This window comes from Amphibalanus amphitrite, unplaced genomic scaffold, assembly GCF_019059575.1.
Source record: "Amphibalanus amphitrite isolate SeventyFive unplaced genomic scaffold, NRLGWU_Aamphi_draft 001887F_arrow, whole genome shotgun sequence".
NCBI lineage: Eukaryota > Metazoa > Arthropoda > Thecostraca > Balanomorpha > Balanidae > Amphibalanus > Amphibalanus amphitrite.
The window spans coordinates 24,352-96,440 of NW_024883380.1; the positions used below are offsets into that span (position 1 = coordinate 24,352).

Sequence of the window (72,089 nt, forward strand, 5' to 3'; positions counted from 1 at the left end):
TATTTAACCGCTTGAAGGTAGAAAAATCTTATAAACGTCGCGCCTATCGGCCCGACGTTTAACATATTTGTTCTACCTTCTCGCGGTTTATTATACTAAACACTATCTACGGTGCGGTATAATGACTCTTTTCGGGTATTTTTTCGGATTCAATATGGGTGGAATATGTTAAAACCAATTATCATAGTGATTTAAAGGCTCAACTTCTGTTGTTGACGACGCAATTTGGCCTTAGTACGATACCTAGCCGAAAAATAATAGAACTTAAAAATGTACAAGCAAAAATACCACGGACGCATAAGGAAGTGTGAAATCAATCGTATATGCATTATCAAGCCAATAATACCCACAATCTTAATTCATGTGCAATCTGCAAGCATAGTACCTAATATAAAACGGATGAGACCCCCGTAATGTGTTCATAATGCAGTTTGACGTTTACATTTTAGCCACCCTTCTGTTCTTGGCGAAATCGGGATTTGATGTTGCGACAGAATCACGGCACTGCTGACGAACTCGATGAGCCAGCACAATGGATGCTTTTTCAAAATATACGACGAGCACGCATAAATGCAACAACAAACAGTCATGTCAGTTTGAATGTCGGTATTGGGGCATTCCATGTCAACCGGGACAGCCAAAATCGGCCACCTCTGCGATTTTGTTCAAACTTGGTATACTTATTGGCTATTGGGTGAAACCTCTGAGGGTGAAAGGATTTTGTCATATGCCCTCGGGCTACAGAGATACAAGTCGCTAAACTTCTGCTTTTTGAGCAGAATTGGACGTGTATTGCAATCTTGAAAGATCTATAGCCTCAACATTTTTGAAGCTATTAATGTCAAACAAACTGAAACGTGTACATAAGGAGTTATGCTAGTAAAATTTGACAATTTTTACATTTTTTGGTGATTTTGAATTTATTTTATTTTGAATAAATTTCTTAAAATGTAATTAGTGAAAAATGGGTACCCTTCGATTTTGCTCAAATTTAGATATTGTCTTCCACTAGACGTAAGGCACACGTGCTGAGAAAATTAGAGTGGGCCAACGATAACTTTGGATGATATAGCAACAAGTAGTGCAACGTAGCACGGGCGGTGGAAGGGGCCGATTTCGCTAACTCCACCTGTTTATCGCCAATAACTCACGCCATAATTATCATATTAACGTCAAACTTTAAGTATCTGTCCAGAATCGAATTGCAAATCCTCCCGTGCAAAAAATAGGTAAATCGGTCCACAATTTTTCTAGTAATAGCGGTGTGAAGTCAAACATTCCTGCCGGAGCGGCTCGGCGGCCGGCGCCGGCCGTTGCCGCCTGAATGGTAGACTGTGCCGGCGCGGGACGGTTCAATCTTTGCACCGCGCTTCTTACCGCTGATTATGATCGATTCGTGTCAAATTTTGTGTGAAGACTTAAAAATGTACAGGCAATCTAATGTTCAAATAAATACGATAATCAACTGGTAGAATTAAATTTTTAGGGTGCAAACACAATATGTGACTATGACGTTTCCCGCGTCGGCCGATCCCCGCCTCTGCAGGCGACATCTTACTCTTAGCAAGCCACTAACTGCCAAATTTATGGTAAGATTATCTAGAGATTCTCATAACACTACAAATGTCGTATAAAGGAAGAAATAGGAAAATCGGCCAGTATCTCTTAGAGCTATGGGCGTATAAACGCAAGATAGTCACTATAGCAAATTTGATCACGTTTAACCTCATTTGATCTTGAATATATTGATCTAGGGCCATGAAATTGGCACACGATAAAGTTCCCCACCGCCCCAATTACAATTCAAATTCCGTTTTTTATACCTTTTTTGGCTAAACCGGGCTTTTCTCCTCTAGCGCTGGGAGAGTCAGGCGTATTTTCTTTTTGCAACCAAAGAGAGGCGCTGCCCGGAGAATGTCCTATTTCATAATTAAAAAACTGGCTTACGATGACCAGCTATCTTCGTGGCTTAGTAGTAAGTGTGCCGAGTGTATCCACCTCGAAATCTAAAGGTCGCTGGCTCGCAGCGGGTCAGCCTGAAGTGTTTAATACGCATTTGTTTTTTTTTTCAAGTAGCATCTGGCCAGCAGGCAACTGTCGTGAGGGCTAATGTTCGTATCTAGGTAGCATTTGGCCAGTCGGCAACTGCTGTGAGGGCTGTATGTACATATTTACGCATGTTAGATTAGGTCAGGTCACGTCAGGTCAGGTTAGGTTTGCTTTGTTTTGGGGTAGAAAGAAGCATCTCCGGGTAGCGCCTCTCCTTGGTTGCTAAAACGAAACACGCGAGTGCCAGACATTACGAAGTCCAAAAGACAGTTACGTAGTCGTCGGCCCATTCTGGATTTTTTATATGATGTAGCTAATGTATAGGAGAATAAAATGTGTAAAAATGAGCAAAATCGAAGGGTACCCATTTTTCAGAAAATCAAAATTTATTTTTTGAATTTTAATTAAGTTCACTAATTAGTTAATTACGTCAATATTGTTATCCTCAAATTAAAGCCTGACCTATTCCCTCCATTTCACACTTTGTCTCGTGGTGATATGTCTAAAACTTCTATGGTTATGACGCTTTAAAGATGATAATGTGCCTTGCCTAAGTCAATGTTTGATGACGTGTATCTCGGAAACGTGACGTCATATCTTGACAAAAATATGTCTCCTTTCTTTTCACATATAGATGAGCAGGTTCACAAAGTTTCGCAAAAATCGGAGGAAGTGAGGTTCAAAATGATCATTTTTTGTCCCACTTGACGTGGAATGCCCCATTTAGGTACATACCAGCACTTCTAAGCTGGCCTACTTGTGTAAGAAATCACAATTTTTCTTTACGGGCTCATACCAAACTGTCTCAGGGCATTTGAATGGAAGACGAGTCTTATTTTGTTGAAATGCATGCAATAGGTACAATTGTTTACGTGTATACCTACTTCCAAATTCCCATTCCATTCCAGTCTTATTTACCTACTCAAGAAGAGTTGGGTCGCAAATCGGGAAGGGTCGCTAATAGGATAACTTAACCTACACATTTATTGGTGCAGAAACGTGCTTATAAATGTGCACTGTGAAATGACATGCGCAAATAAATAAATATTAAAAATCACGTGAACGATATATCGTAATCAATGGTAACCGATACAACTCCTTTGAGATGTGGGGCTCTCCACATCAACATCAGGCAAAGTTACACCCGTCGGCGCGTCACACGATGACAGGTCGGCTGGCACGGATACACACGATGTTAGGTCGGCTGACACGGACAAAATACCAATTATAACGCGAATATTGCTGCTCTTGCCAGGGCGTTTACGTCAACTGGGGAGAGTGACCCGCATCCAGGAATGTCGCACAAGGCAGCGGCCATAAGTCAACACCCACCTCAAGCGCTCACCACTTAGCTCGCCTGCACCACTAGTATAAGCATAATTGCTACCTACTACAGGGTTGGGCAGATAAATTGGGACAAATTTCAACTTCCTCTAAAACGACTATTTTTTTTTTTTAGTGATAAAGATAATTTTTGAACATAAATATAGGCTAATGAATATTTTTCCATGTTATGCAGGTTGCGTTGTAATTTTGAGTCGGCTGGTCACAGAACGTGGGCTTAGGCAAGCCACTATCAACTTGGTCCGCGCGCACATGCATGCCAATATTCTGATTATGCTCCATCAAATGGCTGAAAGTAGTGTGTATCGAACAGTCGTAAACGTTGGAGGAAGAGATGATATTGACTCATCCTTACATACCTATTGCATTGACACCGGCCGCTCCCCCGGTTTTCCAGGGGGGCTAATAAGTGCAAAATTCAGTTAAATCAGAGGATCCTCGCGAAAACAGTGGCGCGAGCTTACAACGAAGGTAGCCGCGCCATGAGAAAGCGATATACCAGCACCTCAAACATGTACTCTTATGCGCTGATGATGCATATCAACCTGTTAACATAGATGTTGAAGCAGCTGTGACGTTAAAAAGATTGTTTCCTCTTGAAGGGCTTGGAGAAGCGAGCAAGCACGTGCAGGTCATTTCTGACGATGGTATCCCCATAGCCGAACATATGAACAACCGCAAACACCATGTAACATCGCAACCAGCCCAGAAGACGTGATCTTAGTTCCAAAAAACATGCAGCAGACATCGGTGATGGCGTTCCACTCGGTGACCTCTGACGGTCACGTGGGGCCCCCTTATTTTACGGAATCGGGAGGGGGTTCGCCATTACAGGGTACCTAACCATTATTCCGGCAGTTCGAACCAACAAGATGGAAGAAGGCAACATCCTGCATGGGGTGATGCTCTTCGAGGAGTCAGCTCCCCGGCATACAGTAATTTAAATACAAAATCTCCTGAAACGGAGGATCCCGCAAACTGTACCCAAGGGAAAATGCCCCCTTCCTCATTAAACCTCAGCTCACACAAGTTCTGGTTGCTGGGGCGTTTTTGCGGGTGAGTCTAACGAACGTCCACATGTGACTGTGGCGAGCCTCAGCAGTGCCAGTCGGCTACAATTACGAGCCATTTCCGACGGGAGATCTCGCCGCGCCTGCGGCCAGTTCAGGCACCGACAAGGACTGATGCAGGTGGACCACGGTGACCATATTTGGTGATAAATGTGTAAAATTGGTGTGACAATATGTGATCCAAATTTGAAATGCCTATGTTTACAAATTTCTAAGCTACGGCGTTTTAAATGCAAATACGTATTTTGTCCCAATTTATCTGCCCAACCCTGTATATATAATCTATTTCACAGTCTGTATTACTCTGAAATACTTCATAGCGTCCATCATCCATAAGCACAAACACACGAACTTTAGCATGAATGAACTTAACTCGTCACTATTCAGATACCTACATCGGTCCAACGGTCGTCTGTAGGTGGTGGTACTTGGCAGACTACTACCGCTGAGTGCCTAATGAACCGCTAGAGCGTTATGTTGAGCGTTACGCTAGTAATGACTGCCGTTACATTAAGCCGAAGTGGTTCACGGCGTCGCTGGGCTTATCCTGTGACGTTGAGCTGCACTGAGAGCTGTTTTGATTCCTTTTAAGCATATTAGGGGAATTGGTCTAAAACAACACCCTGATCATTTCTCCGAATATACCCCAAATACACTTTCTTTGAATATCACTCTGAAATTCTTCTAATATACCCTACACTGAGAACCTTTTTGATTCCTTTTGAGCATATTAGGGGTTTTGGTCTAAAACAACACCCTGATCATTTCTTCGAATATACCCAAACTATACCCTTGTTCTTTAAATAGCTCCCTTGAATTCTTCTAATATACCCTAGTAAGTACCGAAGAGGAAAGGAATATGATTCCTGTTCTATTCCCTGCGATACCCACATTACACATACCCTTACATCGAAACCTCTAGTATTCCTTCTAAGCGTATAAGGGGAATATTTTGCAAACTATACTCGCATTATACCACGTAACACTCCCGTATTATTCTGTGATTTCTATCACTGATCTCAATGTATTCTTGCATTAGACCCCACATAGACCCAGAAGGGAAAATAATAATGCCCTAGGTATATTCGTCGTAGAACTTGCTCAGAAACTGTCTCATTACTCTCAGCTCCCTCGTCCGATTTCCCTTTATATATCGTAACACATCCAAAACGAGGGTTAAGGTTCTATCTCCAGCAGGGCGCGTATGGCTGAATAGCCCAGCGGGGCGCGGGTTAGTGGTCAGCAACACGTCCAGGGAGCGACTGCCCGTCCTCCTCGCCCGCCCGGCCGGCCAGTCCCGGCCCGCCGACCGGTCACCGCCGGAGGCGCCGAGCGGCACAGGTACGGTATCTGACAGTAGCGGCAGAGACTGTACACTAGGGTATATTAGAAGAATTCAAGGGAGGTATTTAAAGAATGAGGGTATAGTTTGGGTATGTTCGAAGAAAATGATCAGGGTGTTGTTTTAGACCAAAACCCCTGATATGCTTAAAAGGAATCATTTGAGGAATCATTTGAGTATCTTAAGGGCATTTCGCCAGGAAAACGGCAGAGTTATAGGAGCATGACACACCATGATCAAAGGGAATAGAGAATCGTTTTGGTTGTCAGTGTGGAATTTAAATGGCTAAACTTTGACCATAGTCCCGGCTGTTGGGCTGTTTCAATCGGGCGACCTGTCAGGGCTGACGCGCCGGCAGCGCGCGCGATACTGTTTGACAGTGGGGCGGCATGCGCGCTCAGCAATACCCGGCTGCGATCAATTAGGCCCCGCGCGCGGCCGCGACCGGTCCTATAACGGCGCGCGGCCGCGACCGGTGCGGACGAGGAGCGGCTGCAGTCGGCGCTCGGCGGCGCTCGTCCCGGCCATGGCCACGTCCCTGCTGCTGCTCTGGTGGGCCGCCGCGGCCGGCGCCACCTCCATCTATGTTCAGCGGACGCCGAGCCGCGGCTCGGGCGGCGAGCTGGGCCCGGTGGAGGTTGTTGTTGTTGTTGTTTCCCCGCGGGCCGGCCTACGGCCGGCCGTAGCCCGCAGGCTCTCGGTGGCGGAGGAAGCCGCGGGCCAGCGCCGCCACGGCCCCGCCGTCCCGCAGCCGAGTCGCATCAGGGTGTATGGTCCCGAACAGGCGTAGTCGCTTGCCCGCCAGGCAGGGGCAGTGCAGCAGCACGTGCTCCGGCGTGTCGGCCTCCTCTCGGCAGACCAGACACAGTGCCGCCGGGCACTTCAGGTCCTCGCACTGCTGGCAGGTCGGTGTTGGGCGACGGCCGATCCTGTGCAGGTAGCTCGTCGAGAGCCCCCAGTGGCCTGCTCGAAGCTGGTGCACATTCACCGCGTCTTCCCTCGTCTCGTTGACGACAGGTGTCGGGAACCTGTCTCTCATAATCCGCCTGAAGAAGCTGTCGGGCCAGGGGCATTCCACGTCAAATCAAACACCGAAATCCGTCATCCCCTTCGATTTTTCTGAAAATTTGTAGGCAGACTGGGCATGGTTCAAAACTGAGTTACGTATAATATTTTCGAAATTTGATTAAGTATCGCTGAGATATAGGTCATCGAATATAGCCAAAAATGCCACACATCAATTTTTTAAATGTCTATAACTCTGGTTCCTTTTCTGGTATCAAAATGATATTAACAGGGTCTTGTAGGCAATTGATAAGGCTTTGATTTTTAATTATAAAATTAAATTGAAGTGACCTTGAAATGCATTTGACCTTGAATTAAAACAGAAAAATTTAAATAGCAAAAAACACGTCACCTTCGATTCGGGTAATTTTTACATATTATGTCCGTCACAATGTTCCTAACCATCTGTGAAAAAATTGGAGTGGGCCATTCATAACTCTCGCGGCAAACGCCGTTTTCATGCATCAACATCACGCAACCGCGCGTGACCTTGAAAGACAGAGTCAAGACATGCTTGCTTGTGTACACTTTCTGAAATGAATGATTGCTGATTAGTGATATCCCAAACTCTGCGAGAATGGAAATACATAGTCATCGTAGTCAAGCATTCAAGTTCCATCGTAAAAGTGTCTCAAGCAAAGCAAACGGTATTTTGCGGTGAATTTTGAGCCGTGTGGAAATGCATCATGAAGCCAAAAATTCAACGAAAACATTATTACGCAACGATATCTTCGTCTTTTTATCTTCACTATACGAAAGAATATACATTTTTGAGTATGTATGGGGAATTTCTAGTTAATCTAATAATAAATATGGCAGTTAGAGTCAGAGACCTGCTAAGAGTAACATGTCGCCGGCTGAGGCGGGATCGGCCGACGCGGGAAACGCAGCAATCACAATTTTGTGTTTACACGTTCATATTTCAATTGTTTACCAACCGATTTTCAAAATTCTTACACCATAAGATTGCCTGTACATTTCTTAGTCTTCTCACAAAATTTGACGCGAATCGAACGCAATCAGCGGTAAGGAGCGCGATGTAAAGACGGAACCGTTCCGTTGCGTCCCGGCACAGTCTACAATTCAGGCGGCGGCTAGCGGTCGGCGCCGGCTGCCGAGTCGCCGCGTCGCCGCGGCGACAGGATGTTCACTTTACACCGCTATTACTAGACCAGTTGTGAACCGATTTTCTTCTTGCTTGCACGATGAGATGTGCAATTCAATTTTGGACAGGTACTATAATTAATTTCGCATTAATACTATGAGATATTGGCGAAAAACAGGAGGGGTGAGGCGAAATTCACTCTTCCCCCTCCACTGCGCGTGCTAACATACGTTTGCATATGTGCCATATTCTTCAAAACTTATGAATGGCCCACTCTAATTTTTTCACAGGTTGTTAAGAATATGGTAGGCAATAAAATATATGAAAATTAGCCAAATCGAACGTGACGTGTTTTTTGCTATTTCAATTTTTGTGCTTAAGAACAGAGTTGAGCAAATTTCAAGGTCATATATTTAAGTAGGTGCAATTCTAAACAAATGCTTAAGAAATTACCTAAACAGTGGGGTTTATTTCATTCAAATCAAACAAGTACAACCAAAGTTATGGTCGTTCAAAAATATAAAGATGCAACATTTTGTAAAAATTCGATGCCCTATATTTAGAAGACCTCTGGTCAGAATGTGCAAAAAACATCAATGTAATGTTCGGGGCGACACAGGAACTCGCTCACAAATTTATAATGAAATCGCTGATGGTAAGGTGCAAAACAGCCGATTTTTGTTCGATTTGACGTGGAATGCCCCGCCAGCGATCTCGCCAGGCCTTGGAGGCGGCGCGGCCGACTGCTTTAGTGAGGCTGCGGACGTCCACAGGCGCGGCTGCCTGTGGTAAGCTGGAGGCCTCCTTGGCCAGCTCGTCCGCCCGTTCGTTGCCTGGGAGGCCACAGTGGGCCGGGACCCACTGCAGCCATGTCGGTCTGTCCGGGGCCGCCAGGAGCAGGCGCCATATCTCGGCTCCCGGTGGAGGTCGCCGGCAGCGTCGTCCTCTGCGCGCTGCACTGCGAGAGGGCCGGGCCCGCCTGCGTGGGGTTTCGCGCGGAGGGCGCCGCCGGGTGCGTGCTGCTCTCGGGCCTGACTGCCGGCCGCGGCGGCACGTTTGTGCGCGGCTGCGGCGGCCTGCGGCTGGCCTACCGGGCCGTGCCGCCCATGCCGCGGCCGGCGGCGGAGGCCGAGTGCGCTGCGGACGGCGGTCGGATGGCCGTGCCGCTGAGCAGCCAGCAGCGCGGCTGCGTGCAGCGCGTGGTGGACGCCGCCGGCGCCGTGCCCGGCTTCCTGCCGGCCGACGCCGAGCACACCGACGTGGCGTACGTGGGCCTGCTGGTGCACGAGCCGACCGAGTACCGCACCACGGACCTGCGCGGCGCGCCCGTCACCGTGCCCGACGACGCCTGGGAGCCGGGCCAGCCCAACGACGGCGCGGAGCTGTCCTACATGGCCATCGCCTCAGGGCTGCTGCTCGACTACTTTCTCATAGGTTTATTCGCATGCCGTTCGGCTGTCGGTCGGCGCCGTCTACGTGCGCCAGATTGTTGGACGTTGTGTTGGGCGACCTGCGCCCGGCCACTTGTGTCAATTATTTTGATGACGTCATTGTGCACGGCTCCGATTTCGATGATGTGTTAAAAAAGCTTGATGCCGTGCTTGGTCGTCTCTACCAGGCTGGTCTCACACTGAATCCGGAGAAGTGTGAGCTCTTCCGGACCCGAGTATCGTTCCTTGGCCATGTGCTGACACCTGAGGGGCTTTCGGCGGATCCAGCGAAGGTCCAGCAGGTGGCGCAGTGGCCTGTTCCAAGAACGCCAAAGGAGCTGAGCAGTTTCCTGGGCCTTGCGTCATTTTTCCGAAAATATGTCAGGTCGTTCGCAGAGATAGCGGCACCGCTATTCTCGCTGACTGCGAAGGATGTGCCTTTTCGCTGGTCGGACGAGGCCCAAACAGCATTCGACAGCTTGAAAGCGGCTCTTGTCAGTGCGCCCATTGTTGCACTACCCAGGTTTGGGTCGGGGGCTGGCATCTTCACTCTCGATTGTAATTGCTCTGACCATGGAGCAGGAGCCGTTCTACTCCAGGAGCAGGACGGGGTGGAGAGAGTCATTGCATTTGCGAGCCGAAAGCTTTCAAAATCTCAGCGCAATTACAGTACGACACGCAAAGAGCTCCTCGCGTGCGTATTGTTTGTGCAACATTTTCGGTATTATCTGCTCGGCAGGAAGTTCCGTTTGAGGACGGATCACGCCAGCCTGCAATGGATCATGAACTTCAAACAGCCTACAGGCATGATCGCCCGATGGCTGGAAATTCTTGCAGAATTTGACTTCGACATTATCTACCGTCCTGGGGCTCAGAACGCTGTGGCCGATTCCCTGAGCCGTCGGCCTTCAGACAGGATGGATGTGGCGACTCAGGTTCCTGAGAGTGCAGCCGATGTCGTCCACCGGGTCGTGACGAGTGTCTTTCCACCCGGTAGTAAGGATGCGGCCACCCAGACGGCAGGCGATGGAGCTGACGTTGCCGCCAGGATTGACCCACCCCGTGTTTCCTCTGAATTGTCTCGGCCTGATGTGCTGGTTGGTCCAACGGACGGATCCAGTGGTGGATCCAATCGTTCCTCTAAATTGTCTCAGACTGACGTGCTGGTTGGTCCAGCTGACGGATCCCGTGGGGGGTCCAGACGCTCTTCTGTGCCTCAGACTGATGTGCTGGCTGGTCCGGCTGACTGGTCGAGTGGGGAGTCCAGTCGCTCCTCTAAAGTGGCTCAGACTGATGTGCCGGGCGGTCCAGCTGACGGATCGGACTCGCTCTTGCTGTCTCCGCGGTCCGCTGGAACCGCTCAGGCTGGTGATATCCTGGTCAATCAGGTGACCGCCGAGTCCTGGTCTATTGGTTACCTCCGTCAGGAGCAGGACAGGGACTCTGGTATCAGGGAGGTCGCTCAACACCTGTCGCTAGGCAAGAAGCCTCGCAGAGCGGAGGTGTCCGAGCTGGCCCGGGGTCTGTATCAGCAGTGGTCCCGGCTGCAACTTATTGACGGTGTGTTGTACCGCATGTACAAGCAGCGTGCCGGAGAACGAGAGAGATTGCAGCTTGTTGTACCACAACAACTCATTCCGGGCGTGCTCATGTCGCTGCATTCCGGACCGGCCGGAGGACACTTTGGTCCTGAAAAGTTACTCGAGCAGGCTCGAGTTCGGTTCTGGTGGCCTCAAATGGCGACCGAGGTGGAAGTGTTCTGCAGAAAGTGCGAACGGTGTTGTTCGCACAGCGGACCTGCCCCGAAACCTCGCGCCCGAATGGGAGAGCTGTTCTCGGATGAGCCCTTTGACACAATATCCATAGACTTCTTGACGGGCCTCCCGGCCACCGAGCGTGGGAATAAACACTTACTTGTTGTTTGTGATCATTTTACCCGCTGGTGCGAGGTCTACCCACTTCCGAACATGAGGGCTTCTACAGTAGCGACTACTTTGGTAGACGAGTTTATTTCCCGATTTGGCTGCCCCAGGCGGCTGCATTCAGACTGTGCCGCAAACTTCGTGGGTTCCGTGCTCACGGAAACCTGCCGGCTTCTTGGTATCAGACTTGTAAACGACTCAAAATTTTTTTGAGTCGATTGTTTGTTTGAGTCTGGAAATTTGAATCGATTCATCAAACGACTCATGATGTTAAATTTAATTGATTCGAATCAACTCATGACTCATCAAGTTCCTCGATAAAATGATTCGAATCAACTCATGACTCGAGCAACTAGCCAACGGAATGATTCGAATCAACTCATGACTCACATTTTGATGAATCGATTCAAATCAACTCATGACTCACACGACATTTTTATTGAACTTATTTCATTCAACCCATGACTCACTATAGGCATTTGTTGATTATTTGACTCAAAGCTATGATAAAATGAATATGCCGCATACCACAATTGTATTAAGCAGCATAGTAGCCTTGACCAAAGATTCAAGCAGCTACCTAGTAGGACTAGGTACATAGGTACCTACCTTACACCTACCTATCTTCAACACTCAACAGTCAACAGTGCAATATCAGATAAATTTGTAAGTAACTCTGAGAGACAATTATAATATAAGTGAGGACTAAGGAGTAGCATAGTAACCTATCTCTTATTATTACCTAGAAAGTCTTTTTGAAAATTCAAAAGCACAAGTTCCGAGAGGCATTCATGTTTTTTAATCAAACTTTTTCTACATGATAATGAAACAAATGTTACTACTTCTTACTTATCACATAAAATTATTCAAACAGTACAACCTCAAAAATAGGATTAATCCCACCTGTGACACATTCAGCATCAGCAGGGACTCCATGGGCCCAGGGCCTCCTCTAAGGATCTTTCACTGGGTGGGCAAAATTTTTCGCCGCTCCCATGCCCAAGGGCAGATCCAGTCACTTGTTTTGGGGTGCAACCATTTTCACCTGCGACTGGGGGGGGGGGGGGGCGGGTTAAAGCCTATGTCACTTTCACAGTCAACCAACTGTGCCATTCATAGTTTAACGTTTGTCGTGTGTGATATGGTATTTCGTGTGTATTTCACCTTATAGGTATGCCTATTGTCTACATTAGTGATGTCAATAACGGAAAATCAGGATACCGATACCAAACCAAATTCCAACCAAAACCATGAAAAATACCGAAACCAAACCAACTTGGGAACATGAGGGAAATACCAACTTATTACCGAATTCGTATCCTCTTATACATTAGCCGGATTCGTAATACCAACAAAATACCAACAACATTAGGATCAAAATACCAAATACCAAGTTGGTATCGGTTTGGTATCGGTATACCAAAAAGTTGGTATCCGATTGACATCTCTAGTCTACAGACTCTACATACATTTAAAATTTTAAGAAGACTGCAAATGTGCAGAGTTAAACTTACTATGATTGCTCCTTGTACCAGAAATCGAATAGGTAGGTGATGCTCGCTGCCTCTTTTTAGGAGGCATGGTCAGCTTACTCTTGGCGCGTCCTCTTGATCTAAATCCGGCTTTTATTGACCTTAATCTACTTGTAATACATACTTGGCCTTGTAGCGCGCTACCCTGCTGGCCCATGCCGGTCTTTGAGGGTCCCACACTGACCTCTGAGGCCCCATGCTGGCCTGTAAAGGCCCATATTAGCCTCTGAGGGCCCCGCACTGGATTCTGAAGACCCGATGCCGGCCTTTAACCATCCCCTGTATTGGTGTTTTTCCAGCCGCGAACGTATAGGGGGGGGGGGGGGGCGTTGGACCTCCCTTGCCGTTTCGCCCCTGATCGAGCTAGAGCTTCACGGAAAAAAAACAAGCGTGTTGCCCGTGACGAGAGGAAGCCGATGATACCGAATTTTAAGGTCCTAGGTCATCGGGTGACCTTCCAGGTCAGGTCAATGACCCGAAAACCGGTAAAATCGGGACCTGTTAGAAAGTCGTAAAGTGTGCGCACTTCTGCGCACGTGTCGTGACCGGGAAAAGGCGATGTGATCACATCTCGGGTGCCATATCAAGCCTCGGCTGGCTCACGGCCGAACAGTTGGTGGCTTACCATACCTTGTCGAGCGGACGATGAAGTCAGGTCATCCGGACTTTCTTCTTAACACCTTCGGACAGCGAGCCCACCAGCGGCATGATCATAACACCAGGCGAGCGGACTCGTTTACCCTTCCGGCCATCCGTGTGGAGGCCGGCAGGCGGCGACTCTGTTACCGCGGTGTGTCGCTGCTGAACGACAGCGGCATTGAGCCTGGCACTTTGTCTTTCCGGGCAGATGCCAGGCTGTTCGCTGGATCTCTCTGATTTAAGATATTGTTTCTGGTGCGAGTGTATGCATGGTATGCGAATGGTTGTAGTCATTTCCGTGTGTCTGTTCCAACTTCCCATTGTATTACCATTCAGACGCGAGTAAGTGAAAAGCCATGTAATCGTGGATCTTATTCAAATAAATCTGTTCCTTTCTGTTCTGTTCTGTGGCTGCTATGTGGTTTTCCGGGGTGCTGATCACGAATATCGTGTTAGTTTTGATCAGAGATGGTGTTTTAAGCATTTAGACCAGGTCGGGTCAGGTCAGGTCAGGTCAACCGGTAGGGGTTGTTACGGGTATTCGTATTACGTGTCAACCGCCTCTGACAGCTTCGTAACATGTTACGAAGGCACCAAAACTACTTCGTAAATGTTCAAATGGTTTATAAATTCGAATTCAGCTAAAAAACTAGCCTAGAACATGAAAAACTCGAAAAAGTGAACCGAGGTCACCCGAGGTCACCAAAGGTCAATGACCTGACCTGACCTTCAGGTGACCTTGACATCCACCCTTATGTATGGGAGCAACATCAAATCACATATGTGAACGTTTGAAACCACGAAAAGCTTGCAAACGCGCGGCTAATGCGAGCCGACATACGCCGAATTGCGATTTCGGCCAAACATGGTCACGGAAAAGAGGTCACAGGTCAAAGGTCATGGGGTCAGGGTGATGAAATTTTCAGGGTAGGTGTAAAATTGATCAATGCTAGGGTACTGAAAGTTTCGTCGCGATCGGCCGCTTTTTACGCGAGTTATTCGCGAAAAACCTTAGGGGGGTTGCATCAACCCCCCTGTGCCGGCGAGGGTTAAGGTCCTAGGTCATCGGCTGACCTTCCAGGTCAGGTCATGGACCCAAAAGTCGGGAAAATCGGGACGTTGGCTGTTAGAACGTCGTAAAGGGTGGCTATGGTTTTTCGGGGTGCTGATCACGAATATCATGTTAGTTATGATCATGGATGATGTCTTCATGCATTTAGATCATGTCGGGTCAGGTCAGGTCAGGTCAACCAGTAAGGGTTTTGCCGGGTATTCGTAGTAGGTGGCAACCTCCTCTGACAGCTTCGTAACATTTTACGAAGGCACCAAAACTACTTCGTAAATGTTCAAATGGTTGCTAAATTCGAATTCAGCTAAAAAAAAAAAAAAACTAGCCTAAAAACGTGTAAAACTCGAAAAAGTGAACCGAGGTCATCAAAGGTACAGCCCTCTGCAAACTGCGTGGTAGGTATTCTTTTTTCGACAAAACCGAGAATAACGCGAATACTATGCCATCGGTCACTCGGAAATCGTAACAGTATGACGCGCGATACTTCGCACCTTAGATTGGCATTATCATCGTGTTCATTTTCTATCCAGTTTGGCAACAAAATCCAAAAGTTTATATTTGCCCCCAAAACAGACTTTTGCATTTTGCTGCCACACAAGGCGTATACTTTGTCTAGTGATGGACCTAATCGAAGAAGTGGAGCATGGCGCATCTATTTGCAGTGAGTTCCGACCGACTGACATAGCCTTTCAGTTATCACCGGTTTTGTCGAAAAAAGAATAGGGGAGACCCGGGAGGTATGGGCCGGTTTTGTGAAAACGCCATTTTCTTCCAGTGGGCAGTGGCTAGACCCGGTTTTTCACTCTGTGCACGTGAAATTGCCTTTCGCCTGCAAAGTGTACCTGATATTAGGCATCTGGGATCAACTATTTTGTCTCGAGATAACTTTCAATAAATAATGTGCTTTTTCGATCCATCAAAATATACCGGGAGGTATGGGCCATGGCCCGGGAGGTATGGGCCGGTGCCATGTTTCATATTCTTTTCTCGACAATGAGAACAATACTCGTAGCTGGTATCTACCTTGATCTCTCTTAGAGCCCAGGAACCGCATTAGCGGCCAACAGCTTACTTCATGGAGGTTACTTGGGCACATATGTATTTTGGTAAACTGTATCATTCACCATGAAATAAAATAAATGATATTTTTTCTGTTCGAATGATATTTGAAGCTAAATTTTCAACCTTGCGCGACAAAAATAAAACTTATTAAAGATGACACTCAATGAAAGCATCTTTTTATTGATTTAGGATCAATGGGAGTGGATGGCCCGAACCTCCCGGTTAGGACGCCAGAATTTGCGTAGCATCTCAGCCCATAATCTTACAAGAAAGCTTCAAATTGTCTATCCAGTCTTAATTTGCATGCTTTAAACTTTATGTTAGCATTGGTCTGACATCATAAAACGAGCCTGGTTCAAATTTATCACGAATTTTCTGTATGCACAGTATTTTACTCGAAGAGGGCAAAAACGCTTTATCACCGCTCATCGCCAAAGAAGACTGAGGAGGATTTTGAAAATCACGTGGGTTGTATAACGGAATAGCTGCTGCCAGTTTACGCGGTCAAATGTGTAAAAATACGCAACACTTCTTCAAAACTGCGATGGCCCATACCTCCAGGGGGCCCATACCCCCCGGGTCTCCCCTACCTACCACGCAGTCTGCTGAGGGCTGTACACTGGGTCTATTTAAGATCTCCAGAGCCATCACGTGGCGCTACGGTCGGGGTGGAGCGAGTCCAAATCGCGAGGGGAGTGAGGTCACCGGTCATTGTGGGGAAAGGAGGGAGGGGAGTGACGCGCTATCGCAAGGCGGAGCGTGCGTGCGCCGGGAGTGGGCCGCCCGCCACCTGCGCCGCGGCTGAGGGGAAGGGATGATGGTTGCGGGTGCCTTCACTCCGGTATGGTGGTATCCTTTTCATGTGCAGCCAGAAAAAAATGCACCTGAAGGGAATAATCGTCTCAAACAAACGGGCAAGCGAAAAACGCCATTCACTTCAGCAAAATCTTAAACAAATGATAATTGAAATCTAGGACCTAAACTTTTAGTCGACATTTGCATGCTGTCTTAGGCTTTTCTAAATTGTTCTTTGAGTTCCATGTTTATTCATTGTTTGGCACGCTCAGCATTGGTGGGTTTTATCGGGTCCAAAAGAATAAAAAAATAAGAGAGAAGAAAAGAAAAAGGGTTAATATGTGGTCAGAAAATGACCAAAAATATTTTCCTAAAGATTAACTTAGCAAAACCTTTAGGTGCGACAATTTTAACGTTGTTGAGAGGATACTGGGAAAAGCTAAATCACCGTGCTTGTCAGTGTTGCAGTAGAAGGAAATGTTTTGGTTCGTGTCTAGATAAAGCCAGAGCCGGGAGTGAGACTCGAACTCACTACATCGATTTCCGCTCACAGGTCACCCACCCTCTACGCTACGGGCATCTATCGCCCTGCGCAGCTTGCTGGACAGTGTTTCGGCCAAAGTTGTTGGTTGGATGTCTGACGTCTGTCAATGTTACGAGGCTAAGCCCGAAGGTAAATGAGGGAGCCGAACCAGATTGGACCGGGTTAAACCAGGTTGCACCGGGGTCCTACACGCAATCATGGTCAGACAAAACATAATTTCGGGTCAAATATTTTTATTAAATGATCTTATTGTTTTTAACTTATTAATTCAAGACTTAATGCAGAAAAATAGGATATTCGCCCACGCTTCCCCATCTTCTTTTTAACGACTAAATTTGACCGAGGCCCGTCATAAAAAAGGGCCTGCCGTTATAATTATTTACCCAAGAGCGCTCTACACAAGAAACGCCAGCCAGTCAAAAACCGGCCAACGATACGATCTTTCTAGTGCTTTAATTATATCAATTGAAAATTTCAGGAGATACGAATAACCTTAATCCTTAGAGCTACTGGACGCTCGCAGCATTCGCTAGCATTCCATTGTCAGCTGCATTGCCAACATCACATATGCATTTATTTGAGTGCATCATAGTTAGTTGTAGTTGACAATAGATAAACCGGCCTTAGTAAACCCACGCCTCATCATCCTTCCCAGTTCCCTTCCAAGCGGCCACGCTACCGGCCGCCGCGCCGGGCCCACCACCGCGATATGGAACAGGCCGGCTGGAGTGCGTCATTTGCCTGCGGCAGTGCCCAACCGCGCCGGGGCTGTTTGACAGGTCACCCGCACCGTGACCTCGCCACCCCCCCCCCTAGCCCACCTTCCAACCGGCCAGCTCGGTAGTGACCTCTCCTTGAATTTGACATGGACTCGACTAAGGCTCAACGCCATCTAGTTACGTCTGGAGATCCTTACTAGATCCACTGTACATGACCTGACCTAAAATTCAAGTGACCTTGACACCCACCCTAATGCATGGGAGCAACATCATATCCCATGTTTGAACGTTTGAAACCACGAAAAGACTGCATACGCGTGGCTAATGCGAGCCGACACACCGAATCGCGATTCCGGCCAAACATGGTCTCAAAAAGTAGGTCACAGGTCAAAGGTCATTAAGGTCAGGGTCATGAAATTTGCAGGGTAGGTGTATAATTGATCAACGCGAGGGTACTGAATGTTTCGTCGCGATCGGCCGCTTTTTACGCGAGTTATTCGCAAAAAATCGAGGGGGGTCCGTTCGACTCCCCCCCTATACGGGCGAGGGTTACCCCCCGAGTTGCTGGGGGGGGGGGGCGTTAAACGCCCCCACTTTTTTCGCTGGGCCATAGCAAAAAAAAAAAAAAACGGCGCGCCGCAGGCGCGCCAAATTTTGGATACCTGTATGGAATTGATTGACGGTTATTGTGACAAAATTTCAAAAAAAAAAAATCGGCCGGAAATTTTTTGAGATATCGAGGTTTCAGTGACGTCATGATTTCTTGGTTTTCGACCAAAAACTTTATATGTTCAAAAAATCATATAAAATCACAGAATAGACATACAGACATGCCGTAAACGCCATTAGACTGCTAATACCATGAACAATCAAATGGTTATCTTCGATTATTGATTATCGTTCCGCATTTTCCAAAATCTTGAACTGAATCTTGGCAATTTCTCGTGACTACTTCACGACCATGATACATGCATTTCTTAAATTGAACTTTTTTAGTCAAACACGTACACATATGATCAAATGAATGTCACCATCGTGTTCTACGCCCCAAATTACCCATAAAACATGCGTCACAGGCTGCGAATATCAGTTTTGATTTTCGGGGATATGTGCCCACCCGGTTGACCTGATCTTGACCCTGACCTATTCTTGACTGACCCCTACATGGAGCTGTCACTCTTGTAGACCTTATATGATGGATTGTGCACCGTTTTGACAGAGTTTATGACGAGAGGCGCCCATTGTGAAGTCCTGAAGTCCATGCTACTGAAAGTCCGATTTCAGGTGTTTGACCTGACCTTGACCCGACCTGTGACCTCAAAATTCAACTTAAAGTACTCATCTGAAGCGTCTCGTCGCGTGCTTTCGTTTGCCGCCTCGTGCGTTTCGCTGCGCCTATTGGTTCTCGAGTTATCGGCTGGGGGCGTTTAACGCCCCCCCCCCCCCAGCAAACGGTTTGTGGCGAAATACCCCAGCAACTGCCGGGTTAAGGACCTGCATCGGCTCTGAGGGCTCAACTTGGCCTTTTCTGGACTCTGGAGTCCAACACCAGCCCAAGCCTGTCTTTTAGGGTGCCACACTGACCCCTGAGGGTCCCATCCTTGCCTCAAGGACCCGCATTAGCCTTTGAGAGCCTAAGTCGGCCTCTGATGGCCTCAAACTGCCATTTTCAGGCCCTGTACTGGTCTCTGAGGGCCTTAAACTGGCCTTTGAGGGCACAAACCGACCTCTAAAGGTCCCACACCGGTTTCTGATGGCCCATTTTCTGCCTCTGAGATCCAAGACTGACCCTTTTGTGCCTCTGAGGGCCCCGTACTGGCTTCTGAAGGATCGATGCCGGTCTCTGAGGCCCAATGCCAGTCTTATAAGGGCCTCACACTGACATCTGAGGCCCACATTAACCTCTGATGGCTCCAAATTGAGGCCCTATTTAGTCCCCAATCAGCCTATAAGGTCTCTGATGGCCCTATTTTGTTGTGTGGCTGGGGACCCATGGCTTACACCTTTAGGCGTCACGCACTGGCCTCTGAGAGCCCACATCGGCCTCTGGGGTTCCATACGGGCCTTTGAGGCCGCTATGGCCATGGGCCCCTGTAAGCTAGCACCGCCCCCCCCCCTCCGAGGGTTGGCAAAGTTGCCAAGTTGCCCCCACCCCCAAACGCCAAGTCTGCTACCGCCCATGCATTCAGATGCATCCATTGTAAAAAAAAATAACTTGCACTGCAGTGATTGGGGGTTGGGGCACTGGCTGCTAGCAAGTTTTTTTCCCGGGAAACCGAAGTGGTAGTTCCTACCGGACGTCTGGCCGGACCTTTATTTTTGCATTTGCTTCTGGGTGGGCAAATCGACGCCACTGGGTGGGCAATTGTGGTGATTGGGTAGGCATTTGCCCACCCAGTGGGTATGTTAGAGGAGGCCCATGATGGGCCACGAGGAGCAAACGAGGAGGCCATGACCTTGCATGGGTGGCTCAGGCCTCAGAATCAGATATGGGGTCTGTTCCCGTCGCTCCTCCCAAAAAATCTCGGATGAGGTTGGATGAGCTTGGAGGAGAGCCGTTTCAGAGGAGCCACGGGAACATTTTCGCGAGGAAATCAGCTGTTTGCGGGCTGTAACGGTCGGCGATTTATGGCGCGCAAACATAAATCAAGAGATAATAATCGCTTTCTAATAAAATAACCTTAGATTAATATCAAACATTACTATTTTAAGATATCCAATCGTCATCAATCACTAAAATCATTTCCACTTCTCTCAAATCTCATTTATAAACAATTCACATTTGTATTACGTGCGCCAAATATGTCTACGCAAGAGCCTCCTCCAAAAAACCAACTTTCGTTTGGGATGAGGGAGGAGGCAAATAGTGGTGGTGAGATGTGAAATCAAGATGAGCTTGGAGGAGCTTGGAGGAGCGACGGGAACGATTTTTTTAAACGAGAGGAGGTTAGAGGAGCTTGGAGGAGGTTAGAGGAGCGACGGGAACAAACCCCATGATCTTGAGTTGAGACTCATTGAAAGTGTTAAAGTATCGGTAAAGCTGGCGTCACCGTCGCGTATTTACAAATTGCAACCGAGCTCCGCCGTGGGGTAAGGTGGGCAGGGGTTTTCGCACTACGGCTGCGGTTGAACTACCGTCTGTGGTAGAAACTTCAGGACGATGGCGCGTTTCATACGAAATGTAGCGCAATGTTTGTTTGCTTCTGAACTTCTACTGTTATTGCTGTGAATTCTTGAAGTGGGAGTGTTTCAATAGCAATTTGTGGATTATTTGAGTTTATTTATATAAACATAGAATAGTATTATGAAACATTGTGTGGAAACTGCAAATACTGATATGATCAATTACTTAGTTTGGAAATTGATACACATTTTGTAGAGATTTGTCTGGCAAATGGTGTAACAAACCTTACCTGGTTATCTTACCTGGTTCAAGCCTATCATGATCTGAAGCGGTTGTAACAAATCAAAATTGCTTTGATGTTACATAGTACCTTGTTGGAAAGACTGGAGCATGGTTCAAGATGATGTGTAAAAATTCAAGATTTGTGGGAAAGCTTGTGACTGAAGAACGAAAACAGTTCTATATGATGGCTCAATCAAACATGGAAATGGACGACAAAAGTAGAGTTTCAACATTCCAGCATGTGAGAATAACTTCAGAAATTCATAATTCTTGTAGTATTGCATTCTTCTTATGTACAGTTATAGGTTTTGTTAGGGTATTTGAAATTCATTGTGTCAGTTGAGATATAGATGGATTGCGGACAAATTTTAGAATCATTGCAGGGTAGCTAGGTATAAGGTACTTGTTCAGTAAAAGGGTATGTGATGAATGCCATGAGAAGGTTTTTATGATTTAATATATGGCCGTTGTTGTACCTACAAAAATGCAAGCTTACTAGCAACTAGTTTCTGAATCAACTCGAAAGTATTTGCCATGGATGTAAATATGTTCCTGCAAAGTTTGTCAATAAATTTGTGTGATGTTGACCAGAGAGCTTTATCATCTGGGCATTTATGTCGCTTCTTACATAAGGTGTTAAGCATAGTAATTACGGATGAACTTTGTGCCAATATCTTAAATGCACAATGTATGTAGCATGTCTACAACCCTCACTGATCTATATAGCTATAGGCATTTGGCACCAGCAAGACCAAGGGCATGAACTTCACAATTGCTCAACCTTTTGTCATGTACCACCAGTCACTTTTTTACTTAAGGTGCACATAGCAGTGCACACAACAATGTGCAGGGGGCCTACACAAAAACAACATGATTGTTGTGTTATGGTCCAACCCCCGCACGGCTGCTGGCCGCGCCTGCGCGCGCCCCTGCCGCCGCCACCGCTGGCCGCCCCGGCTCCGTGCCTGTGAGCGCCTCTGCCGCCGCCAGCTGACGGTGCGCGCCGAGCGGCGAGACTGGCGCGGGCGACGAGGCGCGGCGCTCGCCATACTTGTTTCTCTTTTGGACACTCTTTCGGCCTGAACGTATCGCAGTACAATAAATCGCGTTTTCCATTGATTGTGTGCTCTTTCACTCGAAACGAACCAAAACATAACAATGATTAGTGTGCACTATGCACAGGATTGTACCCTGATTATTTGAATATTTTGATCACTCAACAGTCAATAGTCAGGAGATAATTATTAAATATCACATTTATTATACATCACTTGTCAAACAAGAGCATGATGACACACATTTTGACAAGCAATTATGGTAGTATTCCAATAAGTTGGACAGTCATCTCCCTGGGCGTCATTTTTCCAGGAAGGTACCTCTGCAGGTGTTGTGGTAGGCTAGGTTGAATTGGGTCAAGTTAGGCGAAGTAAGGTCAGGTGGTTAGGACCCGGTCAGACCGTAAGGGTTGGTCAGGTTGATTTTAATCTTTCATTCTAATTTGACATAGATATCTATTACCTATGTTTTTGCTCCAGCCTGAATTTCATTAGGTAATGAGTTAATTTTGCTTTGTTTTTATCTGTCTTGTTTTGTGTTTTTGTCCCTTATATTTTGCCCCATAGGCAAGGGTGGAGCTTTTCCAGGGAAGGTGGTGGAGCATGATTGGGGGCGCTCAACCAGCCGGCATAGGAGGGCATGGTTTCTGAACGCGCACTGATGCCTGATTCAAGCCACGCTGTCTTCATGCGTGGCGGCGCGCTATTTAAAGTCCCTAAAAGAACGGGAAGTGATGCCGATAGAACCTTCAATCATTCTGGGCTAACGCTTATGACTTGGAAAAAGTCGCGATCCCAATTCAATCGAAAACCTGTGGGCTCTTGTTTAGCAGGTGTATGAAGAGCCACCCGCCATGACCCGCCATAAGCACTGCTCAACCGCAGGCACAGGTTTAGACGGCATTGGTCCGCATCAAAGCCAGTGTGCTGGAGAATCCATTGGCTGAAATGCTCCAGAACATTCGCCACTGTGTGGTTTCCTCATTTCCTCTCTGACTGTCCTTTGAAACCACTCCAAAGATATGCAGAAACCAACGAGGTGAGTAAACGAGGTGAGTAAACTGTGTTTTTTATGAAAGGTGGCTACAATCTCAGTTCAAAGAAAAGGTACCAGATTGTTTTGTTTTTACAGCGGGAAGAAAGGTGTCCGGATAATTTCGTTACACCCCCTGTGATGTTCAAATGATTGCTAAATTCGAACTCAGCTCCAAAAACTAGCCTAGAAACATGTAAAACTCGAAAAAGTGAACCGAGGTCATCAAAGGTCATTGAGCTGACCTGACCTTCAGGTGACCTTGACACCCACCCTAATGCATGGGACCAGCATCATATCACATGTTTCAACGCTTGAAACCACGTGAAGACTGCAACCGCGCGGCTAATGCGAGCCGACATACGCCGAATCGCGATTCGGGCCAAACATGGTCTCGAGAAATAGGTCACAGATCAAAGGTCATTTGGGTCAGGGTCATGAAATCTTCAGGGTAGGTGTAAAATTGATAAAATCGGGGTACTGAAAGTTTCGTCGCGATCGGACGGTTTTTACGCGAGTTACTCACGAAAAACCGATAAAGCGCACCCAAAAAGGCAGAAATATGCACATGCGATATCCTATACTGCGAAAAAAAGGTGCATCATTTTTGAACGTCGCCCACAAATTGTAATTACCCTAAGCTTAGGCAGATGTATGGTAGAAAACCCCCCAAGTGAAATACACTACGGCGGAAATAAAATACCCTACGGCGGAGCTCGGTTGCAATTTGTAAATACGCGTCACCGTCGCCTTCCCGCCAAGGTAGGCCATAATGACCAAGGTCACGTATGTCAAACTAGTGGCAGCTTCAGATCGCAGTTACCGTGCGATCGTACTAACTTACTGCAAATTTGTGCTAACCTGCTGCAGTGGAAAACAAGTAAGTATTATGTCCGTGAAGTTAGCGTCAGCAACAACAACGAATACAGCGTCGGATTCAGAATCGCTCAAAAAACTCATATTCGGTAAATTGGGGGACGGGGAGCAAGAATATGACCTTTATTTGGCCCTAGCTTTTACCCCTTACCCCTTAATCGGCCCTTAAAGGAAGGGGCGCGTCAAAAGTGCCTCAAGGGTTCGTCTGATCGCCAAAATAAGGGTCGCAATCGATTCCCCGGGTTAATATCTAGCCGCAGCCTTGGGTTCCAGATGTGTGCAACTTACCCCTTACCCCTTAATCGGCCCTTGAAGGAAGGGGCGCGTCAAAAGTGCCTTAAGGGTTCGTCTGATCGCCAAAATAAGGGTCGCAATCGATTCTTCGGGTCAATATCTAGCCGCAGCCTCGGGTTCAAGATGTGTGCAACTTACCCCTTACCCCTTAATCGGCCATTAAAGGAAGGGGCGCGTCAAAAGTGCCTCAAGGGTTCGTCTGATCGCAAAAATAAGGGTCGCAATCGATTCCTCGGGTCAATATCTAGCCGCAGCCTCGGGTTCCAGATGTGTGCAACTTACCCCTTACCCCTTAATCGGCCCTTAAAGGAAGGGGAGCGTCAAAAGGGCCTCAAGGGTTCGTCTGATCGCATAAATAAGGGTCGCAATCGATTCCTTGGGTTAATGTCTAGCCGCAGCCTCGGTTTCCAGATGTGAGCAACTTACCCCTTACCCCTTAATGGGCCCTTAAAGGAAGGGGCGCGTCAAAAGTGCCTCAAGGGTTCGTCTGATCGCCAAAATAAGGGTCGTAATCGATTCTTCGGGTCAATACCTAGCCGCAGTCTCGGGTTCCAGATGTGTGCAACTTACCCCTTACCCCTTAATCGGCCCTTAAAGGAAGGGGCGCGTCAAAAGTGCCTCAAGGGTTCCTCTGATCGCAAAAATAAGGGTCGCAATCGATTCCTCGGGTCAATATCTAGCCGCAGCCACGGGTTCCAGATGTGTGCAACTTACCCCTAACCCCTTGAGGCACTTTTGACGCGCCCCTTCCTTTAAGGGCCGATTAAGGGGTAAGGGGTAAGTTGCACACATCTGGAACCCGAGGCTGCGGCTAGATATTGACCCGAAGAATCGATTGCGACCCTTATTTTGGCGATCAGACGAACCCTTGAGGCACTTTTGACGCGCCCCTTCCTTTAAGGGCCGATTAAGGGGTAAGGGGTAAGTTGCACACATCTGAAACCCAAGGCTGCGGCTAGATATTAACCCGGGGAATCGATTGCGACCCTTATTTTGGCGATCAGACGAACCCTTGAGGCACTTTTGACGCGCCCCTTCCTTTAAGGGCCGATTAAGGGGTAAGGGATAAAAGCTAGGGCCAAATAAAGGTCATATTCTTGCTCCCCGTCCCCCAATTGACCGAATATGAGTTTTTTGAGCGATTCTGAATCCGACGCTGTATTCGTTGTTGTTGCTGACGCTAACTTCATGGACATAATACTTACTTGTTTTCCACTGCAGCAGGTTAGCACAAATTTGCAGTAAGTTAGTACGATCGCACGGTAACTGCGATCTGAAGCTGTCACTAGTTTGACATACGTGACCTTGGTCATTACGGCCTACCTTGGCGGGAAGGCGACGGTGACGCCAGCTTTACCGACCTAGGTGAGTTTATTTATATTATAGCATAGCCTATAGGTAGTTTATAGGCTATAGGTAGTTTGGGCGTATTTGACTCTATAGACGCCCAAATTCTTATGCTGTTGATTGTTTATTGGGACCAAATTGGGACTGGGAGAAGGGGAGGCAGCCGCAGGTGTCAATTCTGACTTCTGACATGTAAAATGTAGGTAGGCCTAGGTAGTGTAGCAGGCACTTGGCTTGGTAAGACTAAGTACCTACCAACTGCCAAATGCTTTTGGCTCATTAGGCGCCTGTGCCTGAGCCTCTGAGGCTCTTGTAAGTCTGAAATATGGAGTTAAGTGATGGCTAAAGCTGAGGGAGTGATCTAGCATTGATTATTAGGGTGTTGATGGTGACTTGTAAACGACTCAAATTTTTTTTGAGTCGATTCTTTGTTTGAGTCGGAAATTTTGAATCGATTCATCAAATGACTCATGATGCTAAATTTAATCGATTCGAATCAACTCATGACTCATCAAGTTCCTCGATGAAGTGATTCGAATCAACTCACGACTCATCGAAAAATGGTTTGATTCTGAGTCGATTCACGAATCAACTCAGAGTCGTTTACAAGTCTGCTTGGTATAGAGAGATCGAAGATATCTCCTTACCATCCTGAGGGCAACGCAAAAGTGGAGAGATTGATGCGAACTATCATCTCCATGCTGGCGCGCTACTTGGATGAGAACCATGCAGAGTGGGACATCCATTTACCACTGCTCATGCTGGGATACCGATCTCAAATTCACACTTCACTCGGGTATTCACCGTTTTTCCTTGTTTTCGGCCGGGAGCCACGCCTCCCCGCTGAGGTGAATGTAGAGCTCCCGCCCCATCGCAGAGCCGGGAATGTCGTTGAATACGTGGATTCACTGTGCGACAGTCTGCGTATTTCCCGGCAGTTTGGGATCGCGGCGTCCAACAGGCGTCATGAGCGGAACAAGAAGGCTTTCGAGAAAAAATTAAGCGAGTTTAACTTCCAGCCGGGCGACGGAGTTTATGTTTACAAGAATATTGTGCCGAAGGGGCAATATTACAAATTTGTGCGCCCTTGGAAACCGGGCACAGTGCTGAAAAAGATCGGCGATGTCAATTACCGGGTTAAGATTCGTGGGACAGGGAAGTCGATTTTGGTCCATCATAATCGGCTGAAACCCGATTCAGCGGCTTCATTCGGCGATTCAGGGAGCCCCCAGGTAGCTGACTATGCTGGACAGCAGAGGGGCTCCACTCGCGATGCTGTCCCGGAGGGCACCGTGCCGACTCCTCAGATGACTCTGGGCGACGCTGCCAGGACTGATGACGTGCCGTTGGTCGGTGGCGCATCGGCGGTGGCGCCTTCCCTGGTCCGTGACGCTGCCGTTTCTGGTCCGTCCAACTCTGTTGAGATGGGGTCTGACCTGGCTGCTTCGCCGGTTGACGTTTTCGGCGGGCCCAACAGAGCGTCCCAGGGGACCAGAGTCGGGCTTGAGTTGGCTGAATCCAGTGTTGGGCGTGCTGGGCCATCTGTGGTATCTGAGGACGGACCCAGAGAGCCCAGCGTGGGACCAGAGGATGATGACTCGGACGTGACCTCCGGGGTGGTTGCAGGGACTTCCTTAGGGGAGAGCGGTGAACCGGGTCCCGTGGAAGGTGCCAGGGAGCGCGGTGAACCGGGTAACGGGGAGAGTCCCGGGGAGAGTGGGGAACCGGGTACCAGGGAGGGTCCCAGGAGATCGGAGAGGAGACGAGCTCCCCCAGATTTCTTTGTTCCCGGTTAGTGATTTATCATATTATTTAGGGTGTAGCGCGCATTTTGTGTCTGATTGTTATGTGCGAGGTTACACTTGATTTTTGTACAGCACCCATTGCGTGTGTTCGATGTGCCGCATTGGTATCTTGTGGGTTTTGTTGTGATATGACTGTGGCGTGGCGTGTGGCTTGCCTTGTTTCACCGGTATATGCTGCCTTACTTTGCGGGGAGTGATGTAGTCGGAGACTGTTGTCGGCTCGCGGAACGGTCCTGCCGCGCCGTCGTGCTGCCGGCCGCGTGATCATCGGCGCACAGAACGGGCCTTCACGGCGTGGGGTGACCGCTGAGTGTCTGGCGCGAGGTGATTGGTCGGCGTTGGGTCACGTGACCGATCTGACCTCGGTCCGACCCATCGATGACTCGGGATTCTTGGACTGACGTTTGCCTGGTGCGGAGCCAATACAACGACGAGCGAATCGCCATCTTTCTGAGAGAGGAGCACGACTACAGATCTAGCTCCTTGATATATCGAGAGATCCGTACAGATCATATGCAGGTCCAAGTCTAATTTTTGCTTGAGATCCATGAGATAATAAATCCTTATTTCTTTTTGGTCAACACCTAAATCCCCCCAAACAAATCATTAGCTGCAGCTTACAGTCATTACGTTTTAGTGATGTGATGTGATTGCACGTCATAATCCATAATTTAGTGGCACTTATTAACTTAGAAACACTTGGAAACCTGCTTCCAAATGTTGTGCATGGCGGGATCCACTCAGATCATAGATCCACGTTCTGGGTTTATCGTCAGATCCAGGACAAAAGTTTTCACGCCGGATCCGGTGGGATCATGGATCCTAACCTGCAGTTTGCTCCAAGATCCACTGAGATTATAAATCCACTACTCGGATCCATGCACAGGTCTGATTGGTACCTAATCAGTTATCCGCACGCAAAGGTAATATTTCATTCGTTACACTGAAAACAATTTAACCCAAGGCCGGCAAGTAAACCGGTGTTTCGCGGGTACCCCTATCCGCAACCATTTTTAACCACCCTCCCAAGAGTACAGTAAGGTCCGATTGCAGTGTAGTCGTCCCTGCTCTCAGCGGACATGTTCGCTGACAGCGGTTATATCCGCTCAGAGCAAGTACGACTACACCGCAATGGGACCTAGCCCTACTCCTGGGAGGGTGGTTAAAAATGGTTGCGGATAGGGGTACCCGTGAAACACCGGTTTACTCGCCGAACTTGGGTTAAATTGTTTTCAGTGTACCGTAGGTTTAGCGTGGATACACATGTAGGGGTGATATGGGCTGTTTGGTGCTCTTTTAACCTAATTCATTGTCTCGAGTTGTCGTGCCTTGCTGTTCATCTCACTTCCACTGCTTCATCCATTAAACCATTGTTTAAAATGGATCCGCTTATAAACAGCAATAAATGAGACTCTTCAACGATACATGTATCTTTGAAAAGGCGACAAGAGCGTTGAACGGCAAACGCTGTTTCCAGAGGAAGATGGGCATGCAACACAACAGATCTGTTGGCCCGATGGTTTTCTTTTCGCAACACTTCTGTTATGAAAATCCACGCACATCTTCTGCAAAACAAGTCACGCAAAATTAGTCGCGTGTCACTGAAATCTCGCCCGTTTTGGTGTTTTAGCAGCGGTCCGTTGGACCCACTTGCTGTTCGGCGCCTTATCAAACCAGCGGAAAAAAAAAACGGGCGTGTTGGCCGTAACGACAGGAAGCCGATGATACCCAATTTTAAGGTTCTAGGTCAGTGGTTGACCTTCCAGGTCAGGTCAATGACCCTAAAGTCGGGAAAATCGGGATCTGCTAGAACTTCGTAAAGTGAGGCTTTTAAAGTTTTTTTTTTCGGGATCCTGATCACGAATTTCCTTAGTACCTAAGACTTAATCACAGATGATGTCGTCATGCATTTAGGCCTGGTCAGGTCAGGTCAGGTCAGGTCAGGACAACCAGTAGGTAGGCGTCCTGCCGGCTATCCAAAAAATTACATTTGAAATCAGCTCCAAAACTCTATCCTATAGGGAGTAGGGACATAAAAACTCGAAAAATTAAATCAAGATCATCAAGGTCTTGACCTGACCTTTACGTGATGTTGACACCCACCATAATGCATGGGACCAAAATCATTTCACATGTTGGAACGCTTACCTACAACCACAAAAAGAATAGGAACGCGTGGATAATGTGAGCCGAAAAGTCATTTACATAAGCGACAAGCGTTCCAAAATCATTTCACATGTTGGAACGCTTACAACCACAAAAAGACTGGGAGTGCGCGGATAATGTGAGCCGAAATACACCGAATCGCGATTCCGACCAAACATGGTCCTCTCGAGAAACAGGTCACAGGTCAAAGATCATTCGGGTCAGGGTCATGAAATTTTCTGGGTAGGTGTTAAAAGGTACCAACGCGAGGCTACAAAGTTTCGTCGCGATTGACCACTTTTTGCGCGAGTTATTCGCGAAAAAACGAGGGGGTCCGTTTGACCTCCCTTTAAGTGCGAGAGGTTAAAATCAGGGCACTAAACACGTGCAGTGGTGGCTCTCAGAGAATGGCATATATGTCATTCTCTGAGAGCCACCACTGCACGGGCCCTGAATGGTCAGTGGGCCCTCAGAGACCGTCGTGAGACCTCAGAGGCCAGTCAGGTGGAGCCCCTCACAAAACCCACTTTGAATGTGGATTATGAGATCATTTCGATCCGGATATAAAGACGTGCGCAGTCACATGTTGGAGTCTCAGCCTAGGCAATAAGTGAAAGCTGTATTTGGACTTTAACAAACAATCTACAGCTTAACAACGCATTTTTCTACTTCCAGGGAGACCGGGCTTCACGCTTACAGACGGGGATGAGTTTTACCCCTTTCATCCCCTAATGCTAATGTTAGGTGGTCGAAGCATGACATCAACGCTCCGCGTGATTCCGATACCTGCCTACGCCAACCCAATCCAGGTGCAGGTATCTGACCCACCCATCCAGGGTTGTTCTTGTTCCTCTACCTTGGCAATGCCCCCGCCGTCCCCATCCCCTAGCGAGGGGTGTTCCCCCACCTCGGGGTACCCCACCCTCCCCGACCAGGGGTGCTCCGCCACCCCGGCGCGGAGGTGACCCCGCCCTGCCCGCCCTCCCCGGCTGCAGCGGAGCGCGCTGCACCGTGTCGCGTCGGGCGCACAAGGTCGCGGGCGTCACGGAAGCCCCGCCGGGTCGGGCCGCGCGGCTTCCCGTCGAGCCGTCCCGGAGGAGGCCAGTCGCCCGGGCAGGGTGTCGGAGGAGCGACTGTCCCCTGCAGCGGCGCCAGACCGCCCAGCCCGCCGGACCGCCGGACCGCGCCGCCGCCGCCGAGTCACAGCTCAGGTCAGTGCGTGGGGGAGAGGGCACCCGTCAGCACAGCTCAGGTCAGTCGGAGATCTGACTGTCAGCTCAGGTCAGACTCATCCAGGTCAGTCTAGTCAGGTCAGGGCAGATCAATTGCTATGCCTACAAGTCAGATCAGTCGATGGACAACAGGTCGCGTGCGAGCTAAGACTTTTCAAATGACCTCATCCGTATAGCTCAGATCAGCCGACCAGTGGAACTAGCAAGTTACAGCTCAGTCGGACTGACCAGTCACAGCTCAGTCGGACTGACCAGAGTCCCAGCTCAGTCGGACTGGCAGCCACAGCTCAGTCGGACTGGCAGTCACAGCTCAGTCGGACTGACCAGAGTCACAGCTCAGTCGGACTGACCAGAGTCACAGCTCAGTCGGACTGACCAGAGTCACAGCTCAGTCGGACTGACCAGTCACAGCTCAGTCGGACTGACCAGAGTCACAGCTCAGTCTGACTGACCAGTCACAGCTCAGTCGGACTGACCAGAGTCACAGCTCAGTCGGACTGACCAGTCACAGCTCAGTCGGACTGACCAGAGTCACAGTTCAGTCAGCAGACCGGTCAGGTTGGGTAATTAATCAGAGCTAGGAGTAGTCACCCACGCTGGCAAAGCCGAGAGGGTCACCTGTGCGGTCAGCCTGAGTGGGTCACACTGTTCGGTTGCAGCCTGACCCGACGGATTAATCCAGCAGCACCTTTAGGTGCACGCCGGTCAGTTGTATCGACCATATTGCCTGGGATAATAATTAGTGCTGGATCTGCTGTCAATGCGCTGTCAATTATTTATGTCAGTTCGACAGACTCCAGTCAGTCATAAGATGACATCCAGCATCGAACATTATTTGGCCCCCCAACTACATCAACAATGCTATAGTTACAGGAATGCATGAACAGAACCCTTTTGAAGTGTGGGGAGGCTCAATCTGAAAAGTACCCAACAATCAAACTTCTAACGATCGACAATCTAACTCCTTGTCGATCAGGTTTCAGGCCAGACTTTCGAAACCAGCCATAATTTGAGAGCGATTTGAGCACAAGTGACAGCAGGTGATTGGTGGCTCGTGAAATCCGTCTCACAATATTACGCCTTTGGTAGTGCATCGAAAGAAACGAGAGGCTCTATCCGTGAGGCCTACTGGGACGGGTGGAAATATCTCAAAGCAGCGGCGCTGACGCTGCTGTTTTGGTTAAATGTTATCATCATATGAGTATTTTGCACATATTGTACAAATTATAAACCCATGGTCATTAACCTTCCAGTCGGTGGGTGAGGGGGGCATTTTTTGCCCTCTTTAGTCTTTTTTCGATATATCCCCAGAACCGCGGCGCTGATCGTCACCAAACTTTCAGTACCCTCCCGTGAATAGCTTTTACACATTGTGACCAAAATTTTTCCAGAGGCTCTGATAGGTTGGCCGCTAATGACGTCGGAGTGTGGAGTGACTAGTGGTGTCAATCGGTTACCGAAAAATTCGGTTACCGAAAAGATGTGTTGACCGATTCGTTAATTGGTCGGTCAGGCCCCCCAAAATCGGACATTTTCGGTCACCCTGTCAGTGAAACCATATTCAACCAGAGAAAGCATTCCATTTTTACCTAGTTAAATGCAATGTACCCTTAGCCAATGTACCCTGCAATCTACCCTTAGCAATGTAACTTCTACCACAAAATGTATTTTGCAGTGGCTAAGAATTGGCTGAACTTGGACTGAAATGCTATTTCCCATTATTTTCCATCAGAATTTAACAAATAATTTAATTTGGGGGTAAAATAATAGCAACTAGAATTTCGGTCAAATTTCGGTCATATTTTGGCTTGGGATGTTGTCGGTCGGTATTCGGTCGGAAATGTTTCCCAAATTTCGGTTTCGTTCGGTATCGGTCAGCGATTTTTTGGAAAATGACACCACTAGGAGTGACGTCATTTCTGCCATTTTCGACCCAAAAAAGGTTTCGCGGGAAGAGCTGTCAGGCCAACAGCTTTAGAGATACAGAAAAAAATGTTTTAAAAATAAGAGGTGTAGAATAAACATGGATATAAAATTGCACTCTTGGATTTTTCAAATTTTTGACTTTGAACCCCAAAAATCAAAAACATATATTTTTTAATATTATAGCCTAAAATCCAAAAAAGCTTTTGAATGAAAAAAACGGAATACATGTGATATTTCCTACCATCTTCTATACACATCAAAATTGAGATAAATACCTCTTTTCTGGATAAGGTATAGCGAAAAAACTGTTCAAAATTGATGACGTCAAATTCTTTTTTTTTGCAATTCTAGACCACGTAGCGCCAAACAAAGACCACCATTACACTCTCAGTGACGAGCTGCATCGACTCAATACCGATTTTATGCAAAAATATCAATTTTGAAATTTGACCTTTTTGACCTGAAGTTGACCTGACCTCCAAAAAAAAGATCAAATTTTACTACGCGCCGCGGTCTTTCCGCTATTCACGAAAAACCTCAGGGGGGGGGGGGCAGATAACCGCCCCCGTCGGTGCGCGGGTTAAACATCAATATATATTATGTAATATATTATGTAATATACTATTACTGACATCATCAGAGCAAAACCCTAAAATAACTCATTGGATTCCTTTAATGGATGAGGATGGGCAAAGTACGTCTATATTCAGCAAAATATTTTTTTGTGTGTTCTTATCCTAAAAAGCCTTATTATGGATGTATAGGAACATCAAATAACTGCTTTTACAGGCCGTGCCGCCCTGGATGACCCGGTCGCAATAACTGTCGTTGCAGGCCGTGCTGCCATGGGTGACGCGGTCGCCGGTCATGTCTTTGCAGGCCGTGCTGCCATGGGTGACCCGGAGCTGGGCGAGGGCCCGGCCGAGGCCGACCGCTCCCAGACACCCGAGGACGGCCTGGACCCGGCTATTGACTCCGAGCTCAACCCGCACGAGAAGCGCTTCCTGCTGTTCGCCGAGCGCGGCGATGTCGCCTCCGTCAGAGCGTGAGTATCCAAATCCACCCGTATTGAACATTGGTATCATTTAATGCACCGTCAACAGGACAGCGGAGCTGCTGAAATACATTCCTGCCGGACGGTGCCGGGAGGTGACGTGAGGCGAGTGGCGCCACCCGGCCGTCAGCCGCGCCGTCTCAGTCTGCCTCCGCTCACCGCTGACTGCGCTGGGTCCCTGCGGTGGTAGGCTGTGCCGCAGCGCACCAGTGTACCGCGGCACAGTCTATAGCCGCAGCTCAGCCGCGCCGTCTGCCTCCGCTGACTGCGAGTATCTTACTGCATCACAGTTTATGGGAACGGATCCGCGGCGAACGATGCTCGGATGCTGAAGGTTGTCAATTTTGCAGCGCGTGTAGTGACCGGTCTTAGGAAATCTGATCACATCACTCGAGCGCGAAATCAGTTGTGTTTTATGGTGCCGCGCCAAATGCATGATTTGTATACCTTGACTGCAGCTCACAAGATACTTGTCAGTGGAGAGCCGTCCGAACTGGCCTCACTCTTCCAGTGCTTTTCCGACGCGCGCAATTGTGACCGGCCAACTAGACAGGACGGGCGTCTTCGGCCGCCGGCTTTCCGAACCGTGACCGGACAGCGATCTTTTAGTTACCGAGCTGTGACGCTTCTCAACCGCCTACCAATCGAGACCCGAGCTCTGGGCCCGTTTGCTTTTAAGCGCGCTGCCAAGTCGCTGGTACTGCAGTAGCTTTTACGACCGTGTGTGCACGAGTGGTGTGTGCGTGTATGTATGCTGTGTACATGTTGCGTGACATCCCTCCCACCTCATTGACACTTTGTTTTATCTATCTTACTTAAGGCACAGAATAGCCACAACCATGTGTGGAGTGGCTGTTGATGTCATACTGCGCTGGATCCCTGCGGCGGTAGGCTGTGCCGCAACTCACCGGCGTCCCGCGGCACAGCCTATGTATAGCCGCAGCTCAGCCGCCGGACGACGCATGAAACCAGCCAGCTGGACTAAAGAATGATAATGATTAATGGTTTAATAAGCTTAGGCATGGATGAGATATTATTATTGATCTATGTAGGGTATTATCTCATCCATGGCTTAGGCATGAGGATGCTAGTCGACAGATCTTCAGACATCAGAAGACAGATTTCCGAAGACAAATTTTACAACATTTTTTTCTCATAATAGTTATTTAGTCTCTTCCTTTTCTAGAAAATAACACATTTGCATCGAATTCCGGCGCTGTGAGGGGGCAATCGCTCCAAATGCCCTCCCTTGGATCCGCCAGTGGTTGTTTCACCAATCATTGGTGCCCGTTTTCAGGGACCTAGAGAGGACCAAGGCGAACCATCTGATCAACATCAACTGTACCGATCCTCTTGGAAGAACGGCTCTTGTCATCGCCATCGACAATGAAAATATGGTCAGTGGGTCGAACGGTAAATTGTCGTGGTAATAACGATCCTTTTGCTTACATAATGCTTGTGTGGCACGTTAGAAACAGCAATGAAGTGCGAAGGATGAGTGTTCAGGATGGAAGCTCGTTCTCACAGATGTCTGCTGTTTGCAGGAGATGATCGAATGTCTGCTGAACGCCGGCGCTGAGCCCCGGGTAAGACGCAAACGCTGAATGGGCGGCCCAGTCAGCAATCCCGTCAGTGCTGTGCCGGTTCTGTGCTCAATCGTCTTTAGCGGAGTATTTACATATGAAATTATATTTGCGTCTTTTTTTCTCTGCTTTAGAAAATACGATTTTTAAATCACAAAATTACCTACAGGCATTATCAAAAATACGGAGATACTTATGCCAAGATCTAGTTATCAAAGTCAGGGCAAATGTCAAGGTCAATGCAAGGTCTAAGCCAAGGTCACCAGTGTCGAAAACATAATGTATTCCCAACAAGGCTTACAAGGAAATAGTTGTTGTGGTAACGATCGCATACCAGTTTTAGTATGTTAAGAAGTTACTTACATACATAGGTACAGTCTGCAGTCTGTCTTAAAAGTACCGCGCAAAGTGACGGTGGATCCATCAAGCCTGACCGAGAAAGGGTCTGCTTTAATTTGAAAGTCACCGACCAATTGACCTAGGGAATGGACGAGGATGTTAATTGCTTCGGTGACCAAAATTTAGCAGGCCCTTCCTCGATCAGGCTCGATGGATCCACCGTCACTTTGCGCGGTACTTTTAAGACAGACTGTACATCAATGTTTGGGTGGTAATCCCATCGCTCCCCGCGCCCCGCAGGACTCGCTGCTGCACGCCATTTCCGAGGACTATGTCGAGGCCGTCGAGTACCTGCTCTCCTGGGAGGAGGCCAACCACCAGAAGGGAGAGCCCTACGTGAGTGACCCGCACTGAATGAGGCATTGAGCTAACGTGCATAGAACTATCTGACAGAGTATGTTTTACAATCATTTATCGTTACATGTCACGAGTCACGATCGTGTTAAGCTTCGTTGGTCACGGCTCGCTGAGCTAGCCTCGCTGAATGATGTGAACCTTCTGTCTGGGAAAATCTCCATTTATGCATTTATAAAACTTCGGATACATCACCATTTGACTCGACTAGCGGCTTCTTCAGGCTGCACTATATATATATATATATATATATATATATATATATATATATATATATATATATATATATATATATATATATATATATATATATATATATATATATATATTGACAATTGCTGACAACTCCACATCACTCATTGTGGCTATTCTGTGTCACAAGTCAAAAGATAAAACGATCAACGGGAAATATGGTTGAGGGGTAAAAACAGGCACACAGTCAAACAACACTCATACGTCAGAAAATGCTAACCCCGTCCACCCTCCCCACCCCTATTGCACACCACCGACTTGACTGCTCGCTTAAAGCGTGCCGGGTTCAGCTCCAATGTGCTCGCAGGCAGTTCGTTCAGGAGTGATGCGGCACGGTAGGTAAAAGACCGCTGGCCGGCGGCTGTACGCATGAGTGGAGGCCGCAGCCGCCGGTCCTGCCGGGTACCACGATCACAGCGCTGACGTGAGTCCACAAATGTCACAAACTGGGATGAGATGTCCGTGGGCTCCCCGCACACAATCGCCTTCTGAGCCACAGTCATGGTGGACACGTCACACATCAGTCGAGGGGAGATAAAACCAAGCTCCTCCCGCGCGCGAGACACATGGTCATACTTCCGCTCATGTGACCCAGTACGCTGACGATACCCAAATCCTGATATCCGACTCACTGAGACCCCTGCGCGCTGCAGACGACCCCAGTGAGACCCCTGCGCGCAGCAGTCCGCCCCACTGAGACCCCTGCGCGCGGCAGTCGACCCTCTGAGACCCCCGGCCCCCTCACGTTACACCTGCAGTCGTGGGAGCGGATCGACGAGCGTGTGGCCATCTTCACGCCCGAGATCACGCCGCTGATCGCCGCCGCACAGCGCAACAACTACGAGATCCTGAAGCTGCTGCTGGACCGCGGCGCCACGCTGCCGCTGCCGCACGACATCAAGTGTGGCTGCGACGAGTGCGTCTTCTCACAGCAGAGGGACAGCCTCAGGTGAGGGTGAGCTCAGCAGACGGCCAGAGAAGGCTGGAAAACACACTGAAGATAATGCTTTGGAAAGAAATCCATAATCAACATTTGCTGTAGATAATCAAATGGTCAGGTTGCGGTGGATTTGTCTCAGTTGATAGGGAACTACTGTTATTTGCACCTGTTCCCGCCCGTTCCGTCAGACACTCGCGGTCACGGATCACGGCCTACCAGGCGCTGGCGTGCCCCTCGCTCATCTGTCTGTCGTCCCGCGACCCCATCATGAGCGCGTTCGAGCTGAGCGCCGAGCTCAGGAAATTGTCGACGGTCGACACCGAGTTCAAGACAGAGTACCTGGTGTGTGTGCTGTGCACAGAGGTCGATCTATCTAGAGTAGAGAGCAGAGCACAGAACCAGAAGCAGTGACGAACGGAACATAGCCGAAATAGATGCAATAACGCCGGGGCAAAAGAAAATGTGCTTTTCGTTGCTTCGAAATACGAACACGTGGGAAATATAATCCTTACTGCAAAGCACAGCACGAATATGATGTAGATTATCAACACCCCGCAAACGCTATGCTTTCTTTTTTTTCTGAAAAAAAGACCAAAGATTTTGTTTCATACTTTCAGAATCCTCCGGAAGAGTCCTTGCTCATTATCAAAACACACCAAAAGACCCGAGATATAAAGCCAACTATAATAATGTATGTAATTCTGCACAGTCTAGCGGCCGCTGTAGCACTTCCAGCCTTTCAATAATCGGTAGTTGCCCCTGTCAGTTGTATTCCGTAGCGGCGGAACACCTTCAATTAAGGGGGGGGCACTGCCGACTTTTGGTCACATTCGTTCCATGCAACGCCCATGGGCTAATGTTAAAATGCCAAAGTCAAAGGGTGCCCCGGTGCCCTCTCCGTTCCGCCGCCTATGGACTTGTATTGCCTTCCTGATGTATCGAACTTTAGCGCTCTGTATCTTCCCACTCGGTCGATATTACTGTAATCAGTAGTCGCACCTTTTGGTTTGCACTCCATGCTTCACCTCGTCAGGATCATGGACAAAAATCATGCATATTTTTAGTGCGTCATGCTTTTTAAACAAATTTAAGATAACCACCAGACCTGAGTGGACACTGCTGGTGAGAATCTGGCCTCCTCCTCGTTTGCTGTTGCCATTGATAAGCCATTTTCATAATACGTGCCCGGCCATCGGTCTCCCGCCCCACTGACCGACCCCACTGACCGACCCCACTGACCGACCCCAGCTGCCCCACTGACCGCCCCCGGCTGCCCCATTGACCGACCCCGGCTGCCCGCTGGCCGACCCCGGCTGCCCCACTGACCGACCCCAGCTGCCCCACTGACCATCCCCGGGCCGCTGTCCCACTGATCGCCGCACTGACCGACCCCCACTGGCGCGCAGACGCTGCGGAAGAACGTGCAGACATTCGCCGAGAGTCTGGTCGACCAGACGCGCAAGTCGCACGAGCTGGAGATCATCCTCAACTACGACCCGGAGGGCGGCGCCTACCAGCCCGGAGACAGAATGCACTTTGAGCGCCTCAAACAGGCCATCCGGTTCCGCCAGAAGGAGGTAATATACGCTCCGGCAGGCGGCGGCCGGCCGCGGGGCACCACCATGGGACACCGGAGGGGACGGAGATGATGGTAGTGAGATAATCACACAGAGGGCTTCCTTGTCCAAGGGAGCTTGAGTTAAACACCAACAATCACCAATCATTCGTGATCAAAATGCTGTGCAAATTTTAGGTATTGAGCCGTCGCGGTGATGCACCCACCGGCCGCTCGCCGTGCGCATTTTATCGCGCACGTAGTGGCCCCGCACGCAGTGACTCCGCTCGCTGTCCGCTCACGCAGTGACTCCGCTCGCCGTTCGCAGTTTATCGCGCACGCCAACGTGCAGCAGCTGCTCGGCACCGTCTGGTACGACGGCATGCCCGGCTTCCGGCGCAAGAGCGTGCTCGGCCAGCTGGCAGAGATCGGCAAGATCGGCGCCATGTTCCCCGTCTACTCGACCATGTACATGGTGGCGCCGCACTCCTCCTGGGGGCAGCACTGCCGCAAACCGTTCGTCAAGTTCATCGTACACTCCAGCAGCTACATGTTCTTCCTCTGTGAGTTCTGTCAGCGGCGGGCGCCGCGTGCTCTATATGAGTTCTGCCGGCAGTGAGCGCCGCGTGCTCTACACCAATGGTTTACTAAAGTCTGCCCTAAGCGTCGCTTCGGTCAGCCGCTGTGCCGAACCTATAGATATATAGTCCTGCTGGTGATGGTGACGGTGCTGTCCAGTGTTCAATGTCTGTGTCTCTCTGTCCCCCCAGCCGTGCTGGTGCGCCTGCCACCCCCTCCCGTGGTGCGTGCGCCTCTGACACCCCTCCTGCTGTCCCCGCAGTCCTGCTGGTGACGCTGACACCCCTCCTGCTGTCCCCCCAGTCCTGCTGGTGACGCTGACACCCCCTGCTGTCCCCTCAGTCCTGCTGGTGCCGCTGACACCCCTCCTGCTGTCCCCCCAGTCCTGCTGGTGATGGTGTCACAGCGCGTGGAGAGCACCGTGGTGCGCTTCTGACACCCCTCCTGCTGTCCCCCCAGTCCTGCTGGTGATGGTGTCGCAGCGCGTGGAGAGTACCGTGGTGCGCCTGTTCGGCACAGAGTCGATGATCGAGTGGCAGGACGAATACGAGCGCAGGTCGCGCGGCGCCATTCCCACCTACGTCGAGATGATGGTCATGTTGTAAGTGGGCGCAGCGGTCAGACGTGCCGGCAGGGTGCCGAATGGCGTGTACGTCTCCTCCCAATGTCGTTTTTGTTTATATATCTGTTTATTGCTAGTTGGGAATAATTAATTAAAAAGCATTCTTTCGTTCTACTTTCTGCACTAACACCACCCCATTGATATACGTATTGGCGTTTTTATCACAACCAAGGCCGACCGAGACTACCAGGCATTTCAATTTCCAACCTCTACCGACCCCCCCCCCCCCTGCTCACAGCTACATTTTCGCCTTCATCTGGGCGGAGGTGAAGCAGCTATGGGAGAACGGGCTGGTCCACTACCTGGGCGACATGTGGAACATCGTCGACTTCGGCACCAACTGGTTCTACGTCAACTGGATCCTGCTGCGGTAACTGACGCCCTGCGAGTCATCCACCAGCAGCCCAAACAGCCAGTTCTGGCTGGTAGCACAGAGCTAGCTGGTAGCATGACACAGTGCCAGGCAGCCCAATAACAATGACTGAAGTCACACAATCAATGTTCACGGTAGCGTCATGAATTATGCCGCATAAAATTAGGCAAAAGTACGCGCAACGCTATTGTACCTGAACCTGCAGCGGCCTTTCATCTTTTGCATCGGCTCGGTTTGACTTCCACCGCCCATCAACTAACTACCATGCATGCCTGTTATCATAAAACAACAACGTCGCACTCCTGCATGGACTATGGAGGCCATTTGATTGAGCGTAATAAAACATACCTACCATCCACCGCGGCACAACTAGCGCCCGCGTGAACGGCCATGGGAATTGGTATTCAGAATTGGTTCAGAGAATTGGTTGTGTGATTGGTCGTGGTCGATGCTTTGGTGTGCGCGCGGTCACCGTGCTGCCGGTCCTGCCGTCGTCGCAGGGTGACGGCGTTCATCGTGGTGTGGCGAGAGCAGGCGGCCGGTATCGACCCGTGGCGGCCCAAGGACCAGTGGCACCCCTACGACCCCATGTTCATATCGGAGGCCATGTACGGAGCGGCCAACATCTTCAGGTACATGCCCGACTCGTCGGACCGCGCGGCGGGGGTATGGACAGGGCCGGGGTGTCGCACTCAATCATCCACGCAGGCTCTTTGGAGGATTTGGATAATAATAATAATAGGTTTAGTAAGCGCTTTAATGTAAGATTGTTAGCTATTACACCATTTCCGCTCAGCCCAATCTATCTAAAATTGCGCAGAAAGGTTTTGATTAACATTCGAAGCCGCATAAATTCGAGCCTTCAGCCAGATTCGAGCCTTCAGTGGTAGGGTCAGTGGCTATCAATTACGGGGCATTCAGTGAGATGATTGGTTTTGTTTCACGGCTGTTTCAGCTTTCTGAAGCTGATCCACATTCTGTCCGTGAGCCAGCACCTGGGACCGCTGCAGATCTCCCTGGGACGCATGGTGTTCGACATTCTCAAGTTCATGAGCATCGTCATGCTGGTGGTATTCTCGTACGGATGCGGTGAGCATGATAGCCGCACGGTGCGCAATTAGTTGCTCGTAGCGAGCATCGACTAACCTTTTTGGACTTGCTGGGAACATGTTACGTCTACGACCAGTACCATGTGCTGAACAGTGACCAGGTCTGTCCACCGGACACTGACGCTGACTGCTGTGCCGCTCTCCAGGTCTGAATCAGATGCTGTGGTTCTACTCAGAGACGGACAAGAACCTCTGCTTCTCCGGACCGGGTGGGACGCCCAACGAAGATTACGAGAACTCGTGCCAAATCTGGCGCCGCTTTTCAAAGTAAGTACACTATGTATAAACACACGACATGTTATGTGACCTCGGTCTGATGCAGCGTGTCTGTCTCACTCATCGTCTAACCCGCAGTCACACACTCATTCCCCGTCGGCCTTGTGCCCCGCATACTTTTCATGCTCGAAGTCTGTCGGTCGTGTTCAAAGTCTGTGCTCATTGTGCACAGTCTGTTCCCGTGTTCACAGTCTGTTCCCCCGTATATTCATTGTTCATGCAGTCTGTTCCCGTGTTCACAGTCTGTTCCCCCGTATGTTCATTGTTCATGCAGTCTGTTCCCGCGTGAGCAGTCTGGTTGAGACCGGTCAATCGCTGTTCTCGCCGGCGTTCGGACTGATTGTTCGAGTGTTCACAGTTTGTTCCCAGTGTTCACATCTGTTCGGGTCTGTTCACAGTCTGTTCGAGACCAGCCAGTCGCTGTTCTGGGCGGCGTTTGGACTAATCGACCTGGAGAATTTCGAGCTGACTGGCATCCCGGAGTTCACGCGGTTCTGGACACTGCTCATGTTCGGCAGCTACTCCACCATTATCATCATTGTGCTCATCAACCTGCTGATCGCCATGATGTCCACCTCATACACCATCATCTTCGTAAGCACTCAAATGCGCGAGACTTTCATACTAGGTTGTGATGTCAATACGAATGGCAACATTCATATTGCAGGACTTACAGTACGGCATAGGTATGTTACGGGTCATATGCTAACTTGGGCAGTATGCAAACTACCCGGGCAGTATGCATACTACCCAACAGCCCGGGCAGTATGCATACCGCCCGGGTAGTATGCATACTACCCGACCCCTTGGGCAGTATGCATACCGCCCGGGAAGTTTGCATACTGCCCGGGTAGTATGCATACTACCCACCTTTCAGCTCACGGGCAAGATGTTTACTCGGGCAATATGCTGACCGTGGCTCGTGAGACTATTTAATGCAATAGCTCACAAATACATGTCAATGACAGACGCTTTAACCCGCGCTGGGGCGGTGCTCGGCGCCAGCCGTGCCGGGCTGGGGGGGGGGGGGATTAAGCACTCCTGTTCGGCTCCTGTGCCTGGTGCCACTTAGCGGCACAGGAGTAAGCGGCATGTAAGATGCGGTAACCGGCATTCGAAATAGCGTAAAAAAAATCATGACGAAATTACTCTAGTCATTTTTTAGGTTAGAGGTCAGTTTTACCAACAGAAAAATAGCCGCTTGCTGGAATTTTTCGCCTCAAGACGGCTTCACATACGGAGCGTTAAAGGGACCCTCCCACCTTCAAAAAAGTTAATGAATTGGCATGAAAGTGATGTCGCTCGATTCAGAAAGAGCAAAAACGAAAATCTACCAAATTTCATCGAAAAATATTCACCGGTTTTCAAGATATTAGACTTTTACTTTTGTTTACTTTTTGGGATCTCCGCTGTTCCTAGCGACTTTATTTGAAAGTGCGGCACTTGTTGCGCGCTAAGCAGCATATACCACCGCGTGCTACAAAACGTTTTAGTCAAACATTTAAATATCAATAGATATTTGCGCTGACGTCACACATTCAGAGGAGTATTCCTATGCATTAGCCCCTCTGAATCAAAATGCTGCAATTTTGAAATTCAATATTTCCTATTTAAGGCATTTCTCGATGTTGTGAGTGCCGAAACCGGTAATTGTGAGCCAGGGACCCCATTTTGGCTATCTCAACTCAAATCTAATGTTAAGGTGGGAGGGTCCCTTTAATGGTAAAGCCCTATCCGCTTATGTGCCCATCGCGTTTACGTTCCGTATGTGAAGCGGTCTTTAGGCAAAACATTCCGGCAGACGGCTATTTTTCTGTTGGTAAACTGGCTTCTGAGCTGGTAACCTGACCATTACAATTTGTAACGTCTTACATGCATGCAACATTAGCTATTGAAACTATAATAACGCCCTCTACTGATCCAGGTGCCAAACCAAAGGTATCGAGTGATGACACTATAGATCTGTCGTCATTTCAGATGAAAAATGACTTGTTGACCGCTGGCTTATTAACAATGAAATTCTGGGAAAATAATTTTAAGTCTTTATATTCCAATCCTTACTCCACCCCTCAATCGATAAATCACGTTTGACGGCAAAAAGACTTCGCGGTTGAACTACGTTACTTAGATAGTCATTAATATTTTGAAAATGGACATGGAATACACAACTTCAATACAAGAAGCGGGCAGTATGCAAACTGCCCAAGCTTTTGGGTGGTATGCATACTGCCCAAGGGGTCGGGTAGTATGCATACTACCCGGGTGGTATGCATACTGCCCGGGCTGTTGGGTAGCTTGCATACTGCCCGGGTAGTTTGCATACTACCCAAGTTAGCATATGACCCGTAACAGGTATACGTTAGAAGTAGAGGCTATAACGTCCCTCCCTCTCATCCACAGGAGCGCTCCGACTTGGAGTGGAAGTTCGCCCGCTCCAAGCTTTGGATGAGCTACTTCGAGGACGGCAGCACGCTGCCCCCGCCGTTCAACATCATCCCCACGCCGAAGAGCATGATGCGCCTGATGGGCGTGGGCCGCGTGCAGCATGCCGCCTCGTTCCGTCTCAAGGATCAGCAGAAGCGCGACAAGCAGTACTTCAGCGTGATGCGCGCCCTGGTGCGCCGTTACGTCACCAGCGAGCAGAAGAAGATGGAGGACACGGGCGTGACCGAGGACGACATCAACGAGGTCAAACAGGACATCAACAGCTTCAAGTACCAGCTGCTCGACGTGCTCCGCAAGAACGGCATGACTATCGGCAACTCCGAGGAGGACAAGGGTGAGCCGCTAGTGGATAAGACGTCCGTCCCGTAACTCGGTGGCAGCGAGTTCGCGGCCGGGGAGCTCTACGCCGTTTGATTCGCTTTCCTATATGTTCAGCCAGTTGGGAACTGGTGAACGAGAGCCACGCTAGAATCGGAGGGACCGTTTTGCCATCTACCTGCCATACTTTCGATCAAAATAATCACCGGTGAACCAGGCCTAGGCGCGTGCAAGGTCGGATGGTAGGGCCATGGCGTCATTTGCAACAAGCCCCGCTTACGTGGAACCTGGGCCCAAAGCCATCCATTCATTGGGACAAATTTTCCAAAAAAGTAAGAAAAAAAAACCGGTAAGCTCTGGCGTTGAAATCAAACGGTTAAAATAGACACCAATTCTACGTCATAAAAACGCTTAAATATTTATTAACCCGCGCCGGGCCGATGCTCTGAGATTCCGCGCCGGGCCGGGAGGGGGGGGGTGTGTGTGTGTCTGAACACCCCCTCCCCCTTCTAACTCGGCTCCTGGGCCACGTAGCGATACGCGGTAAGCGGCAATCGAAAGAACGTCCAAAATAAGGACGAAAACACTTCAGTCATTTTTTGGGTCAGGTTAAAGGTCAGGTCACCAGAGGTCACCAAGAGTAAAATGTTGACTATTTCAACATTTTGGAAACTGCCGACGGCTATCTCAGGAACCGATAGAGCTACAGTGCCGCGAAAAAGCGCATTCGATAGCCCTTTTACAGACCTTTCTGATTAACGCTCTCAGATTTGACCTCAGGTCAACGGTTTAGCCTCCAGAGGGCAAAAACTCCAAAAATAGCCGTTTTTACGAAAAACATTTTTTTTTTCGGTAATAGCTTTTGACTCAAAAGAGCCACGACATTACTTTTGCCAGCATCGTGTTCCTCTCGTTGAGACGCGTCGAATGAAATATAATTTGACCTTGAAAGATCAACTTGAAAATTTGACCTCAGGTCAAGGTCATGACCTGACCGGAAAAGGTCATGTTGCATATCAGTCGATCCGCAACGTCGAGCCGAACACATCTAGGGCATTTTCAGCGCTCTAGCACGCCTCTATCAGAAGTTATTAGCGAAAAACTGTTAGATTCTGTTCGTGACCTGAGATGACCTCGGGGACATAACGAGGGGTCACAGTTGCCATTTTCCGGTTTAGTGTGTCAATCTTACCTACATTTCGATATTTGAGAGTGTCTAGAATAGCGTTCGTGCAAAACAGACGCTTTTCAATTTTCTCCCATTGACTTCTAATGGAGAGGCCGCAAAATTGACCTGACCTTAGGTCACCAATATCAAAATTCCGAGATATACATTTCGTAGATAATGTTGCCCTAACTAATCGCTGCAAGTTTCAAGGCAATCGATCAATCGGTGTAGCTATGACGAGCATTCTTATTTTTTCTGAGGTGAGGTCACTTGGCGTGACCTGGTGACTTGACCTAAGGCGACCCGGATCTGAAAGTTTCACAACATGTGCGGAAAAGATGCACGAACAGGTGTGCCAAAAACAGCGGCGCTCCGCGCCGCCGTTTTTGAGATAGGTATCTGCGAAAAACCGCAGGGGGGATGTTCAAACAGCCCCCCCCCGGCCCGGCTCGGGTTAAGCATTTTCGTATAGCCCCAATATGCCCCAATGTTCACTTTCGGTCTATGTACGCAGTCGGCGGAGGCCGTAAGCAGCAGCAGAAGGAGCGCCGGCTCATCAAGGGCTTCAACATCGGCATGGTGGAGAACGCCAACTTCAGCCTCAGCTCCAATGCCGGCAACCAGGCCGCCGACTTCTTCAGCGGCATACTGCTTGGAAAACGCAAGCAATCCAGCAAAAAGAAGGTGAGAAAGCGCGGAGGAGCGCAGCAGAGGTAAATTTAGCCACGCGATTTTTCATTTTATGAATGGCTGGTTGAGTGTGGGCAGGTTAACTCATGCAGCCTGCTGTCGATTGGTTGCCGAATGAGTGTCTCGTGTTGCCTGAACGCTGAGCCCTAACCACCGCCCCCTCCCCCTCCCGGCAAGACTTGAACGCCATGGTGCGGGAGCCTTAAAACCCGCGCCCCGCTGGGGGGAGGGGGGGCAGAATCTGCCCCCCCTCCCGTTTTTCGCCAATAACTTCTAAACGCGTTACGCCAGCAACGTCAAACTTTCAGTACCTTATCATACATCAATTTGACACGTTCCCTGAAAATTTGAGCGAAATCCGTCGGAAAAATTTTGAGAAATTGACGTTTCTGTGACGTCATGTTCGCCATTTTCGCCTCAAAAACGGCAAAATTTCAAACGCCGCTAACATCTTCATTTTTAAAGGAATCAAGACGTAACAAAAAAGTTATACGTGATTCTACTTTGTCTATCAAATGGCTATCTCGGTTTAAAAAAAAATGGATTTTGGCCCAAATTTTTTCAAAAAACTGACTTTTTTGGGAAAATTATTATAAAATCCAAAATTTTGAGTGTATCGAAAAAACGGAATATATGTCAGAGAAGAAGTAGTCTATGTGCACCTATATACCAATTTTTAGAAGAATCGGTTCAAAAATGTGGGAGTTATTCAAAATGTTATGACGTCACGACAACCAAAAATTTTGAAAAAAATGATTTTTTTTTGGAAGTTCTAGACCTCGTACGGAAACAAAAATAGCACCATTCGATTCGCCGTGAAAAACTGCATCAGATAGACACCTTTTTAGGCCTTAACCCGCGCCCCACTGGGGTCTGTGTATAACACGCCCTACTGGGGGGGGGGGGCTATTCATAGCCCCCCTCCTAACTCCGAAACTACTGGGCCGATCGTCAAAATTCAAACGGCGTCTGATAGCCCCGGAAAAACTGTCGAGCGAAACCTAATTTCATTGACCTCGAGGTCACCGATGACGTCACAGGTCAGGTCAAAGTAAAAATTATTAGCACTTTGGCTTGTTCACATTTTGGGCTCTGGCCGCCGTCTTACAAGTCAGATCAGGCTCATTTTTGGTTTCCACACTCGTGAACAGATGCTCTAGATACCTTGAGGGTACCAAACTTGTACTTTGATTTTCAGGTCAGGGTCAGGTCATCACAGGTCACGAAAATATTATATCATGCGTCGGTCACGTGACACATGTTTTATGGTCCATTTAGGCCATAGATTTCGAATTTGATGTCGTCTGTGTCATTCAAGGTCATTTTGAGTCGAAATTGGCTTAGGTCAGGTCACTTTCATGTCAAAAAGGTCAAATTTTGAAGTTGAAATTTTTCAACAAAAAAGGTGTCTGTTGGATGCAGTTTGAGCTCAGGAACACGATGGTGCCATTTATATTGGTGTACGATGCCAAATACGTACTGAAAAATTGATTTGAAAAATTAATAATTGTGAATTTTTTGCAATAATGCGTATAACTTGGCCATTTTTGAAGATATTTAGCTAAAACTTGCTAGAGTTAGTCATAATCATGCGTTCTGTCACATATATTCCGGTTTTTTCGAAAAGTCAAAAACTTTTTGAAAAAATATAAAAATATAAATTTTGAATATTATTATATAAAATTTTCGAAATTTTCAAACTTTTGAAAATCCGAGATAGCAGTTTGATAGCGCGGTCAATTCTGAGTTCTTTCATGCAAAGAAATTGGATCTAGCTTAAAAACTGAGCTCTTGGGAGCGATTGCCGTGGTTCAATGTTTTGCGTCGAAATCGGACGAACATGACGTCACTCTGACGTCATTTCCGGCCGACCTATAGTAGCTACGAAGTTCAAATTTTGACACAAGGTGTCAAATTGATGCAGCCGAAGGTACTGAAAGTTTGGCGTCGATTCGTCAAGCGGTTTGGAAGTTATTGCAGAAAAACGGGAGGGGGGGCTATAAATAGCCCCCCCCCAGTGGGGCGCGGGTTAACAACCAACTTCAAAATTTGACCTCACTTGACCTGACCTTGACCTGACCTCGACCTGAAATTCATCCAGAGGTGGTCCATATCACTTATTGAGTGTGCCTATTGAATTCTATGAGTAAAATGACCCATAAAACATGTGTCGCACATGCCCTTTTCTATATGTTGTTTTTGGTGACCTGACCTGACCTGACCTGACCTTGACCTTGACCTTTGAATGACATTGTATGCAACGAATATTGTCTTGGTAGTCTAAGAACACGTTTTGGGCAATCAGTCTCAGTCCATTCTCCGGCAACTACGGTGCAAGGCCGATACTGTAGAAACTTACATTTTGTACCCTTGACCTGACCTTGACCTGACCTCTGACCTACTTAAGCAAAAAAATTTGGGCTCTTTAGATCCGCCTTGTTGAGAGCTTTCGATTGCCGTTTTCCCCGTCTTTCTACGACCATCGGTTCGGAAGTTAGACAGGGGGGCAGAATCTGCCCCCCCCCCCCCCCAGCAGGGCGCGTATGGCTGAATAGCCCAGCGGGGCGCGGGTTAAAGGGACCCTCCCACCTTCAAAAAAGTTAATAAATTGGCATGAAAGTGATGTCGCTCGGTTCAGAAAGAGCAAAAACGAATATCTACCAAATTTCATCGAAAAATATTCACCGGTTTTCAAGATATTAGACTTTTACTTTTGTTTACTTTTTGGGATCGCCGCCCTAGCTACCGCCCCCTCCCGGCAGGACTGGAACGCCGAGCCCTAACCACCCCCCCCCTCCCCCAGCAGGACTGGAACGCCGAGCCCTAACCACCACCCCCTCCCCCGGCAGGACTGGAACGCCGAGCCCTAACTACCGCCCCCTCCCCCGGCAGGACTGGAACGCCGAGCCCTAACCACCGCCCCCTCCCCCGGCAGGACTGGAACGCCGAGTCCTAACTACCGCCCCCTCCCGGCAGGATTTGAACGCCGAGCCCTAACCACCGCCCCCTCCCCCGGCAGGACTGGAACGCCGAGCCCTAACCACCGCCCCCTCCCCCGGCAGGACTGGAACGCCGAGCCCTAACTACCGCCCCCTCCCCCGGCAGGACTGGAACGCCGAGCCCTAACCACCACCCCCTCCCCCGGCATGACTGGAACGCCGAGCCCTAACCACCGCCCCCTCCCCCGGCAGGACTAGAACGCCGAGCCCTAACTACCGCCCCCTCCCGGCAGGACTGGAACGCCGAGCCCTAACCACCGTCCCTCCCGGCAGGACTGGAACGCCGTGGTGTGGGACCCTTAACTTCCCCAGCAGAACTGGAACGCCGAGCCCTAACCGCCGCCCCCTCCCGGCAGGACTGGAACACCGAGCCCTAACCACCGCCCCCTCCCTCGGCAGGACTGGAACGCCGAGCCCTAACCACCGCCCCCTCCCCCGGCAGGACTGGAACGCCGAGCCCTAACTACCGCCCCCTCCCCCGGCAGGACTGGAACACCGAGCCCTAACCACCGCCCCCTCCCTCGGCAGGACTGGAACGCCGAGCCCTAACCACCGCCCCCTCCCCCGGCAGAACTGGAACGCCGAGCCCTAACCACCACCCCCTCCCCCGGCAGGACTGGAACGCCGAGCCCTAACCACCGCCCCCTCCCCCGGCAGGACTGGAACGCCGAGCCCTAACCACCGCCCCCTCCCCCAGCAGGACTGGAACGCCGAGCCCTAACCACCGCCCCCTCCCCCGGCAGGACTGGAACGCCGAGCCCTAACTACCGCCCCCTCCCGGCAGGACTGGAACGCCGAGCCCTAACCACCGCCCCCTCCCCCGGCAGGACTGGAACGCCGAGCCCTAACTACCGCCCCCTCCCGGCAGGACTGAAACGCCGAGCCCTAGCCACCGCCCCTGCCCCGGCAGGACTGGAACGCCGAGCCCTAACCACCGCCCCCTGCCCCGGCAGGACTGGAACGCCGAGCCCTAACTACCGCCCCCTCCCCCGGTAGGACTGGAACGCCGAGCCCTAACCACTACCCCCTCCCCCGGCAGGACTTGAACGCCGAGCCCTAACCACCGCCCCCTCCCCCGGCAGGACTGGAACGCCGAGCCCTAACCACCGCCCCCTCCCCCGGCAGGACTGGAACGCCGAGCCCTAACTACCACCCCCTCCCCCGACAGGACTGGAACGCCGAGCCCTAACCACCACCCCCTCCCCCGGCAGGACTGGAACGCCGAGCCCTAACCACCGCCCCCTCCCCTGGCAGGACTGGAACACCGAGCCCCAACTACTGCCCCCTCCCGGCAGGACTGGAACGCCGAGCCCTAACCACCGCCCCCTCCCGGCAGGACTGGAACGCCGTGGTGCGGGACCCTTAACTTCCCCAGCAGAACTGGAACGCCGAGCCCTAACCACCGCCCCCTCCCCCGGCAGGACTGGAACGCCGTGGTGCGGGAGCCTTAACTCCGCCCTTCTCCAGCAGAACTGGAACGCCGAGCCCTAACCACCGCCCCCTCCCTCGGCAGGACTGGAACGCCGAGCCCTAACCACCGCCCCCTCCCCCGGCAGGACTGGAACGCCGTGGTGCGGGACCCTTTACTTCCCCAGCAGAACTGGAACGCCGAGCCCTAACCACCGCCCCCTCCCCCGGCAGGACTGGAACGCCGTGGTGCGGGAGCCTGAACTTCCCTAGCAGAACTGGAACGCCGAGCCCTTACCACCGCCCCCTCCCGGCAGGACTGGAACGCCGAGCCCTAACCACCGTCCCTCCCGGCAGGACTGGAACGCCGAGCCCTAACCACCGCCCCCTCCCCCGGCAGGACTGGAACGCCGAGCCCTAACCACCGCCCCCTCCCCCGGCAGGACTGGAACGCCGTGGTGCGGGAGCCTGAACTTCCCTAGCAGAACTGGAACGCCGAGCCCTAACCACCGCCCCCTCCCCCGGCAGGACTGGAACGCCGAGCCCTAACCACCGCCCCCTCCCCCGGCAGGACTGGAACGCCGAGCCCTAACCACCGCCCCCTCCCCCGGCAGGACTGGAACGCCGAGCCCTAACCACCGCCCCCTCCCCCGGCAGGACTGGAACGCCGAGCCCTAACCACCGTCCCTCCCGGCAGGACTGGAACGCCGAGCCCTAACTACCGCCCCCTCCCCCGGCAGGACTGGAACGCCGAGCCCTAACCACCGCCCCCTCCCCCGGCAGGACTGGAACGCCGAGCCCTAACCACCGCCCCCTCCCCCGGCAGGACTGGAACGCCGAGCCCTAACCACCGCCCCCTCCCCCGGCAGGACTGGAACGCCGAGCCCTAACCACCGCCCCCTCCCCCGGCAGGACTGGAACGCCGAGCCCTAACTACCGCCCCCTCCCCCGGCAGGACTGGAACGCCGAGCCCTAACCACCGCCCCCTCCCCCGGCAGGACTGGAACGCCGTGGTACGGGACAGCATGCGGCGCCGGGACCACATCGGCTCGTCGGTGGTCAGTCTGGACCGCGCCCGGCGCCGCTCCAAGCGTCTCACACAGCGCCGCAAGGAGGCGCTCTCCAAGGGACTGGCCATGACACCCGTGCCCAGACCCAAGTGGAAGAAGGTAGGCGCACCATTACAGCCTTCTTGATATCGATGTAAGGAGTAGCTTTACCGAGTGTCAGTTGAACTTCCGGTGCGTAGATCGCTACGTACAATATTTCATACACTAGAGGATATTTCCTTGCGCTTTGTAACTTGTAAGTCGGAAGCTCGTGCGAGCCTAAGTACACTTATTGACAACATCGTCTCCTAAATCAATCACATCACCCACGTCATGTGACTGCACTTGCGCAGAAGAGCCGTCAGGTGAGCGCTCTATACACGCCACACGGCACTTGCCTCCCCACGTGTGTCGGCGCTCGCCGAGCGCGCCTGCAGCCGTCCTGACGCCGCTCTCCGCTGTGTCGGCGCCAGGTCCAGTACATGTCGCAGCACGGCGCGTTCCGCGACGGCATACTGGACCAGGAGCTGGTGAACCAGATCCTCAACATGGACCGGCGCCTGTCCACCGGCTGGGGGCGCGTGCAGGCGCTCCAGCTGCGCGGCGCCTTCTCGCCCTGCGGCGCCGACGAGCCGATCCTCGAGGAGGACGAGCGGCGCGCCAGCGTCTACCCGAGACCGGCGGCCGGCTCGCCCGCTCCAGGTCCGTCCCTCTCTGTGTGTGTGTAACTATGTGTTTCAGTCTGTCAGTGTCTGGCTGAGTCTGTTGTTCTGTTTGAAATGACTCTCCGGCGATGCCGATCGTATGCCGTATCGTATGCCGTACCATGCCGTATCGTGACCGTGACATGGCGACCTCCCTTGTTCCAGAGCCGGACACCCGCTGTTCGTCCGCTCAGTCGGGTCGGGAGTCGGCCGCGGGCGCGGGCTACGCTATCGGGGAGGAGGACGAGGGGGAGGCGGCCTCCCAGCCGGCGCCGCCGTCCCAGGCCGGCGACGGCGACGGACCGTCGCGCCGACCCTCGGCCGTCAGTGGCGCCAGCTCCCGACCTCCCTCTCAGAAACGGCGTGCCCCGACGCCCCCTGGCAGCAGCGCCGCTCCGCGGGCCGGCTCCGGCGCCGGGCAGCCCGCCGCCACCGCTCCCTCCCCGCAGCCAGACGCGGCGCCCACCAGCAGCGGAAGCGCCGCGCCGGCACCACCGGCAACTCCGGCAAAGGAGACGAGCGCAGCGCCATCCGCGGCGCCGTCCACGAGACCATCCGCCGCGCCGTCCCCAGAGCCGGCCGCTACGTCAACCCCGAGACCGTCCACCACACCCACCCCACAGCCGTCCGCAGCTCCCTCACCGGGGCCGTCCGCAGCTCCCACCCCGGGGCCGTCTGCCGCGCCCTCCCCGGCACCGTCTGCCGCGCCCTCCCCGGCACCATCGCTCGCGCCCTCCCCGGAGCCGAGGGCGGCGGCTGGGGACACCGCGGACAGGAGGAAGAGCTCGGTGACGCCGACCCTGCCGCCGCCGCCCCGGTCCTCGCCCCGCGGCTCACTATGTCCGCCCCCGGCGTCAGCTACCCGGCGACCCTCCGCCGGCTACAGCCGCCAGCAGAAGGGCGGCTGGCTGTAGGCCGCAGGTCGGCTACAGCAGAGGGGCGGCGACCCTCCGCCGGCTACTACTGGCGGCTACAGGCGCCAGCAGAAGGGCGGCTGGCTGTAGGCCGTAGGTCAGCTACAGCAGAGGGGCGGCGACCCTCCGCCGGCTACAGCCGCCAGCAGAAGGGCGGCTGGCTGTAGGCCGTGGGTCGGATACGGCAGAGTCGCTGGCCTCTGCCGGCAGAGTCGCTGGCCTCTGCCGGCGACTGAGGCCCGCCGACAGCTCCGACTGGACTTTATCGGCCGAACGGTTCGGGATCCCCGGTACAGCCCACCGAGCTCCGTCAAACGCAGCGTGCTCTCGGCCCAGTGGTAACTGTAGCTTATTCAGGATGATGCATAACATAGCGAATTGAAGTATACAGTATACACGGAGTTCTATAGCCTTGGACCCTTGGTATACGAGTACACATCAAAACGGGCCATCAAGCTACTGCAAGCAATCATTTCATGATGCTATGAACTGTGAATAAACGCCAGTTCAATTGGACAATTCTGAGACCGGGACGTATGCATTTAAGTTATTCGCAATTTAAGTTATGTGTCAGGCATAATTACTACCGGTTTCAGCAAAACACGAATAGAATGCATTTCATTGCAAGTTGCAGGGAAACGGAAGCTCCCTTGTGATATTTGATAGCCAGGCAAAGCGTTCCTAGAAGATTAGGGATATGTGCATTAGTAGCCGATTGTGTTACCATTGCTTATGTTATGTATGCTAGTGTACTTTGTTAGCACCTTATGTTATGTTTATGTATATGTTATAGCATATTCATAATGTTACTCAGCACTTTATACCACCAACCATGAGCTTCTTCACCTAAATGCACGACATAGTTAAGTAGTTTAATACTTATAACATTAAATGAATAGCTTATTTCAGCGAGAAGTGCTGAGTTATGTTTCTTGTTCATGACCGCTTATCTGGTGTTGGCTTCAAATATAATTACTCTATCCTTGTCTATTATTGTGTGAGAAGTTGTAGTTGCCACCATCTGTTCCATCCCTCCCCCAGATGTGTCAGCCGCGGTGGTCGGAACATAAAGAGCCCGATGAAAGACGGAATGCAGCCTTTCCTCTGCCGACCGGCTTAAACTGATACTGAAATGACGCTGCGCAAAGCTGTGCTTTACATGCAGGACCCACGACAACCATAATAGAGTCAACCGCAAGGAAAGGAGCGACCGAGCGGAATGAGATGTATGCGGTATGCGGTAGACTAGATTCGGCGAGCCAGATAGCCTAGAAGAGAGACTATAAAAATATCACTGATTAATGATCATATATCACACTGATTATATCACCGATCTCTTTTCTGCATGCAAGTAAGGTCAGAGAGCAGAATATCGTATGGCCCATCAGGTCACCCGTATCATACCACTCTCCAGTCTCCAGCAATAGGTACATCCAAGAGGTTGCATTAGCATCACAGGACACGGACCATCGTGTGTTGTGTGGCGTGCATTACGCTGTACATACACAGCACCAAAGGCATGCGACAGCCGTGTGATGGGTCAATGCCCACGGTCTGATGCCAGTCGCTGCAGCCCGCTGTCGGCTCCAATGACAGCTGGCTACGCGTCGCGATATGCGGCGCGGCGCGTATACCTTACGCAAGGGGGCGGTGTCATGCCGCTCGGACCGCTCGCCGCTCGGTATATGTGGACGATAACTGATGAATGTCCTGGTTCAGTTTCTGAACAATCTGGAACACTGGATATCTAACGCATTATTCTGCATCGCAGAACCGCCTTCACAAGCTCAGCCTGGCAGCACGATTTCAGACAAAGCTAAGCCGAGACATCTGGAAACAGATAAAGCACCGATTCCAGATCAACCTGCCAGTGGCAACCTCTTTGGACGTCGCTTAGCTGATACATGTAGCCTGCAATTCCAGGATAAACAATGTCGCCACGCATTAGGACTACGCGAGGGTTGTCGCGAAGGCGCTGGGCCTGATCTGTATTCTGTAACATCCGGCCGGAGCCTCCCAGCCGTAAGGATTCAGACGGGCGTGGCCCGAACCATTGTTTATTCCCTGAACGACACAAGTAGAGGTGACAGCGAACACAACACATGTGACTGCTTGGAACGGTTCCTGCAATCGCGGTATGCCCGTACAAAAAGACACATGTCGCGTACCTACCGCAGATACGTGTTCGAGTCGTACAATGATGCGTGTTCGAGTCATACAATGATGCGTGTTCTAGTCATACAGTGATGCGGGTTTAGTCATACAGAGTTTAATACCTGTGTAGTGTATATGTTGCAGGCACTTTAGAAAATCAGTCATTTTGTAAAATGCCTAGGCATTTTACAAAAAGACGGCTGTTTGAAAAATGACTGAACGCAACCAGGCTTTTTTCAAAATGGCTAGCCATTTTACAAAATGACTAGGCATTTTGCAAAATGTCTGACCAGCATGGAACGTAGATCCCACTACAGATACTAGGTATGGCCAACAGTTTTTGGACGTTTTCCTACATATACCCTATAGGTACGTGTTCAGCCTGTAGCTGATCGATTTGAAGCTCTGTGATGACGACAATGCTGAGTAGCGACCAGGTTGAGTTGCAGACTCGGCTGTAGCATAAAGCATTGTTTAGTTAACGCTGTAAAAACTCCCAAGTACATCAACGCCGTTCATGTTCTGCCTGAAACTAGACCTAACAAAACCAGCCGGAGACCGGCCCCAGTTAATAGGCAGACCCGGTTGATGTGCAATTACATGTAAACGAATGAGTGTAGTCTTTGTTTGATTGTGTCTTTGTTTGACAGCTTTGAGGGTCTCGCGAGATTAAGCGGTAGGTTTTGCACTTTTACATTTCCGGTTATATCTCAGAAACTAATCGATCTACGATGAAGCCATTTTACACGATCATGGCCGGTTTGTTACCCAACCAGTCGATCGCATATTCAACATTTAAAAGCTTAAGACGACGAAGATATAGCCTGAAGTACACTAAATTTTTTAGGTGCAAAACCTACCGCTAAAACCCGCGAGACCTGTACCTACCTACTTGCATGGTCCCAGTTAAAAATATCAAGCTCCACATCGGGAGAATCATCAGGTCGCTTGGCGTAGGACGAGAGCGTTGGTTTCAGAAGACACTAACGCCTATGTAAGTGTGTGGGATCCAATCCTCGCGACCTCTAATGGTTTTACACTCAGATACAGGCCGGCATAGGGCCAGTCGTTTGTTGACGCTCCAGATCGATCATTTTAAATCCAGCAGCGTCGCTGACGTGGGGGTTGGAAATGTCACGGGCCTGCACTTCTCAAAATAGAGAGAGGTAGGTATGGACTTCCCACTGCTGGACTCCTCTGGTCATAATGCTGGACTCCTCGGCCCACCTACACGCTACCAAAACGTATATAATTAGGTACTCGTATCTACAACACGCTGCTCAGTCATTTTGTAAAATGGCTAGGTATTTTGTAAAATGCCTAGGCATTTTGCAAAATGACTGGAGAGTCAGTCATTTTGTAAAATGCCTAGGCTTTTTGCAAAAAGCCTGGAAAATCAGGCATTTTGCAAAATGCCTAGGCATTTTACAAAATGACTGATTTTCTAAAGTGCCTGCAACATATATAACACACGGGCATCCCATGCCAGCAGTGTCTGGTCACCACACTTTGGTGACGATGAAAACAAACGCTTGTAAAACTTAACATCAGAAAACGCACGCAATTGTCCAACATTCTTACACAGGTACAGGTGAATTGTGATATCATATATGTAGCTACGTTTGAGAGTATAAGTGCATTGAATAATAGTGCCTTGTGACATCCGAGAGTACCGATATCGTAATTAAATGCTCGCAGCTATTTTTCAGCGGAGCTATTGCTCTTTCACGACTGACAGATACCTACTTAGCACACGAATGTAGTTACCGTTCGAAACAAACGGCATTCCGCTCATCACCTCTGCGCCCGTCAGGCCGTCACAACAATGTGCACATTTTGTTACACCCCGTGTGACACGACGGAAAGTTGTGTTGTGCGCTGACAATTTACATACACTGACCATAGCTGGAGGCAAACCATGAGAACACAGATGACACGACGACAAACGGTCGAAATGACGGGACCAATACCCAATAAATACTGGCAGGTAGGAACCATAGTCTAGGCAGCCTCTGAATCAATCTTTGTATATAAACAACCTCCGAATCACCAATCCATTCATGGCACATCTATCTCTGAGATCAAATCGTGTCCAGTGCTGTCACTAGCTTGGCTATGCGGGTGAAGTTCCAATACTACAGAGCAATATACTCCAATACTACTCCAGTAGGTACTGTAGAGCAATATACAACGACTGCACAAATACATCAAAATCGCCTTCCCTATGTGATGGCCAATGCGATTACAAAACGAATAACGATAACATCATGTTAAACTCAAGCCAATAAAATTACAGTTAACTATTACGGGCGAACAAAATGCAGGTGACAGACGATAAAACGTCGATAAAATTAGCAGCCAGTGGCCCCGTCACAGAACAGCTACGCACTACACGCAGTCAGCAGAGGACCGTGTTACTAGCAATAATCCAGCTTTACGGGTATGAATAATAAACAGGTCGCTGTCGCTGCCATTATCAAACTTAGTTATTTACAAGCATTCACGACATTAAAGTTATCAATAAAACATTTGGCCTTTCCCTGAAATATTTTTGTTGGCATTGATGATTGGAGCCAGCCCAATTGGTCCCGGTCTTTGATTAATCCGCACCCGGGTGGGGATTCGGTCAACTTCGCTATGGTGGGGATGGGGGAGGGGGCAATTGGCTAAACCGTAAACGACACATCCAGAAAAGGCTAAACAATTGGAAAAACAGAGAAAAACAATCAATTGCATTCAACGAGCAGATTGAAATGCAAATTTAGGTATGTCCCAGTACAATAATTTCATTTGAGCCCTCCTCAACAACACTGTGTGCAGTGCAATACACCGCCTAACCCTCGCCGGCCGAGTAGGGGGAAGGGGGGGGGTGCCCCCCATAAGGATTTTTCGCGATAGCTTCCAACACGCTGGCGATAGGGAGCCGAAACCTGACATACCTGACCTTCGGTTCAAGCCGAATCTTAAGATACCAACTGCATTTTCAGGTCAGGTCAGGTCACTGACCTATTATGAGTTGACGTAATAAAAGAACCTCTGCACGGTCATCAGATGTCGGTACTTTGCAACACCCCCACTGCCAGAGGAACTTTCCCAGGGAGATAAAACTTACTGCTATTTCGGCGCCGGGAACGATCACAAACTATCTCAAGCATACGAAATCGTGAATTTCATACAATCCTTGCAAGGTCAGCTGCTTCACTTTTGCATTGTTGACCTTGCATGACGTCATTTATGACGTCACTAAGGTCATAAGAGTTTTTCGTCAATAGCTACCGATCAAATTGAGCTAGCAAGCCGAAAAAACTACCAATGGACTCGAGAAGACCTACCAAAGCGAATGATATGCAATATGACCTCCTTCGACCAGCTTCGTGACCTGGGGGCTCTGAACTGACCTTGAATCGAGGTCAACACCTCAAGTTGACCTCACCCGAACAAACAGTATACCATTCGACGCGACTGAGCGAGGCGAACACGATTATGCCAAAAATAACGGCGCTTCGACAGTTTTTTTTGGGGAGGGGGGGTAAGTTATTGCTCAAAAACCGAACCCATGCCTTCGACCACTTGACCTGACCTTAGAGGTCACCGGTTGACCTGAGACCTTAAAATCGGGTACCAGTCGCTGCGTCTCGTATCGACGCATACGCTCGTTCTTTCCGCAACGCTCCAACCCCATCAGGGGCGACACAGCGACTAGGGAGGTCGTACCAACCTCCTCAGCCGGCGCGTATGTAGAAAACCAATAGGTCCGGCGAGGGTTAAAACTAACCCAGCATTCTCACCAACATATTTTGACAGTGAGTAAATTGGCCTGAAGCTGCTCTCCAAGGTGAACCATGTTAGCTGTTAACGGTTGACCACCCAGTACTGTGCACAATCACCGCACAGAGGCGACAGCCTCCATGCAAGCAGACGTCGGGCAGTTACGTCTGTGTGTGGACTAGCCATCAGACGGCTGCCTCTGCGAGCAGACGCCGGGTGGCCACATCTGTGTGTATGGCGTCAGACGGTTAATTCTGCGAGAATGTGCCGATGCCAGACGGCGCCTTCTGCGAGGAGACGTCGAGTGACTACGTCTGTAGAGCAGACGTCGGGCGACTACGTCTGTAGAGCAGACGGCAGACGGCTACTTCTGGGAGCAGACGTCGGGCGACTTCGGCTGTAGAGCAGACGGCAGACGACTACTTCTGCGAGTAGACGTCGCTGTTCATGAACTCTGGCTGCTGACTGGGGTCCAGGAAGCCGGGCACGTCGATCTCCAGCGTGCGGCCCACGCCGCCCTCCTTTCCCAGCAGCCAGTAGGTGGGCAGGGAGCCCTTGCCCTGCGGGGCACGGACGGCGCGCGTCAGAGCTGCGAGCCCGCCCGGCTCAGTGGCGCACACTGACACTGCCCTTTGAGTGGCGTTCAAAGGCTGCGGCGCATCGCCAGCCAACAACCCGGGCCGAAAGGGGATCTTCACCAGCGCAGAAAAGGAACTGGGACATCGCTAACATGCCTTGGAGTGACGTGCGTCTCAAACCACTTAACTAGCCAGGTCTCGGTTTTCCCAGCTTCTCTGACCATGCTGGCGTCAGGTAAATGCCGCCAGAAAGCTGCGGCGTAAGCGATATCGACATTCACTAATAGAGTCAAGGCATCGCCAGAGATGCAGCAGTTCTCGTCCATGCTATCAGAGAGGCAAAAGCTATGAGCAGCCTGATTCTCAATTTACCAATGAGTATAAACCACACTTAAAAAATAGCAATAAGAAATAACGACTCTATCTGCTAGCATCTGAAATGCCAAACTCTGTTTTATTACAAGTGTTCGAAAGCATGATATGCAGTAGGTGGGTAACAGAAAACACATCCTATTGTTCAAAAGAAAAAAATAGTTCGCATCAATAATTTACATAGATTTTCATAGCGCTTCATCATTTCACAATTAAAACCAATAAAGCATGCAGGAACGCCACAAGTGTGTTAATTAAGACATTCAATGGCAAAGTGAAGACAGAATTTGATACTTACCTACCGATGAGCTGTTTGACCACTGACTAGTGACCACTGACCACTGTTCCACACTGCAGATACTGTACTTGACGTCACTCATTTGTGCTTCAGCAAACAAGTGCGACAGCGTATTCAAATAAACGCATTAAAAAAAAAAAAACGGAACAGGTAGAGTTTAGGGCTAAATGCATTAAGCATTCCATACGAGACAGCAACGGTTGTATTAACATATCTAAGCAAACCTATCGGGTAATATTTTCATTCGCTTCAGGAAAACACGCAAGCAACTTTAGTTATGGATAAAATGATAGATACATGCTGTTCCACACTCATGCATCAGAGGTCCACGTTTTACGATATCGTGTTTGGTGCACGTGCAAAAACACCCCGTGCTACAGTCATTCAGAAATAACAGTACATCATGCAGATCTTGTGTAATGTTTGTCTTACCTTGATGTCGACATTTTCTCTGAACTCTAGTTTGTATCCGCCCCCTTCATCAGCAGCTCGTAGGTTGTGTCACTCACGTGAACCATTTGCGCTGGCAACACATACGCATGTACACACACCGTACATTGGACTAAGGGCATATAGTGGATTCTTCATGGCTCAGAGTGGAAGATAATGCATATTTCATGTAGAATAACGCTTCCCCCGTGAACAATATACTTAGCACCTACGACGAGAAAGAGAAAAAGAGATAGGAAAAGAGAATGAGAGAGAGAGAGAGAGTGGAGGGGGGGAGGGGGTGGGAGGGAGATTCCGGTGGTTTTGGGCCCAGTCTCCACTCTCAGTGCCATTATATAAGGTAGGTAGCACACTCACGCAATCCGGTCGACTCCATGCGCGAAGCCACGTTGATGGTGTCTCAAACAGGCAGTACCGCGGCATCTTTGTACCCACCACCCCTGCGGGAGCACGCAGACCGGGGGGGGGGACAGGTCAGTCGTGGGCGAAGTCACCCACAGTCGCTCACCAGCAGACAGCAGTGGCATGCTGACATACTGAGCAATGAGCAGGAGCTAAAGACAGTGCCTAGATTGTGTTGGAAAGGTGTAATTATATAGTGTGAGTTTCACCATCGAATTATGGATAGCCAGGCCTTTGAGATCAAGTCCTTAGCGGACTTATATTCTAAACTCAGTATCATTTGATTTTAGTAAAGCAGGTACTGCTTTTCGGCACACCCCGGCAGCGGGCAAAGTCACATCACCTGCCACGCAGGGTCCCGTGTTGAGGCCGATTCGGATCTGCACCAGCACACCCTTCATGTGGGGCACCTCAAACTTCTTGATCCCTTGCAACAGGTCTAGCGACATGTCGGCTACTTCGCTGGCGTGCTGGTCACCTGTGACACAGGTCAGGTCACATAAATCGGGCCAGGTCACGCTTGTCAGGTCACATAGGTCAGATCAGCTCAGAGGTCAGGTCACGGCGATCACGTCAAAGAGGTAAGGTCACGTGTCAGGTCACGGTGGTCAGGTCAGAAGAGGTCAGGTCACGGCGGTCAGGTCATAGTCATCAGGCCGCGGCGGTCGGGTCACGGCGGTCAGGTCAGGTCAGGTCACGGTGAGCAGTCGGTCCCCGGAACACAGAGCTGCCTGCCGACACCACGAACCGTTTCTCTTTGGCAGTCCAGAGACGCACATGTAGGCGTCTCCTATGGTCTCCACCTTGTACACGTCGTACCGGTCGATACGGCTATCAAAGACCTTGTAGAGAACGTTCAAAAACGTCACCACCTGAAACAAAAACAAGTAACCAGCACAGGCAGTTGCCATAGCTACGAGCAAGATGCACATACTTAAACTCGAGAGCCTTTACACTAGCCGTTTTCACGACGGTCCTATCCGGCGAGTGCACCTGATTTGACCAAATCTGCACCTCTCTTTTACAGCAAATATCTTCATTTTATGAATTTATTTCAGTGTTTTAATCGATGATGCTCTCTGATAAAACGACAAAGCAGGCATATAAGCAATTAGTGTAACCCTAGCTGACAGCTACTAAGAGACACACTGAACCTGATTTGACCAAATCTGCACCTGATCTGCACCAGATGTGTACCAAATGTGTACCAGATGTCCTTCGTGAAAACGGCTACTACCTCTTGCCGTCTTGTGCTATCTGCCCTCTATGTGTTCGTTCAAAAATAGATTATTATTTAATGCTCCAGTCACAGGAAGTTCATACCTTTTATCTATCTATTGATCAATGTTGCAATGAGAACAATTACCCTCTGATGTAGTATACCTACAATATGCATACAGCAAGCCTGCAACGGTTAACTTAGAGCTAATGACTTATCACAGTAAATTATGTTATCTATAGGCTCACCGGTATCTGCAGCTGGTTTGCTATGATATATGTGCTTTGCATGCCTGTATCGAGTGCTCCCAGTACCTGTAGGGGTGCTCCCAGTACCTGTATCGAGTATTCCCAGTACCTGTATCGGAGTGCTCCCAGTACCTGTATCGGGGTGCTCTGCGCCGAGATCCGAGTGAAGCCGACAATGTCGCTGAAGTAGACGGTGACCGACTGGAAGTGCTCGGCCGGCACCTGCCCCTTGCCCTTGAGCTGCTGCGCGATGGGCTCCGGCAACATCTGATAGAGCAGCCGGTCGGCCTTGTTACGCTCCTGGGCGATCTCCTGTGTCTTGGCCGTCACCATCTCAGTAAAGTCCTGCCGCCGACAGGAGGGGCAGCGGGTGAGAGCGCCGGAGGGCAGAGAGGAGGAAGAGGCAGGGAGAGACGGAGGGAGGAGAAGTGACCGTCCTGGGTGCCTGCCCTGCATTGCGCCCGGTGGCAGCCAAGTCAGAACGACCGGTTACGGATCGATCAATAGGATTTTTAATATCATAGATAGGCGCGGGAGTCAGGGGAAGGCTCCCGCGCCTTCCCCTGAGAGAGAGAGAGAGAGAGAGAGAGAGAGAGAGAGGAGGGGAGAGAGAGGAGAGAGAGAGAGAGAGAGAGAGAGAGAGAGAGAGAGAGAGAGAGAGAGAGAGAGAGAGAGAGAGAGAGAGAGAGAGAGAGAGAGAGAGAGAGAGAGAGAGAGAGAGAGAGAGAGAGAGAGAGAGAGAGAGAGAACAATAAAAATGGAAAAATATTTAACGGCACCGCGCGCGCCGACTGCGCCAACGCAAAAGCCGCGAAAAAGGAAACAATGAAGAAAACGCCCGAACCGCCCGCCCGCAGCCCGTTTTCATAAGGCGGGGTAGGCTGTGCCGTTTAACACTCAAGTAAAGCGGCACAGTATATCAATACCAGGCGGCTGCTGCCAGCGCTGAGGCCTCGATAGCCGGCGCGGCGGATGAAGTCCCTATCGATTCTTGTAAGTACCCAAGTACCCGATTGAACAAAGTCTCTCGACATACACCAGAGAGCACCGAGCAGCAGATGAGTCTCCTAACCGCAGTTACGCGGCAGAACCAGGACCGTAGCTGCCTTACACACCGCCTCTCAGCGCGGTGGTGAGTAAGTGACAGGTTTACCGTCAACCGCGGTGCCCGAGCGGAAAATAATGAAATTGAACTTCCGCTTGACGGAGTGGAAAACGAGGGCTCCGCACAGAGAGAATGGATGTTTCACAACTCGTGGCAGCTTGTCTGAGACCGACAGACCCTACCGCACGTACGCCCCCGTGTCACCATCGTTACCGTAGACGACACTGCACTGAACCTCGCCACCCCTTATAACACTCCACGGCACCCGTGGCACCCTTGACCGACGCGCTACTGCACCCCATCCCCCGACAACCGGCCGTCCGACAACTCCTCCCCCCTCTGCGGCGGGCCGGTGACTGTGAGACACACCATTCCTGCGTCCCGGTCGTCCCCCACACATCTTCCTCAGGAACGGGGCCGTCCCACACATTTCCCCTTTACTGGGAGGGGATCGCGGCCCCCCCCCCACACCTCCCCTCCGAGACGGTACCGTCCCACACATCTCCTCCCCCGGGACGGGGCCACCGTCACACTCATCCCCCTTCCCGGGGGAGACCACTGTCCGCCCGTCCACCGACCTGTGATGAGCGCTGTCCGCCCGTCCACCGACCTGTGATGAGCGCTGCCCGCCCGTCCACCGACCTGTGGTGAGCGCTGTTTGCCCGTCCACCGACCTGTGATGAGCGCTGTCCGCCCGTCCACCGACCTGTGATGAGCGCTGTCCGCCCGTCCACCGACCTGTGATGAGCGCTGTCCGCCCGTCCACCGACCTGCATGGTGAGCGCGATCTTCCTGACGAGCACGATGATGATGGGCGACAGGAGGAGCACGAGGACCAGCAGCAGGACGGCCACCATCTGCTGGTTGTAGGCGATCGCCACCTGTTCGGTGACGTGGCCGCTGCGGGGCAGGCAGACGGCCGCGTCACTGGCTCACACCGGTAGGTACACGGCCGCGTCACTGGCACACACCGGCACACGGCCGCGTCACCGGCACACACCGGTACAAGGACCAGGGCCCAATCTTACCAAATGCCGTGAATGCGCATTCACGGCATTTGGTAACATTCAGAACTATTCCACATTCAGTATCCATTCGTTCTGGCGACATTCATAATCATTCACGCTATCAAAATCATTGGACAAGATTACCTGGAGGTAAATAAAAAGGACATCTTTGATATCAGTGCCGTAAACTCCGGCCAGTGCTGCCAAATCCAATTCACGGCATTGGTAAGATTGGGCCCTGGTATCGGCACACGGCCGCGTCACTGGCTCATACCGGTGTATGGACGGGCGTAAGCACCGGTGTATCGGTATCCATACGGGCGCACAGTGGCAGAGACGGCCATCCTGTCAGCTAATGCATTTTCTAGTTAGATCGGCGGGAAAGCTGTTTCGAGCTTACCAATAATACAATGATAAATATAATAGAGAAGAGCACATTCTAGATCACGTGAGTGCACTATGAGATCCTCTGTAAATAAATGATACGCATCACAGCATGGCATTATACAAGTGATTGCACGGAATGAAAAAAAAAAACAATTGATAATCACATCAGTAAGACACATGTGCGTCAAGAGGACAGCAGGTTTTCCAATCCATCTCGGCAATCGGCTCACACACCGCGCAGTTGAGCTCCCATTCCGCGGTATTGTCGGCATCGCAGCGACACAGCACGTGCTCCGTCTCCCTGGGTCTCCCTGTGCCTGTAACAGCCCGCCCCCTCCGCCTCCCCAGCAGTCGGCCCCCGTTCCGCCCCTCCCCCGCCCGGGACGCACGTGATGATGTTTCGCAGCTCGACCTGTACATCCCGCAGCAGGTCGGCCATGGTGGTGCCGTTGATGAAGAAGGCGATCGCCATGCATGGAGCCGTTCATCGGACTGTTGTTGACAATCAGACCACGTCTGAGGGGGGCACGGGGCGGTGACAGCCAGACCATCGTCACCAAGGGTAGGCGGCGCGGCCCAGACGGTCTCCGAGTCAATAATTTATGCATGAACGGCCAGTATGCGTCATTCCTGCTCTCCCATAAATATGTGACTGCAATGTCATTTGTTTACAAATGTTTACGGCGAGCAATTATCTCAAAACACAAACTGCAGAGACCGGAACAAGAAGATGTATGCAAATGTGTTTTACTTTACGCGGCCGCCATGTGCAGGCACTCACTGCTGTATGTAGCTGTTGTATCCCTCGAAGCTGTCGAATATGTAGTGTATCTTTTCGGACATTTCGGGCGAGAAGGAGCGCGTGTTGTTGATGTACTCCCAGAACAGCGTGTCGGAGCGCACGGCCTGCGTCTGGAACTGCGCCTGCAGCTGGCCGGTGGCGAAGTAACGCAGCCCGTACGTCAGGAACAGGCTGAAGTGCTCCATCGCCCGGATGATGTTCAGGTACGACAGCATGTAACTGGGAAAACTGGCTAATGTCAGCGGAGCAGACCCCGCTCCGGACGGCAGCGTCCGGGGAGCAGCGGCCGGCGAAATGGCAGCCCATCGTCCCCTAATGAATTATGGATGGGTCGTCCCACACATGAGGTCACGAGCCTTAGGCATTTTGAGTAGAGAGCCGCTAGACAAACTTTGCCCGGATGTGTGATCGCCGCTCGTGACTGCTACCACTCGCCGAGTAAGAAAGCAGGCACAACAACTCGGTTGTATACGCAGCTCTTTCCACAAATAAGGTTTAGTAGACAGTACGCGACAGTATGCGACTTTACAGTCATTTTCGACACGCATGTACACTGAAAACAATTTAACCCAAGGCCCGCGAGTAAACCGGTGTTTTGCAGGTACCCCTATCCGCAACCATTTTTAACCACCCTCCCAGGAGTACAGTAAAGTCCCATTGCAGTGTAGTCGTCCCTGCTCTCAGCGGACTTGTTCGCTGACAGCGGTTATATCCGCTCAGAGCAAGTACGACTACACCGCAATGGGACCTAGCACTACTCCTGGGAGGGTGGTTAAAATGGTTGCGAATAGGGGTACCCGTGAAACACCGGTTTACTCGCCAGCCTTGGGTTAAATTGTTTTCAGTGTAGTTCAAGTCGGGTTGTTTTTATTAGGTGCATCATATAGTAATCGTTAGCTTATGGAAAACTGGGAACATAGATACACTAACTATTTTTACCTATAGCTAAATACACGTCTATTTAATTTTCAACGTATGTAACTATTAATGCATCTGTATTGTACCTTCGGAAATATTTGCGTAAGCAGTGTGCACCCACTGACCTGAGTGCACTCGAGTCCAGCTTCCTGGCGCTCATCCGCATGGCCATGACGTCCAGGAAGATGTCGTTCAGCCGCGTGTACCAGTCGATCTTGTCCTGGATCTCCAGCATGGTCCGGTTGATGGTGTCTCTGACAGCACAAGTCCCGCTGTCGGGATCGCCAACACGCGCCCACACAAGGGCCGACGAAAACGACGAGCTATGAGAGACGACTGGCGTCACAGTTTGTCACTCCGAGAGAATGGATACCAGAGACAGCGTGCAGGAAATAAACGACCAAACGAAACAGCACCGCATCGCAACCAAATCGCAGCACACCGACACATGCGAACGGTAGGCTCACCGCAGGTCCTCCAAGCGTATCTGGAACTTTAGCTTAGAGGAGAAAATCGGGAACTTTTTGAGGTCGACGGCCGACCGGACGTCCTCCCAGCGGGACATCTTCTCCAGCGTGAGGTCGGTGAAGTCGAACACCTTGGTCAGGTTGCTCCTCCACATATCCCTGGATGGGTAACGCTGTCGACGGTGAGGTGGACCGGGACGCCGGGCGACTCGGCGTCCGGCCGACACTGCTTCACCGGCGCAACCGGGTGGCGATATGAAACTCACAGCCTAGCTCACGGGGGCAGCGGGCTACCGAAAGCTACCGAAAGCTACCTCAGTAATATCATTTACGGTAATCAATGCAGCGTTACAAAGTCTATGACTCGAACAAGCGCATCCATTGTGCCCACTGCCCAGTGTCGCAGGTTTGGCGACAAATAAAGAAAGGTGCTTGGTTGGGTATAAGGCAACAACACACAAGTCGACATTGGCACCTGAAGCAATTCTTTTCGCAAACTGCCACAGTAATTACTGCATATCTATTGCAAGCCATCGCCCACCTAAGGACAATTATTGCCTAGCCTACAAAGTACTCGCCACGCATGACCTTTTGGCCATAGGGGAGAGCATCTGAGTAAGGACCCCCTCCTTATGAATACTATGTGTAGCCGCTTATCATTGCATGTTGCGTCATTAATCCTTCTATTTGAATCGGAGTAAAGGGACGAGGCTACCCTAAACGAGAGGACCGTTGTCCATCGGATGCACATCTGCGACACATCAGGCGTTAGAGGCCGCGCCGGGCCGACGAGCCCGATTTTCCCTGGTCAAATGGAGAAGACGCGCCTCGCACTTTACGCGCACTCTTTTATGGTTACCAAACACCGTCAGCATTGTGATCAAAAGGCATCCATTTCCCCAGGTGGCAAAATTCTAGCAATAAACTTCCATACCTAGATGCGACCATGGGACGTGATCTAGGTGGTTACACTCTAACAAATAACACTGCTACACCCTACACCCAATTAATTCACCACTCATGTACAAATTTACTATCTACCTAAAAGTGGATTTGTATTTAACTGACTGAGTTTGGGTTTTTGCCTCTCAAATGGGGTAATTGCTTATCCAAATTTCGTTTTGTTATGGGTATTTTTAAGGTAGAGCGTTTAATGCATACGACATTGCAAACAACGGCGAACGTTTTCAAACCCATTCTAGACTAATTTCCCAGTGCTGCCCGTAAATCGGAGCTCACCTGTTCGTTTCCAACTGCTTCTCCTTCTTGGCCAGGTTGATAGCTGAGGAAAACGACCGTCAGTCAGAGACTCGCGGCGACGCCAGGACAGTTTGAGGAGGTGATAATCGACGTGTTCGGTAACTGAAAACTGCTGAGGTTTTCCAAGTATTATAGATCTATCACCCTGCATGATTAGACTGGTGTTAATCAATAGTTGAAATCGATATTCACACATAAAACGATGTTTTTATTCAACAGACATTCAATACGCTGAAACGGTTGGGTATAGAAATAAGCGGGCACAGTAGCGGCGGAACACCTTCAATTAAGGGGGGGGGGGTACTGCCGACTTTTGGTCCCATTCTTTCCATGCAACGCCCATAGGGCTAATGTTAAAATTCGAAAATCAAAGGGGGGCACGGTGCCCCGGTTCCCTCCCCGTTCCGCCGCCTATGTTACCGAACTATATCGACTTGGTATTTGGTATTTCAAACTGATTTTCTTGTGACATGAATATTGAATATGATTGAATATGTATACTGTTAGCAATTGATGAATCTTCGATGCTGTTATTTTTTTTTTTTTTGCAGAGCCAGGGCTATTGCACCATTGCACCATTGCAGAGCCGGGAGGATGATAGGCATTAGGGGGAGACAATCGTTCTTGGTCGGCACCCTGGTGAGTCGTCGGGGCTGATCCCATCATGAGGACAGGCCACCCAGCCCCCTGACAGCCACCGCACCCGGCTACAGTTTTACTCCTAGGGTAGCTGCTCACATGGGATAAAGCTGCCCGTTCAGCCCGGAATAGGGTAAGAAGGATTTGACGATCTGAGGATGGAAACGACGGAACGTATGAATGTTTTGACTTTCGTTATTAAGTATACCTGGAAATGTCAGGTTATTATGTACGGTCCACAGCAGAAGTAATGTGGGGTTTCAGTCATGGGTAGGTTCTGCTTCTGAAGCTTAGGAACGATTAGCCAGACTACAATGAAACTTTGAATGTAGATTTTATGTATCGTCACCCTTGCAGCTGCAACTTTAGCTATTGACATCTTCTTTTCGATCACTCCGCATTAAACAATCGCCAGTCAAAGCCAACCGTTGAGATTGGTAAAACCCTACATTACTTTAGCGGTGGGCTGTACCTACCGTACATATCAAAACCTATGTTTTGGCGTTGCCGCTAGATGACACTACAATTTGCGCCTGAAGGTATACTGTACCGCACATCTCCATATCAAATTTGTGCGCTTGCCGCTAGATGTCACTACAGTTTGCGCCTGAAGGCATACTGTACCGCACGTCTCCAACCTATGTAGTACCGCTGCCGCTAGATGTCACTATTATTTGTTCCTGAAGGTATACTGTGCCGCATGTCCTGGGGCCGTTGCAAGTAAAGGTAAGTGACATAAAAATCATGAGCTTCTCTTCCTAAATATTTTAGCCAATGTTTTTGTATTTTCCACAGTTCGGTTTGTAATCCGCTTAATTTTGTTTCCCGCGTTTTTTTTCTGAAATCGACAACACCTTAACCCGCATATGACTGGGGGGGAGGCTCTACCGAGCCTCCCTCTCGTTTTTCTGCAATACATTATAAACCGCTTGACGTATCAACACGAAACTTGCAATGCCTTCGGCAACATCGATTTGACATCTTGTGTTTAAATAACACCTTTCTAGCTATCATAAGTCGGCCGCAAATGACGTCAGAGTGACGTTATTTCAACCGATTTTGATGCAAAACATTGAACTGCGGTAATCGCTCTGAAAAGTTCCGTTCTTAAGCAAGATCCGATTTCTTTGCATGAGTGGACTGAGAAATGTACCTACAGACGTGGCTATCAAACTACTATCTCAGATTTCCAAAATTTTGAAAATATCGGAAAATATAGGTACATATACAATTACAATTATTCATTTTATTCAATAACTTTTTGACTTTCCAAAAAAAACTGAAATATAATATATGATAGTACATCCACCAATGAACTCCTCTAGAAAGTAGTAGCCCAATACCTTCAAAAATGACTGAGGTATACGCACTAAAGTCAAACTTTCACAATTTAAGATTTCTCAAATCCATTTTTGGTACGTATTTGACATGGTTCAGTAATATAAATGGTACCATCTTGTTCCTGAGCTCAAACTGCAGCTGAAAGTCACCTTTTCTGGAAAAAAAAAAATCATTTTCAAAATTTGACCTTTTTTGACCTGAAAGTGACCTGACCTCAGCTAAATGTAGCTGAAAATGACCTCAAATAACTCAGACGACACTGTCTTCGAAATCTATGAGTGAAATGGACCATAAAACATGCGTCACGTGACCGATTCATGATATAAAATTTTCGTGACCTCGGATGACCTGGCCTTGACCTGAAAAAATCGAAGTAAAAGTTCGAGTCAGGGTATCCAAGGCGTAAACCATCAATGAATCAATCAAGGAATGCGTAAACCAAAAATGAACCTGATCGGACTTGTTAGCCGGAGGCCAGAGCCTAAATTGTGAACAGGTCAAAATGCTGATAACGTTTGCTTTGACCTTACCTGTGACGTCATCGGAGACCTCGAGGTCAATTAAATTAGCTTTCGTTCTACAATTTTTCTAGGGCTATCAGACACCGTTCGAATTTTGACGATCGGCCCAGTAGTTTCGGAGATAGGAGGGGGGCTCTATGGAGCCCCCCCCCTTCAGTCAATCGCGTTATGGAAAGTAGGTCATGTGTAGGTCATGCGCGGGTAAAACAATGTGTGTTGTTTACTTTGCACTGTGCACTCTCTACCTGTATTGCTCGATCCAAACGGGCCATGCGTGGTGCTCGGGCATGTTTCCGTGTACTTTATGTGGATGGACCGCATGATACACGGATTCTCCGTGCAGTGTGTGTACGGATCGCATGCTGCACGGCCTCTCCGTGTACTATGGGTACGAACTGTATGCCGTACGGTTTCTCCGTAACCTGTGTGCTGTGTGGGATCCGTATGGTCTGTGTATGAACTGTGTACCGTGTGAGGTATACATGCAGCCACTGACCGTTGGGCACCACCGAGGAGGACTGCAGGTTGGCCAGGTCGTGTAGTCTGTGTTTGGACTG

General features: G+C 50.1%; 1 protein-coding gene and 1 pseudogene across 1 annotated transcript; one reads left to right on the forward strand and one right to left on the reverse strand.

The window, feature by feature from the left end:
- Positions 1-30,760: 30,760 nt before the first annotated feature.
- On the forward strand, positions 30,761-54,586 carry LOC122375654 (transient receptor potential-gamma protein-like). Its single transcript, XM_043355129.1, has 20 exons — positions 30,761-30,859; positions 33,686-33,851; positions 35,158-35,257; positions 35,405-35,446; positions 36,083-36,178; positions 37,207-37,397; positions 37,577-37,730; positions 38,795-38,965; positions 39,272-39,506; positions 39,982-40,123; positions 40,383-40,514; positions 41,018-41,149; positions 41,473-41,606; positions 41,773-41,893; positions 42,301-42,496; positions 44,303-44,681; positions 46,348-46,517; positions 51,928-52,098; positions 52,452-52,680; positions 52,848-54,586. Exons 2-20 carry the CDS (start codon positions 33,697-33,699, stop codon positions 53,594-53,596), a joined length of 3,699 nt encoding a protein of 1,232 aa, XP_043211064.1. The 5' UTR covers positions 30,761-30,859; positions 33,686-33,696; the 3' UTR covers positions 53,597-54,586.
- A 2,512-nt stretch (positions 54,587-57,098) lies between these two features.
- LOC122375653 overlaps positions 57,099-72,089 on the reverse strand; it is a 15,531-nt pseudogene continuing 540 nt past the window's right edge.

Bases quoted from the DNA above. Each gene is read 5' to 3' on its own strand.
- LOC122375654 (XM_043355129.1), top strand. From the start codon at position 33,697: ATGGGTGACCCGGAGCTGGGCGAGGGCCCGGCCGAGGCCGACCGCTCC. The intron at 41,150-41,472 runs GTACATGCCCGA...CGGCTGTTTCAG, and splicing joins GGAGCGGCCAACATCTTCAG to CTTTCTGAAGCTGATCCACA. The intron at 41,607-41,772 runs GTGAGCATGATA...GCCGCTCTCCAG, and splicing joins GGTATTCTCGTACGGATGCG to GTCTGAATCAGATGCTGTGG.